General features: G+C 38.8%; 5 protein-coding genes and 1 long non-coding RNA gene across 7 annotated transcripts; all 6 read right to left on the minus strand.

The window, feature by feature from the left end:
- Positions 1-2,001: 2,001 nt before the first annotated feature.
- On the minus strand, positions 2,002-6,219 carry LOC145555006 (uncharacterized). 2 transcript variants are annotated; one of them, XM_081616043.1, is made up of 5 exons: positions 5,880-6,219; positions 4,668-4,796; positions 4,297-4,443; positions 3,951-4,052; positions 2,002-3,183 (listed from the first exon to the last, which is right to left on the minus strand). In XM_081616043.1, the coding sequence occupies exons 2-5, from the start codon at positions 4,776-4,778 to the stop codon at positions 2,878-2,880; spliced, it is 666 nt and encodes a 221-aa protein (XP_081472169.1). In that variant the 5' UTR covers positions 4,779-4,796; positions 5,880-6,219; the 3' UTR covers positions 2,002-2,877. The 2 variants fall into 2 exon arrangements, with proteins under 2 accessions (XP_081472169.1, XP_081472168.1); XM_081616042.1 differs by having other exon boundaries at positions 5,512-6,219.
- Positions 6,220-7,019: 800 nt separating this feature from the next.
- LOC103476636 (homeobox protein Hox-D4b-like) lies at positions 7,020-13,406 on the minus strand. Its single transcript, XM_008429108.3, has 2 exons — positions 9,234-13,406; positions 7,020-8,249 (listed from the first exon to the last, which is right to left on the minus strand). The coding sequence occupies exons 1-2, from the start codon at positions 9,679-9,681 to the stop codon at positions 7,945-7,947; spliced, it is 753 nt and encodes a 250-aa protein (XP_008427330.1). The 5' UTR covers positions 9,682-13,406; the 3' UTR covers positions 7,020-7,944.
- On the minus strand, positions 9,380-27,154 carry LOC103476637 (uncharacterized). The gene is made up of 4 exons (XM_081616040.1): positions 26,359-27,154; positions 26,022-26,069; positions 18,881-24,868; positions 9,380-9,480 (listed from the first exon to the last, which is right to left on the minus strand). Exon 3 carries the CDS (start codon positions 23,047-23,049, stop codon positions 22,201-22,203), a length of 849 nt encoding a protein of 282 aa, XP_081472166.1. The 5' UTR covers positions 23,050-24,868; positions 26,022-26,069; positions 26,359-27,154; the 3' UTR covers positions 9,380-9,480; positions 18,881-22,200.
- A 2,669-nt stretch (positions 27,155-29,823) lies between these two features.
- On the minus strand, positions 29,824-35,420 carry LOC103476635 (homeobox protein Hox-D9b-like). The gene is made up of 2 exons (XM_008429107.2): positions 34,624-35,420; positions 29,824-33,222 (listed from the first exon to the last, which is right to left on the minus strand). The coding sequence occupies exons 1-2, from the start codon at positions 35,315-35,317 to the stop codon at positions 32,978-32,980; spliced, it is 939 nt and encodes a 312-aa protein (XP_008427329.1). The 5' UTR covers positions 35,318-35,420; the 3' UTR covers positions 29,824-32,977.
- A 10,929-nt stretch (positions 35,421-46,349) lies between these two features.
- LOC145555187 (uncharacterized) lies at positions 46,350-50,579 on the minus strand. Its single transcript, XM_081616625.1, has 2 exons — positions 50,416-50,579; positions 46,350-50,346 (listed from the first exon to the last, which is right to left on the minus strand). The coding sequence occupies exon 2, from the start codon at positions 48,030-48,032 to the stop codon at positions 46,350-46,352; it is 1,683 nt and encodes a 560-aa protein (XP_081472751.1). The 5' UTR covers positions 48,033-50,346; positions 50,416-50,579.
- A 1,943-nt stretch (positions 50,580-52,522) lies between these two features.
- Positions 52,523-56,111, minus strand: LOC145555127 (uncharacterized). The gene is made up of 2 exons (XR_014091215.1): positions 53,806-56,111; positions 52,523-52,951 (listed from the first exon to the last, which is right to left on the minus strand). It is a non-coding gene; the product is annotated as an uncharacterized LOC145555127 (long non-coding RNA).
- Between the last annotated feature and the right edge of the window lie 15,978 nt (positions 56,112-72,089).

Below are 72,089 nucleotides of genomic sequence, written 5' to 3' on the forward strand. Positions count from 1 at the left end.
ACTAATGCTTCTTATATGCATCATTTTTTGTATTACTGTTGGTGCAGGTATTGGTGCTGTTGGTGCTTTGCCTGCTAGTAGTTTAAATTAATTTCAGCTGCACATTTTCAAACGTATTCAGATTTTAACATGCATTTTCTAAGTAGTAAATATTTTAGTTCACTCTTACTAAGTAACTTCAGTGATGTTACACCTCTGAAACATTTTTTTGCAGTTTCTTTGTGATACCAGAAAAAAAAAGAAAACGGAAAGTTAAAATAACAAATAATGCCAAATTAATAATTAAGATTTAATGCGTTCTGGGATCTATTATTGACATTTTACTAATTTCACAAATCAATTAGAAGGCTTCACAAATGTTTTACTTATTCTGCTGTTAGTACAGAATAATCTAGTTAGGTTTGAAATGTCTAGGTGTTGGTCTTAAAGTACAACACATTAAAAAAGCTCAAGATAGTGAAAAATCCTTTAGCTATTTTCCGAATTAGATGCTACATTCTGAAGCTAACTTCAGCTTCGACTGATAGCTTGGGCACAATATAGACAGATCTATATGTATCTATGTCTATCTATACAGCATAGTTATGTAGATTGCACAATGCACAGATAATCAAAACACTTAACATTTACATAGCATCTTTGTAAGCTTGTCCCTGTTAGCTACGTCAGACATATGAGGCATTATGGTTAATACAAACGATTTATTAACTTACCTTCAAAGTTATTGTGAAGTTTGACACATCTATCTTAAATCCTTTGTTGTTGTTGGAGCATTTCAGGACGTCTGAATAATTATATAAGCATCATTAATAGTTCTGCAGCAACCTGTTAAAATACTGTTGCCTGTGCACCGGAAGCATTCTATGTGGCAAAAAAAATGCGGAAGTGCTAAAACGGAAGTCCGTGGCATATACCCCGTTCAGACAGTTCATCAAGAGGGTGTATGAGGGCAGCGCCTCCCTCAGGGGAGCAGGCACACTGTAGTGATCCCTTCTCTACTAATCTCTTCTTCTCTATGACAATCGGTTGCACTGGGACAGAGGCTTCACACAAATGCATACCATATTTTCAAACTTTTATTTCGTAAGAAAAATAATACTCCAGCAATTTCACAACGGTGGACTGGTTTTGTTCTGTTGTATCATGTACTCTACTTAAAATAAATTGAATTTCAGGGCTATAGCGCTACAAACATGAACTATACTACAAAAACACAAACTTTAACAAGTATTTTTGTCTAGTTCCTAGTGAAAATATCTCGGTACACTTGAAACAGACCAACAATACTTAGTAATATTTTTGTGTTTCTGCAGTGTACACTCAGAAAAATTTGACCAATGGTTACTTAAAAAAATTGTGGCAACAAAGTGACACGTAATATAATTGAATAGAATTTAAGTTCTACAATTTTGATTAAAAAGTATTGAATATGTTAACTTAACTTAACTTAAAAAAAATGAAGTACATCTTAATAAAAGCAACAGCTGAAATGTGTTTGATTTATTAATATCAATGCAAATGATCATTTATATTGCCCAAAAATATTTAGTAAATCCAAGTCAATTTTACAAGAAAAACTAATTTTTATTTACTAAGTATCTGAGCAAAAATGATGTAGATTTATTAAATATCTGGGAGAAATTTAATCATATTTACTAATAATCTAGGTGAAATTAACTTATATTTATTAATTAAATGGGTGAAATTGATTTACATTTACTAAACATCAACATAAAAATTATTTGGATTAAGTAAATAATACAAATAATATCAATTCATATTGTAGCACATTATTGGTTAATTCAACACATTAAAACTGTTGTTCTTATTAATCTGTAGCTAAAATAATTGATCAATTTTAAGTTTTTATTTGTATGATAGCACTTTAAATCTATTCAATAATATTGAATGTCACTTTGTTGCCCTAATTTTTCTGTGTCTAATTTACACAACATCCTGACCAAACTTGAGTGGCATCAAAAAATAACAAATTACAATGCATAAAACAGCAGCAGCATTTATTTGTGCAATTTTATAAAACGTGTTTATCCAGCACCAACTAGTGCAAAATTCCTAAATACAACAATAAAACAGAGAAGGGGCAATATACATAAACATAGTGCCACTCTGCTCTAAGTATAGTTAACATGATTTTTTAGAACCATCACATCAACAACAATCAACATGGACTCAGTTAAACTTGCTTCAACAATTTATCAATCACAGAAGAGTTCACTTTATGTTTAAAGTGAACTCTTATGTTCACTTTTGTGTTCTGCATGTTTAAGGCATGCAGAGCCCAAAACAAGTATGCACATAAAACCTACCTGGGGAAAACACATGACAAGATGTGACAGTTGGGCGAGACCTTTGAGGCATAAAAACTTCCATTTTCTTTTTTTGTATGTTTATGCTACATCTTGTCACTGTGTTGGGGCCCTTGGCTCCGTGACACTTACTTTCCTTTTCGAAAAATAAGTTGAAAGACAGAACTGGAAAAAAACATATTAAATAAAATGCAAATGAAACACAACAGTTTTCCGGCCTGCAGATCATCACCCTTCAGTGGTGAAGCCTGCATGGACTCTCCAAAAAGGCAATAGTGAATGCTCTATGCTGTATAAAAGGGACAAGGGTTCATGTGACAGACCTGAACAGATCCAAGCCATATAACAGGCACATATGAGAACAAGGGGTCAGTCGTTAGAAAGGGTGGTTAACTGTAAAGTACTGCAAGAAAAAATACACATGCAGAAATCCACTGAACTGAAAATGACCCTAATTTTAACTAACTTCACCGAGCATTTCACAAAGTTTTGCGTGTTGGTTTTGACAGTGACTTGTCTATTCCCTTTTGTTTAGCAACGGTCCGTTTTCTTAAGCCAGTAGTTTATTCCTGAGGCTGTTCACTTTTGGGGAGAGCTTTGAACTATCCAGCCCGAGGAGAAGTTTCTGAAACACTTCAAATGTGTATCTGAGCTCCTTTGGATAGGCGAGATTCACAGCATACGCCAACCCAACAAGCAGGGAGCAAGCCCTTGGAAAGTTACCCAGAGCAGTTAGAATTTTCATGCCGTCCACCACGATACCGATGTCTGGATCCTCTGGCGTGTTAGCTTTGATGTTGTAGATCTTCAGGCTTTGAACAGCAAGGTCCTGTGACACACTGTCTTCATCAGCATCCTGTAATAGCAAGAACATTGTGCATATCAGACAGTGCAGCCAAAGGAGAAGGTTCCATTTCCCAAATTGCTTGCAACTGTTTGGACAAGAAAATCTGGAGTTTGTCAGCCGTTGCTTGTAATGCACTCTATTTATGTCAGTGTTTTAGACAAATTTGAGATAACACAAAAGAAAACCCGCACATAATTTATAAAGGAAATATATATATATAAATCAATCATAATAATATATTATACTATAATCAATTATGCAATGAGGAGCTGAACAGTTACAAATATTTCTAAATGAAGTTTCTGAAATTAAATCAATCCATTACACTATTATTTCTTCCTGGCACTGTCTTGATTAATATCTTATTCTGCGTTGCCTCAGTCTTTCTGTCAAAATGTCTTTGTATTCACAAAGCAGCGTCTTGGCCATCATTTCTTAGCTCACATTTAGGGACAAATTGCCAAGACTTAAAAATAAAAAAGTTATGGTTAGGTAAAGCATTCTTAGGAAAGAAATTACATAAATTACTGACAAGTTTTAAATTATGCCAGTTGGTGAAATCAAATTGAGATAGCATTCTGCACTAGCATTTAAAAATTACTTAATGGAAAATAAGAATTTAAACACACTTAACAGAGGACAATGATATACCTTGCCAAGAACTACTCGGAGAAATACAGTTATGACTATTTTGTGATTTGACTTTCCAACAAATAACAAGTACAAGAGATGAGAGAAATCACCTACTTTATATTTTAACATCTAATTCAACTTACATCGTACTCTTTTAAGAGTTCATCTGTAGATTCCCCAAGGTACATCATCAAACATCGAATGATAACATCTCTGGTCATGTTGATGTCAGGATTGCTTGGAGTCTGAAACGAAAAAAAGAAACACCAGGTGGTTTATATTACTGTTAATATTGAGTTCCTGTGCCGTCTTGGGGACCAGTGTAATAAAACACTACTCATACAAATTCTCATGCGATTATTTCATATTCCATTTATAAAGACAATCACAGGCTAACCTCCAGTAAATTTAAGTAATGATATTCCAGAAGTTTAAACACAAAACTTTGAGAATAAAATATTAGCAACGATAATGCTCAATGAAAGATACCTTGAGTAGGATAGCCTGCAATCTCAACCCCATGCTTCCGCCCTTCGAGTGGAAGAGGTTCAGAAGTCGAGGAGTAAATTCATCCAGTTTGGACATGAACTTTGATTCAAGATGCACCATTGTGATTCTGTGAAACTCATCCTGGATCTGAAAGACAAATCATGAAACCAGTTTTAAAGCATCAAATATTACAAACATACATACTGTTCTTACGACAATTTTCAAAAGCAAAAAGATGGATCAAATTTGATCTATAAAAAAGATGACAGTAACGTAACACATTTTGTATCAAATTGCTAAATGCAGAATCACAAATGCAATCCTTCACATTGACTAGGAATATTTCTGATTGGCATGCACTTAGAACTCACGTGAGATGTCTCAAATAGAGCGGGCCATCTGGCTTTGATGTCCTCTGTGTGATTGGTTGATGATTTCGTTTCTTCTGTGTGCAAATGTTTTGGCCATTTTGGCCAAATCATTTCGCAACTGTAATGTCACTGAAAAGATCATCACAATTAAGTTTTTTTTTAAATCATCCAGCTCTATAATATACCAACTATGGATGAATACCTCATCCAATCCCACTTCAAAAAATGAACTATCGTTTTAAGATGTTAAGACAAAAATATGAAACAGATTTTAAGGTAATATGCACATCAACAAATGCCAAAAAATAAATATTAAAATCAAAGATGCCCAAAACGGACTAAGGAAACATTTCTCTCACTCTCTCTGTGGCAGCTCAGTCATTGAAGCTACATACTGATTTCAACCCAACATTCACAGACGCATCTCACTGTAACTGTTTATCTGTCGGTGTGAGCTGCAGCCACAGTTTGAAAGCATAACGTTTTTCCGAGAAAACGGGAAAAATGAGGAAGCCGTTTGTGCCAACTGAATGTAACTAACGTAATGTTAATGGAGAGCCTCAGTTTTAGCCGGTGAACTGGGGTTTAGCAAAACACCAGCCATTGCGCTCAAAACACGCCAAATTAAAAGAAGAAAGAAGAAACAGCGCACTTTGTCTGAAAATGTAACTATGCAAGGCTGATTTTTCTTTCGAAATGTGTAACGTTATAAAAACTGATTAGAAATCTGCTTTTAACATGCTACTTCAATAAAAATGTTACTTGAGTACATTTTAATTGTAAAAACTACATGCAGTAACGTTAAACGAAACTCCTGAGTTGATTAGCTCATTGATTATCTCACCGTTGAAAACAACGTCTGTTCCTCCATTATGGTGCCCAAACATGCTAGCTAGCTTGTTAAGGTGGGGGAGGGGAAGCTTGGGCTGAGGCCAAGAAACTAAATTAAATAAAAGAGTAGCTTGTATTCTACGGCCACTATATAACGGTATTACGTTAGTCACATTAAATTGTGACATTGAGACTACTTTTTTAATCATTGCAATGCATTTAGTCAAATCAAAGACGACGTCGAATCCTTCACAATATAACTTAATTGACTTGCTGTACAGTAAAGTTGCCATGTTTGCTAATTTGCAGTAACTTAAGACAATGTTTAACTGCTACAGACACTTGAATTGTTTAACTAAAAACACTTAAAACATGTCTTACCTTTAAGCAAATGGTAGTCCACGAAATGCTGAGCAGACGCGATGTTCCTGTGATGAAAATGCCTTGGGCGGGAAAAAGTCAAGGCCTCCCAAATGAGTAAAATTTATCAATTTTCTGCATTTTTCACTTTACCAATGAAAATAAATAAATAATACTTATTGTTTTTTTGCTGATTATATTTAAATAAAAACAGAGTAAAATGCAATTAAAAAAATATTCAAATTTGGTTAATTCAGCTCAGTGAGATTCAAAACTGCACACAGTCTTTTTTATTATGTATAGTTTGCTCTTATTTATTTAGTAAATATTACTTAACCCTGATCACACTTTTTTCAGTGTAGTTCAAGGCTTGACGTACTATCTGCGTAGGGGACCCAAAGTAACCACACGGGGGCGATGCTGTCCGGGGCGGCCGCTGGAGATGGTTACCAGTTTCTCTTAACCCTGCGTGGATGCGTTTATTTTCTCTCTCTCTTACGTCGGAAAAACTAATTTATGCTAAATATTTTTAAAAGTGATGTGGTCTAGGGCGCAGTGATAATAATACGTTTGAAGTTTCCCCTCACTCGGAGTTATTGTTGAAATGCTTTAGTTTGAAGGAAGCATCGCGCATTGCAGGCTGTAATCGGGCATTGAAAGGTGCGGTTGTGGACGGCGTTAGGTTTCTGTCAGCCTCCTCCTGCCTGTCCTACACTCTTAACCGCTTCTGCACCGGAAAGTGACAATTATTGTCTCTGGGCTCTCAGTCCTCGTATTCCATTCATCAACACTCCATCAGAGGACCATATGGATTTGGGTGGACCTTTCTTTTCAGACAGACCATCGGGTTTCCACCTGGGTGAATCACACAAGCAGCCTGAACTAAAATAATCGAGGCCCTTTAAGAGGTGGAACATTAACGAATGGAGTCGAAATAAAAATGTTTATAGCTCAATATTGGCTCACCTCTGCTGGATCATATTTCTGTTGTAACAAAGATCGTTTATCCGACAGAGCATATCTTCTTTGTTAAATAATGTATTTACCTTATATAGATATAAATTTTACAACTTGAATGCTGTAATTCAAATCATTTAGACTAATTGGATGAGGCATTGCCGGATTCTAATTTTGACACATAAAATAATAATAAAAACATGATACACAGAAGATGCATACTTTTATTTTTATCATCTGTTATTATCAAAACATTTTCACGTATAAAATTTTCACAAGAGGACTTTTTGTTTTTTGTTTTTTTGTTTTTTTAAAGGACGTACATAAAAAGAATTTTAAAAAATGCTTAAAAAATAAAATGCGTTTCTAAATAATAATTAAAATACGTACTGGCTTATATAGGCTTGAATAGCCTATTAAAGTGGAATGAAAAGTAAGTATTTTTTTCTGTAATGGAAAATGAATTTAATTTAAATGAATTAAACATTTCAGGAAGTTTGTGAAACCGTGTAACCCTGAGAGAATCAGCTGAATTTACACAATTCAGCTGCTCGAACAAATAAAGTCGTACCTATAAATGCCTGATCCATCTTATGTTTTTTTACTCTCTTTTTTTCAATTCAAACCGAAAACAAAATAATACTAATATGGCTACTTTCCTACAAAAATGCTAAAACATTATTTATTCAACTATTCTGCTGGTCAGCCATTGAACAATTTGGTCTTGTTTTTAAGCGGCGGCTCTCGGACCATTTTGGTAGCGTGCACGCTCATAAATTATTTTAACTTTCTAGGTAGCTATTAAAAACCCTGTATTATATGCTTATTTACCCTGTAAAAGATAAAAACCCTGTTTCTCCAAAATAACCAACATTAACATTTGTGGCACTGTGCTTATAGTGCCGATCGGGTATTAAAGTGGGGGATAATTCGTGTTTGTATCAAAGGAGCGACAGACCGTTAAGGTCACCATAATACATTCATCGATTACTCGTATATGAGGCCGGACCTTGATACAACATCCTTCAGAATACAAACAATAATAATAAAATAAACATCACAACGCTTTAAAGCAGTTCAAATATTTCAGGACTGCTGAATCAGTCAGCTTGAATCACTTCGGCTCATGTCAGACGGTTATCGCTGCCTTCACGCTGCAGTCGCTGCTGTTATTGTTGTTGTCCGTCGCTTTCTTGGTTTTGCTCCTTCCTTTGGTGTTGGGAAGCTTGTTGTCTTTCTTCCAGCGCATGCGCCGGTTCTGAAACCACACCTTCACCTGACGCTCGGACAGACAGAGAGCATGGGCCACCTCAACCCGGCGGCGGCGCGTGAGATACCGACTGAAGTGGAACTCCTTCTCGAGCTCGAGGACTTGCTGGCGCGTGTACGCTGTGCGCAGCCGCTTCGGTTCCGGCCCAACGTGATTGGGATTGACTGTATAAATAAATAAATAAATAAATAAATAAATAAATAAATAAATAATGGATGAATTACATTTAACCGATATTTAAAATATTAAATATTTAAATATTTGTAATACTTATTTTTGAATATTGCATTTATATTTATTAATTTAAGTTTAACATTTAACACACACACACGCACACGCACGCACACACACACACACACACACACACACACACACACACAGAGAGAGAGAGACAATAATTTCGATTATTCGATTGGGATTGTCTGTGAAAAATCAACAGTAGTATATATAGTATATATGATACTAACAATAATAACTATGAAAAATACTGTTTTATCATATTTTGTATAAACATTATTTCTTGGCAGAAGGAAAATAAGTGAAATGTAAATAAAATACTAGTACAAGTGTACTACGAATAATAAAGTAGAAAAAGAAAAAAATATAATATGAAATCAAGTCAAATATAAATAAAACGACAAAGTCTCCTTCACTAAAGGACTCCTTATCAAACTGAATCAATTTTTATCTAAAAAAAACAACAGTTATTAGGCCATAAAAGAAAGCAGTTATCATTTTACTTTGTATAACGATCATTTGTGGTCGATCGGGAAGAGATCCAAAAAGGGAATGTTTCTGTTTCTTTTTTTTTCTTTTCTTTTTTTTTACTTTTAACTTGCAGCTTTTTGTTTGTTCACATCGTTGCACGTCCCCACGCACACTGTTCAGCACACACACACACGCGCACACACACGCATACACACGTCGCCTATATGCGCTGCAGCAGGGCCATAAAACTTTATAGGGGTTGTAATTCTCGCCTGCTTTCACTGAGGTTGTAAATTATTTGACAGAGAAAAAGAAAGAAGATGCTAACAAATAGAAAGAAAGAAAGAAAGAAAGAAAGAAAGAAAGAAAGAAAGAAAGAAAGAAAGAAAGAAAGAAACAAAAAAACAAACAAAGCTTTTTGATTTGGTCATGGTTCTCACCATGCGCGACGTGCACTTTTTTCATCCAGGGGTAGACGATAATGGGCGGTTTGTCCTTCCCCAGGCCAGCCGCTTTCCTCTGCACCTGAGCCGGCTTGGCGCAGGTCATCCAGGCCTGGTGGCACTGCATGTCTCCCACGGGGAACCTCTCCTTCTCGGACGTGTCTGGCTCTCTATACAGCGGGTAGGTCGCAGTGTGCTGCTGCTGATGCTGTGGCCGCTCCTCTGCATCGTCCCGGTGATGGCCCTGTACAGATTGTTGGTAGCCGGTTTGTTGTGATGCGTACGCAGGCGGATGAGGCTGCATAGGCTGATAACCCCCTGCGTAACTGCCATTGTCCTGAGGGCTGTTGTAATACCCCCCTTGGTCACTAAAATTACTGTAATCTTCTTCACAAGGCGGGAACTGCGGCTCGGCGTATTTACAGCTCACCACGAAGGACTCCATGATTGATTTATAGCGAGGATAACAGGAGAATACTAATTTTTCTTTCTATCTCCTCTCTCTGTCTCTTTTCCCCCTCTGGCATCGAGCCATCCTGCGGCTGTCAAATAGACAGACGGCCGCGCGGGTCACGTGGCCCGTCAGCCAACCAATCAGAGGCCGCACTCTGGGACGTTTATGTCAAACGTAATGGGATAATTTAGGAGGGAAAAAATTTTCATCACGGACTTAATGAAGATTTGCAGCTTGGAAAAATTACCGCTATTAGATGTTTGTGAACACAGGAAATGTAAATAAACAACAACAAAATCTGTCTGTCTGTCTGTCTGTCTGTCTGTCTGTCTGTCTGTCTGTCTGTCTGTCTGTCTGTCTGTCTGTCTGTCTGTCTGTCTGTCTGTCTATCTATCTATCTATCTATCTATCTATCTATCTATCTATCTATCTATCTATCTATCTATCTATCTATCTATCTATCTATCTATCTATCTATCTATCTATCTATCTATCTATCTATCTATCTATCTATCTACTGACCCTCCCACCTTTCAGACTGTAGATTTATGACTTTTTCTCTCCACAGATGGCCTGGGCTGAAAAATTTATCTCCCATATTGAGGGCCGTGGGGGTCATATTTGGCCTTGTGGTGAGTAAAAAGGACGGACAACAAAACGTGGCCGGTCAGAAAGGTCCCCCAAAATAAAAGAAGCAAAAGGGATAAAAGGCTCCCAGACAGTGACTAGTAGTTTGGGCTTGTTGTTCGGGCCGGGGTCAGGCCGGGGTGGTTCGGGGGGCAGGGGATGCGGAACTTTGCCTAAAAAATGATGCTGAAGCAGAGAAAAATGCAACTTTAAGAAAAAAAGAGAGGAACATAAAGAGAAACGCAACTTAATTATGCTGGATACTAATGGAAAGTTTAAAGCTGAGCCCTCACACGAAGAGACGGTCACATGTTAGGGAGAGAAGTAACTTCCATCTTTGTGTTCAGATGGATGTTACTTTTCTTTTGTAAATGCCATAAAAACTCACTTTTGCATTTGAAATCCACTAAAAGTTCAGGTTTTATTCCTCTTAAAAACTCAAGAGCGCCACTTAGCAGCAGGTCAGATGATGCAGCTAGTAACTATAGAACTACAGCTTAATGAAGGAAAACCTGGCTGGAGGATGAATGCAGCCCAGCATGTAATGCATATGAAAGTTGAACTGATATCTCTGTGAAGGTTATCAATCTAATGAGTCATCAGCCCAAATAGGCTTATAACGATCAGATTTGCCTTGCTTCATTTTCATCAGTTTGAACAAATCTGTTTCATATTTATAGCCTCATATACAATCAAGAATGTAATTTGAATTTTATATTGCCTTGCAAAAGTATTCACACACACTTTTTCTCATTTTGCCACAGTGTCAAAGTCTTCCAGAGTTCATCTTGAAATTTTTTTTTTTCTTGACAGGAACCATGTGGAATAAAATGGTCAGATGGGATCAAAATGAAACTTTTCAGTCTAAATGACATCACATAGTGGTTGTATCATGCTGTGGGGTGGTCTTTCTTCATCAGGGACAGGACAGCTGGAGAGAGTAAACAACAAACCTGAAAGAAAAATCTGTTAGAAAAATAATGGAAACTAGACTGGAGCTTCACCTTCCAACAGGACAATGAGCATAATCACACAGTCAGTTCAACACCAGCTGTTTCCGTCCAACTGTCATGTCACTTTTGAGTGAACTTTTAAAATGATGCAAAAAAGAAACAAAAGAAATTGCGACATAGTCTCCATCTACTTGCTTGGAGCGACCAGCTACACAAAATGTTGTTTCATCAACTACTGATGTAACACATGGTTATAATAAGCAGAGATTGCAAGTTAGCATGGAGCACACATGAGGTTTTCAGAAATGTGTTGCTGACAGGGAAGCTGTAATTGTTCTGTCATGTCAAACAGTTTTGGTGAACTGATCATCTTAGTTCCGGGAAGATCTAAGATGATCAGTCACGTGAGGTAAATGTTCGCTGCATCATAACTTTTTATGATGCAGCAGATGTTTTTCCGTCTCCCTTTTGGCTCATTTTCCTTTTTCAGAAAAGAGTAAAATCATTTCTGCAAAATCGAGAAAAAAAGTTCTGATGTAATAATTCAAAATTTGTATAAAAAACTTTCATGGAAACACTGTTAATGTAATAGTCCAGCACAAGTTGTGTCAAAGTGTCCTAAAGTCCACACCAAAATTTAGACTGAAGAATTGGGAAGAATTAAAAACATTTTTGTTGTTATCCATCCAGTCTTACAAATTTGGAGAATAAAAAAAAAAGTATGAGTATGAATAGTTTTGAACCTTTTGAACCTTTTACAAAATCTCCGTACGTGAGTCAATAAATGGAAATGATTTAGTTTGCGGAAATTCGACTGATGTTTTTTTTTGAAGTCGACCAAAATGCCACAAGAAATTTGATCTGGTAGCAAAATCCCATTTTTTTATGGTGAAAAAAACATGCAGCTCAATTTGTGTAAAGCAACATGACTGCTTTATATTCCTGCCACCTAACCAAAGCTTCCCCGTGCCTTGCCCAACACCCAAGCAGATTTATGCCATGCAGAGGATTTCTGAGTCCTAGCAGATGAACGAGAGATCTGGCGAAGGATAAGTGCCTTTGGCCAGGCAGCAGCGTTGCAAACACTCGTCCCTTTTCCTTCCTGTCACGGATTCTGATAGATGACTAGTCATCGCCCATAGACTCCCCTAGAACCCAATCTGTGACCAGGGCAGCTCCACACACATTCGGTTCTACAGGGTATATATAGGCGAAGAATCTGTTCACAGCTGTCTACTGATGGCTCCTTGTGTTCTTCTTGTAGAGATTTGTTGTAATTTTTAGTAATTTGTCTTGACTCAGCGGTCTTATAAACCCAGAAGATGTTCTTCCTCTGGAAACATTAAAACTACAAACCTTCCATTTTATATACATTCCTGCTGTTCAACGTCTTCAGGTGCTTTATAACAACCACTGGTGACATCTTTTGACACCAATACCTTATTAATAGGACATACGGCATTAAGTATGATACATGTGTGTAATAACTGTAAACCAGTTAGACTGTTAAATCTGTCTGCAAGAAAGTTAAAGAAGGATTTACAGAAGACAGTGGAAAAAAGGAAGCAGGAGCTCATCTCCTATCAGCACAGACAGAAGGAGTTGGCTCTGCTCCGTCATGCCAGGACAGCAGCGATTGCTAGAAGGACTACAGCCGACCAGAACATCAATAATCCTGTATTTGTAGGGAACTCTCTCAGTCTCATTGGTACTCATTTCCTCCAACACTACCTGAGCTTCCATTACAAACATGCACAAAACTTTGTTGACATTCCGATAAAGTTAAAAAAAAAATAACCCACCACTTTGCAATTGTGATGTTTCCATTAAATCGTGTGAATAAGTTTGTTCATATGAGAAGTCCTTTAAAGAACCACCATCCTCCTAGCCCTTCCTGTCGTCTTCTTCATCTTTTCTGTTTGCAGTAACATCTACTGTTGATCACGTGGCATGATGTGAGGAAAGTGTTTGCATTGCAGTTTTACAAAATACACCAATTTTGATACAGCCAAATAAAACCCCACCTCATCCCAGTTCCAAAACATTTTATTGAGAAAAGAGAGTTTCTTTCCAAAATTACATGCTTCTATTGAGCAAATTTATTTTCAGAATGTCAAATTGGGCAATTTTATGGTTAATACCACATTTAACTTATCTAGGAGGGTATCTATATTTTGACAGGAAAATTATATTTCTTTCTTTCTTAATAAATAAATATTTTTTTCAAAACATACATATATATATATATATATATATATATATATATATATATATATATATATATATATATATATATATATATATTTGAATTGTATATAAAATATACGAATCAAGTAGCACAGTTCAGTCGTTTTCTAAACCAATATTCATCTCAAAATATAACTTGATTGACAGAAATAAACCTTCTGTGTTAAGGCGATTTCCATCTAAAAGTCCCATTTACATTATTGCACACTGATGAGCATGCATATGCTGAATCAGTTCACTCCATAATAAGTCAAAGTAATATCAGTTAGATGGGAGGCTATATATATATATATATATAATTGTATTTGATAACCTGAGACAATGCGATGTGCCAGAGAAGCAAAGACTGAGAAAAATCCAGAAGGGTGCCAATTGTTTTTCAAACTTATTTTCTTGAGGGAGGCAGGGAGGACTGGTTCTTGGTCAGAGCTGCTGGTAAACAAGCAGAAAGCTGCTGGTGGTCTCTTCCAAGCCTGGCCTGTGTGGGCCTCAGTCTGGACACGAAGGGGGATCTCAGCACCCATCAGGATTTCAGCCCCCAGGGTGAAACTTGACTTCCCATTCAGATCCTGCCGCTCGTGATGGTTCCCAGCTTCCATAAATGTTTATGGCTCAACATCTGACATGAGCTGAAAGCTCTGAACAAGTTTTAATCAAGGCTGTTTGAATCAATGTTTGTAAAAGCACGCTGACTATTGGCATTGTCATGCTGACTGTTTCTGCTTAAAAGCCTATACATAAAACAATCAATTACAGAGACCTTGTAATACATACGTAAATAATCACCAAAGTGTTGCTTTTGAGTCAATATGTGGCTCCATCCAGCCTCTCTGCTATCATTATTCACAGACAGAGCAGGGCTATTATGAATCTTATGGACAGTTATATAATTCTCAATGTTTGTGACACGTTCTGGTCAAGATGCCATTCGAAATTTATGTTCCCATTTCTTGCCCTGGGCAATTTTCTCTTCTTTCACAGACATTAATTCTGTAACTGTTTACATGTCACACTAAGTTCCCATGTCTGCTTGAATAAGCAGTTGGTGAAAACTGTATCAGAACCATTTGTTGGTCCAAAGTGAAAAAAAAGGTAGACAGTGTGTTGCGCAGAGCTAAACTTTGAGTGAAGCTTGATTACTTGAACATTATGCAGAAGGAAACCAAACACTGGTTCTAAAATTGTGACCTGATTTGTTGCCTTAGAGAAGAAGACTTGATCCTTTTTCACAGGATACCATTTTGGACTATGTGACATCCTCTCAGACTTTCATGAATCTCTTCCATAAGTAGATGTGAGAAATGGTAACAGTAAAACAATCATACATGAGAACAGCAATGATAGTGGGATGAGTTAATGAGTATAGTTCACGGTAGAGAATGAGTTTGTCCACTGAATTTAAATTAATTAAATTAAGTAAATAGTACAAGCCAATGCTATGCTATTTTCAACATTCACAAACCAGTTGGTTGTAAATTAGCATCGGTCATAAGTAAACAAAATTATTTGCTATTTGATTTCAGTTTTTTTTTTTTATTTAATCTAATTTCTTTCTTGTTTAGTAATCCATAAATTGCTCTATTGAAACCATTCATTGGTAACCTTAACATTAGACATAGCCACTTTAAACAAACTCCACAACGTTAAATTAACACAAAGGTTTGTATATAAGGGAGTGGCAGTTTTATAATATGGCTCTAAGGTCAGAGAGACTAGGCATCGAACTATAGCATTAACTACGTAAAAGAAAATGGTCAGTCAGTCACTAGCAGAAGAAGAGAAACATTAACCCTATTGATTCTGTAGAAAGCAAACAGGAGTGGAGCCCCACCTAATCCCAGCTCAGTATTTACAAATTTACCTATTTGTGTATTTTTACCACCCAAAACATACTGCAATATGTTTTCATATTTAAGATATGACAAAGAAATTGCAGCTTCTGAAGCTGGACACTACCTGACATGTTCTTAGTCTGCAAAGCAGCCAATCAGAGAGCACCATTTACTTTCCTTGTCATTGATTGGCTGTACCCCCAAAGAGCAGAAATAAGGAAGATGCTAGCTTTTGGTAAGACGATTTTCCGTGATTGTTTTATTGCACATTATGATATATTCGGTGTTTGAACTCTTGTGTTAGCGCTGAGAGGGTTTCATGGGATTCACGGATTCTAACTGTTTGTAGCCCCTAACCGCTGCCTCTACCAGGTTCCATTTATACATTATACTAATTAATGTCAGAAATATTATCCAAACTAAATAGTGCGTAATGCTGAGGATCTTGAGGTCATGACTGTACATGGTGATATCGGCCTCTGACTCTGATTGGCCAGTTCTGTAAAAGACAGTTTCCGTTTTTTTTTTCCAAGAATGAACCAAATTTCATAATTTCAAAGTTTTGAGCTCCAAAAACTGTTGATCTATCCCTTACAATCCTTCTTGGAGGGTTGGGGTTAGTTGATAGTTGAGATGAGAAATGAAGCTTCACTTTTTTCTTTTTTGCAGATACACACACACACACACAAACACACACACACAAACACACACACACACACACACACACACAAATCTTCTTTCAGTTTTAACTATTAGAGTACACAAAAAGGTTCATTTTTCAAGATTCTTCTTGCCTCAGATTCTCGGTTAAATGGAGAGTCATTAGCTGATCGCACCTCCTGAATGGAGTTTGAACCTTTTTGGAGGCAAACAACAACACGAGCGGAGGGGAGCGACGCTTCGCTGTTTAAAAGAGCATTCTTCTGTAAGAATGTAGCCTAGCTGCCCGCAGGTCAGCCGCAGGGTCAGGCAGAATCGTTGACCGCTGCTTCACCGTTTCATTAGTCCTCAGACCGCCGGACAGGCCACCGCGGGAGGAGGACGGTGTGGGTGGGGTTGAGGGGTGGGGAGAGCCACGCAGAGTTCACGCGGCCTGCGGGAGTCGCGAGCCCATTGTTCCGCGCGGGTTTGGACGATTGTTGTGCAAAAAGCGACATTAAAGACCCAACCTGCACCAATTCGCTTTTAGATTTGATATAAAATTCTGATGATTTTAATCCACACGATTCGCTCGTTTCTGCAGAGATCTAGTGCCGTGATTTGATTTACTCCAGAGGTATTAATTAACGTCACGCCATTGTTGCCAATCTCCTCTCATGATTTAGCCTCTGTGATTATGTTTCTCTCTTTGATGCGTCTGCAAACCTCCGTTAGAAATGAATCTGAATATAATAACATTAAAACAACCACAAAAACAGGAGCTGGCATGACCGCAAACGTACGTGTTCTCCGCAAAAGGTTGGAAATAAATTCACCTCTGATCCCAGTCAGAGAGAGAGAGAGAAAGAGAGAGAGAGCGCGCAGCGCATTCAGTTGTGGCTTTTCTTTCTGGGGGTCGTTTCACTTTTTCATCTTAGACAGGCTGACCGCCGGCTCACCCCTCCACCCACGGCCCGCTCCCGGGTCAAAGCCGAGCTGGATTCTCCTTTAACCCGGTTTAGACATTAACTGCGAACTCCAGGCTCTTCGGATCCGCAACGCGCCGTCTCAGACGGAGCGGAGTGGGCGCACAGTCAGATTCAGGCACCGAAAATGACATGGATTAAATTTCATAAAAAAAATAAATCTTTGAACTCTTATGGATCAAATTTCTACTCATCTAAGCAGCATAAATATTACCGAGTGTCCAGTTTGGGTGAAAATAAAACGAGTCATCAGAAGAGAACAGAAAACTATTTCAGCTTTCTGGTTATCTTTTTTCCTCCGGAATATGAATAATTAATTAGAAAATCAAATAAAGCAGCGTGTTGCAGGAGATTTGCCTCAGGCGCCTAAAGCAGCGGATCTGAGTGTTAATAAAAATCCGCTGAGTGATGAAGAGGTTTTTTGGCCTCATCTTGGGGGGGAAAAAATAAAATAAAATATAAATGTAAAAAAATAAAAATAAACACGAAAAATTAATTCGTGTTTATTCAGTTGAATTTCTATAAGAGTAAATGTTTTCCATCTTCCCATCTTCTGCAGCGAACAAATTAAATCCTTAGTGTAAAAATGAAAACTATTAATTTGTTTTTGTGACATTTTCTATACATACAGAACAATTCTTACTATTATTTCCTGCAGGTTTGATGATACTTTTTTCACCCCTGACTGAAACTGCTGACTGAAACTGCGTGTAACACAAATGTAAAAGGTCAGCAGATTTTCCCTCAAAAAAACATTCTAAATAACTGAACTTGGTCTTAATGCTTCTAAGCTGAAAATCTGATTTAAAATCCAAAACAGGATTTTAAACCCAAACAGGAAAAAGGTTTTACAGCACTAATAGATAACACTGATTATTGCCTGAGTCGACTAAACGAATCTGAGATTTCAGAAAGAGACCGGAGCTGCATTCACGAGAATATTCTAGATCTGCTAACAGCATTTTTAAAATAAAGCTACAATAGTTTTCACCCTTTAAATTTATGTATATCCTGAAATGTTTTTTTTTCTTTTCGTTGTGAATTAATTAAGAAACATTGGCTTTTTTGGACGAAACTCTAAAAATAATTTATTTAAAATTGTTTTTTTCTTCATTTTTACAATTTTTATACCTTATAGAGTTTTATAGCCTACATTTTATTTCTCGGTCCATTTATTAAAAGCCCTTGTTTTACTAGTTGTTCTTCGGTTGAACGCGCATGCTCTGTTGGCACGGCGATTTGATCTGCATCATTTGTATGAAAGATGCGACATGAAAAAAATATTCATTGACTTAAATATAAATGTGTTATTATCCATTACCTATTTTAGTAATGCAGAGCCTTTTAAAGAGAGTTGGTGTATTCTATTTTCTGTTCGAAAATTGATCAATAACAGATTTATTTTATAAAAATAGTTTTTAATAATTTAAGAAATTTTTAAAGTTTTTCTTAGAATTTTAAAATAGGATTTTTTCCAAACTATCAGCAAACAGCGCTGTGGTTACCGGAAGCAGTAAACACACATAACGTCTATCTCTTTCACGTTCTTCTTTTTTTTCGACCTCACCTCAACTTTTGGTTTGATTTATTTACACGAGGACATTCTGGACTACAAGTGAATTTCTGAACCTTCTCACATCTACGGTGAGGGGATTCCCTCGGCATTTACTTTAGTGAGGGAGGAATACCCCCACTCAACACACACACACAAACTCCAATGGCGTACGTGCGCGCGCGCGTACACACACACACACACACACACACACACACACACACACACACACACACACACACACACACACACACACACACACACACACTTCACACATCCACCCTTCCTCCTTTTTTGACGCGGTCATAACTGGATATCTGCGTCAAATATGAAAACTAGACGCAGGTTACTTACTCGCTCTATCCAGATCTCGCGTTAAAACACGTTGGCTTCTGTTAAACGGGGGATGAAAGTAATGGAAGAAAGAAAGAAAATCCCGCTTTGGAAGCAGATCGAAACCGATCAGTAGATAGTCTCCGCAGAGATCCAGAGCGCCGCATTCTGTTGATTTGGGACAAATATCTGCCATGGTCCCATCTGGCCGCCGCTCTGCTTTTCTCTCTCTGTTATATTTTGGGGCTTGTCAAACGGCAGCAATAAAACACACTTTATTACCATCACGTGTTCCGCCTTTTTCCCCCCATCTCCCACATGGGTTCATAAATTATTAGGGTCCTGCACCGAGAGTCACTTTATTTGATAATGGCGCCAAAGGAAAAAAAAAAAAAAAAAAAAGTGGGAACAGACCTTTAATCACTACTGGGGGGCTGTGCTCTGGATAATTACCAATCTGGGCTCAATTTTAGTAAAAACCATTCTCCCCTCTTTATGCCTCATTCCTCAATTCTTTTATCTCCAATATTTGACACAGCTTCTTTTACTGAATGAAATTAAGTTTTTTTTTTCTGTCAATCGGATAAATATCGCACAGGTTTTGCTCCTAACACAAGCAGAAACTGGACGCATTTTTCCGGATGTGTCTGGAATGCAGTAAGGAGCATTTGTTTCCTGCTTTAAGTTCCGTAAATGGGGAGCAATAAAACCATAAACAAGCTCTGTGAAAACACACAGCGGGTCTCTCTCTCTCTCTCTCTCTCTCTCTCTCTCTCTCTCTCTCTCTCTCTCTCGCTGTCTGTGTGTGTGCGTTTGTGTGTGTGTGTGTGCGTTTGTGTGTGTCACTGTGTTAAAGTGGACACCGCTTTGCTTGCTTTAGCAGGGACTCCCAAAATGCTGGAGGTGGTCTGCTAAATCAAGAGACAGGCAAACGTCTCAAACATCAAACACCTGATGATTCACCTGCTTCGGTTATAAATGCACACTTCATGTTTCACAAATCTTCAGCAATCGATCAAAACTAAGTGATAAATTAAATGAAATTAAATTATTTGCATGAATGAAAAATGTGATTTCTGCAGAGAGGCACGCTCAGAGAAACTTGTAAGGTGTCGACGACATTTGCGTAGTGACGCATCTTTCAGTTCCCCTTGTGAGAAATTCTGTTTCCCTGTGAAAATCTGTTCCCCCTTTGTCGGGAGCGCGCACCGCAGCCAGAGAAGTGGAAACAGCGTAAAAAGACCTCCACACAAGACCTCGTTTATTTATGTATGTATTTTTATTTTGATAGCTGGCGATTAAACTGAAAGTTACAACATTAATATGATTATATGAGTAGTTTTTTTTTTTTTACCGAGAAATCGATCAGAAGCACCGTGAATATGGTCAGATCCGCCGGATCCACTTCTCTGGCTGCAATGCGCACTCCCGACACAGGGGGAACAGATTTTCACAGGGGAACAGAATTTCTCACAAGACCGCCTCCATGACGGGAGTTCTGGGCGGCTGGAGGCAGCAGACTCTGTTCGGTACATGGGAGAAGCCTCCCCTGACCGCTGAGCAGGCCCAGCTGGAGGTAAATATGGAGCCTCGATCGGAGTGTGCGCCACAAGCTGGACAGAGGCAAACCATTGTTGAGTCTAGCGCGCCATCTAGTGTTCATAAAACACAAAGTTTTTTATTTTTGTCGTTTTACTTGAAGTTGTTCTTACATAAAGTTCGTCCTATTTACACGCACATTTCTATAAATTACAGCATAATTGAATAGTCCTTTATCTTAAGAAATTCCTTTCAAAAGTGAAATCAATATATATGACACAGTCATACCTTTTTGTTTATTTTGATGAATATCTCAACAAACTAATGATCCAGATTCTATTTCTGGCTAAATTAGAAAATGTGACCTGTGTCTAAAACCAATGAAGAATGTATTTCTGATACATAAATGCCATGTTTTGTCCGGAGCAGACATTAGACTCACTGCTAACTTAACAGTTTGCCATGGAGATCATCCACAACCAGGATATAGGCCACAAAAGGTGATCAGAAAAGACTCTGGATGTTCAGAGAATGCGGCATTTTTACACTCCACTAATCTGGAACAAACTTCCAGAAAACTGTAAACAGAAGAAACACTGAGTTCCTTTAACTGAAGGCTGAAAACCGGCATTGTCAGAGTTCCCCTTGATTCATAATAACTGAACTTTGATCATCCATCCATCCATTTTCTTCCGCTTATCCAGGGTCGGGTCACGGGGGCAGCAGCTTCAGAAGGGAGGCCCAGACTTCCCTCTCCCCAGCCACTTCTTCCAGCTCCTCCGGGGGAATCCTAAGGCGTTCCCAGGCCTGGAGGGATTACGAGAGACGTAATCCCTCCAGCGTGTCCTGGGTCTTCCCCGAGGCCTCCTCCCGGTGGGACGTGCCCGGAACACCTCACCAGGGAGGCGTCCAGGAGGCATCCTTACCAGATGCCCGAGCCACCTCAACTGGCTCCTCTCGACGTGGAGGAGCAGCGGCTCTACTCTGAGTCCCTCCCGGATGACCGAGCTTCTCACCCTATCTCTAAGGGAGAGCCCAGCCACCCTGCGGAGGAAACCCATTTCGGCCGCTTGTACCCGTGATCTCGTTCTTTCGGTCATGACCCAAAGCTCATGACCATAGATGAGGGTGGGAACGTAGATCGACCGGTAAATCGAGAGCTTCGCTTTTTGGCTCAACAGAATCGGTGACAAAGGGCAGCCTTGGCGGAGTCCAACTCTCACCGGAAACGAGCCCGACTTACTGCCGGCAATGCGGACCAGACTCTGACACCGGTCATACAGGGACCTGACAGCCCGTATCAAAGGGCCCGGTACCCCATACTCCCGGAGTACCCCCCACAGGGCCCCCCGAGGGACACGGTCGAACGCCTTCTCCAAGTCCACAAAACACATGTAGACTGGTTGGGCGAACTCCCATGCACCCTCCAGGACCCCGCTGAGGGTGTAGAGCTGGTCCAGTGTTCCACGACCAGGACGAAAACCACACTGCTCTTCCTGAATCCGAGGTTCGACTATCCGACGGACCCTCCTCTCCAGGACCCCTGAATAGACCTTACCAGGGAGGCTTAAGAGTGTGATCCCCCTGTAATTGGAGCACACCCTCCGGTCCCCCTTTTTAAACAGGGGGACCACCACCCCAGTCTGCCAGTCCAGGGGAACTGCCCCCGATGTCCATGCGATATTGTAGAGTCGCGTTAGCCAACACAACCCCGCAACATCCAGAGCCTTAAGGAACTCCGGGCGGATCTCATCCACCCCTGGGGCCCTGCCATCGAGGAGCTTTTTGACCACCTCGGCGACCTAATCCCCAGAGATTGGAGAGCCCAGCCCAGAGTCCCCATGCTCAGCTTCCTCAACAGAAGGCATGTTGGTGGGATTGAGGAGGTCTTCGAAGTATTCTGCCCACCGGCCCACAACGTCCCGAGTTGAGGTCAGCAGCGCACCATCCCCACTATAAACAGTGTTGGTGTTGCACTGCTTCCCCCTCCTGAGATGCCGGACGGTGGACCAGAATCGCCTCGAAGCCATACGGAAGTCTGTCTCCATGGCCTCTCCAAACTCCTCCCACGCCCGAGTTTTTGCCTCAGCGACAACCCGAGCCGCATGCCGTTTCGCCCGCCGGTACCCATCAGCTGCTTCTGGAGTCCCACAGGCCAAAAAGGCCCGGTAGGACTCCTTCTTCAGCTTGACAGCATCCCTCACCAAAGGTGTCCACCAACGGGTTCGAGGGTTGCCGCCGCGACAGGCACCAACAACCTTGCGGCCGCAGCTCCGATAGGCCGCCTCGGCAATGGAGGTACGGAACATGGTCCACTCAGACTCAATGTCCCCCACCTCCCCCGGAACGTGTTCGAAGTTCTGCCGGAGATGAGAGTTGAAGCTCCGTCTCACAGGGGACTCCGCCAGACATTCCCAGCAGACCCTCACTACACATTTGGGCCTGCCAGGTCTGACCGGCTTCCTCCCCCACCACCGGAGCCAACTCGTCACCAGGTAGTGGTCAGTGGACAGCTCCACACCTCTCTTCACCTGAGTGTCCAAGACATACGGCCGCAAATCCGATGAGACGATAACAAAGTCAATCATCGAACTGCGGCCTAGGGCGTCCTGGTGCCAAGTGCACATATGGACGCCCTTATGCCTGAACATGGTGTTTGTGATGGACAATCCGTGACAAGCACAGAAGTCCAACAACAGAACACCGCTTGGGTTCAGATCGGGGGGGCCGTTCCTCCCAACCACGCCTCTCCAGGTCTCACTGTCATTGCCCACGTGAGCGTTGAAGTCTCCCAGTAGAACAAGGGAGTCCCCAGGAGGGGCACTCTCCAGTACCCTCTCTAAGGACTCCAAGAAGGGTGGGTAATCTGAACTGCCGTTCAGCCCGTAAGCACAAACAACAGTCAGAACCCGTCCCCCCACCCGTAGGCGGAGGGAGGCTACCCTCTCGTTCACCGGGGTGAACCCCAACGTACAGGCGCCCAAATGGGGGGCAACAAGTATGCCCACTCCAGCCCGGCGCCTCTCACCGTGGGCAACTCCAACTATAGGAGTTGGAGTTGGGCTTTGATCAACTATATTGATCAAAGCCCAGAACTTTGATCAATATAGTTGATTTGTTTGGTGATTTTAATGAAGGCCATTTGAAAAAATTTCATGTTTATTTCTGCTTCATAGTTGGTGACTGCATTATCTTTTTATGGTGTAAAGAACTTTGAACTTGACTTGTATTTTATAAAAAAAATCATGAAAAGTTTAGTGCAAAAAAAATTGGAGAATGAAGAGAGGCAGAAGCTATGTTGATAGGCACCACTTTGAGAGGTTTGAAAAGCAAAGAATTCAAGAATTCAAGTGAAATGAATAAGATGTAGACAGCTGCTGGGGTCAGAGCTCTGACACACAGACGCTTTCAGGACACTGTGACTAAAATGGAAATTTCATTTGTCAAGAGGAATTCCAGCGAAAGCAAACTTGACCGTAATTCACTGTGGAAAAAAAATCAATGTGCAATCAAACTACCATTTTTATTTGTTTTATGAAATCTTATTTCCTGCTAAACTTCATTTAGGGTTTTCTTACCAGCCAAAATTAGCAGGACTGCTAATGCTAACTTTCAAGTATTTAGCCATCATGCTAAATGCTTGAAATATGCCTTGGTAAGGAGATTTTAACAATGTTTTTTGAAATATCTAAGCATTTCAATTCATTTCAATTCATTTCAATTTCAGCTTGAGTTGGTTAGGGCCAACAGGGGGCCCTAAAACAGGGCCCCCTGGTTAGGGCCAACCTGTTGGTTAGGTTAGTTGGCCCTAACCAACAGGGCCTATTTGTTCATTCATCTCTTGTTTCCCAATTTAATAATCAACCCTCCGGAGGTCCTAAGAGACACTCAAGGGGTGGGGAAAAAACTGCTTTCTCTTGAGAACCTGACACTTTCTGGTGTGCACATATTATGCACAGGAGAAACTTAATTTTATTTTTTTTTTTTCATTTTTACAGGCTTCTATCTCGGTTAAACTTTAATCTTTAAAAAGAAGGTGACAGATTGCTGGATGTCTGGGTTTTACATTTATTTTACAGTTTTACCTGGTCAGCTGATTTTTGCCATATAGATCCTAAAAAAAAAATAATCAAACATTTTAGAATGGTACCTAAATTAAGAACTTGCCTGAAAACAGAAAAGCAACAGTAACAGCTGCATTCAGGAATATCTAAACAGCATATTTCAGTTTTTTTTGTAACATCATTTAATCAGAACAAATCAATTGGATGAGATCCAGCTAAATCTGAGGTCTTTCCTCTGACTTTCAGGTTCACCCAAATGTGATTTACGCAAAAACACAAAAAACCTTTCAGCACACATTGCTGGGATTCTTTTTCCTTCTGATTTATCACTCGCCTCTTCGGTTGCACCACTGTATAGCTTTCTTTTGTTTCTTTGTTTCTCTCATGCACATCTGCTTCCCTCTACCTATGGAGATGATCCACAGAAACACATTGCTCATGCCTTTACCAACAGCCATCACCCAAACAACCACAGTGAAGATTAAAACCAAGTTTAGCCTTCAGAAATACCTACAGAACAACAGTTTGGTCTACATTTGTTTGTGAGGCCACCATTGGTTGATATCCCACCTTTCTTTAGATCTCCATCAGGATACAGAAGCTATCTCTCTGTCTCTCTCTGTCTCTCTCTCACACACACACACACACACACGCACGCACACACACACACACACACACACACACAAGCACGCATACACAATGCGGCACACTCAGATTCTGTGCCGCATTGCAGTGGGTTGTAAATACTGAGTGACAGTTGAGCTCGACTGGCAGCACCAGTGAAATACTGTCTTTGTTTCTCTGCATTCTCCCTCCCTCTGCTGCCCTTGTCAGAGAGGAAAAAAGAAAGTAATGCAAAACTCAAAAAAAAAAAAGAAAAAGAAAAGACAGGAAAAAAATACTGCGTCTTTGTCTCTCCAACTGTCGGGCTTCCCTCGTAAAACAGAACGTCACTGAAAACTGAAACAGGGGAGGGAAAGCACTCTCAATCTGTCTGCTTTCTGTCCTTCTGTCCAAGTGCATCTAATGGAGGAAGACTGTTAAATTAATCTGCTTTGTGCCTTCAAGTCAGGATTGACAGAGGAGAAGCAGGTAACATGCAAAAGATCATAATATGTATGTGAATCTTTAGGAGTCATTTTCCTTTCTGAACATAAAAGAGAAGTTAAAATGTGGCACAGCATCACAATAAAGACAAGTGAAGACCTCATCAGCATCTCTTGCTAGATTTCACAATCACACATTCACAAACATTATTTATCCATTCGGGATGAAGCATCATTTTATCTTAACTCATTGAATATCACATATTTCAAACAATTAATTGTACAAACAGAATTATTATAACTACAGCAGAGGTTTGCACATTTTATTCTTTTGAAGGTTTTCCTCTGCAAATGCAGGGAGTGCAGTTCCACGGACCATGGAGGCCAATTTGCACACAAAATCTGACGAATAATCAAACCTACAAGCTGAGAAATGCAATGCATAATGCGGAAATGTATGTGCAAACAGCTAGACCTAATATAAATGTTTTTTAAATGGCAAAATATCAGTACCTTATTTGATCGCCACCAAGAATGGACTCCATCTTCCACAGCTGCAATCTGAGATCCAGATAACAGGGGGTGAGTCAGAGCGTATGACATATCAGATAAAATAAGTTAGTTTTTTTAAAAGAAAACAATTATCACTGTGGGCACAGAGGAATGTAGACATGATAAAATTAAATTTTTAACGGCTGCTTGAAAGGCTTTAAACTTCGTTTACGACAAATTTTAACAAACAAAACTCGAAACTGTTTTATGTTTCGAACTAAAAGCAGTTAACGAATAAAGTATCCGCTGACGAATAACGCTACCAAAATGTTGATGAAAAACAACAAAAAGGACATACATTTCTTACCAAGCGAGGAGACGCCTAGGCATTAGGAGGCGCATTTCGCTGCGGTGAGCGCGCGAGAAAAAAACCTGACCGCGAGGGAATGCGGGGCACGCGCACACATGACCGCCGGCGACCAATTGCTGTCTGCACGCTCTCGTAAAAATGTTTTTTATTAGCTGCGACTGCCAGGGAGGATGTGTGTGGAATGAGAAAGGTTTGGTGGTGGTCGGCGGACATTTTTGGTTTCAGAGAACGTTACACACAAACACACACATCCGGGCTTCAGTCATTTACTTTTAAATAACTGCTTTTTATAGATTTTATTAGCCTTACGCTGCTATCCAGTACTGCCACATAACAATACTAATTTTGGACAAAATACAAAATATTCTTTACCTGACAAAAATATGCGCTATACGATTTCTTAACCCAAAATAATATACTTATTATATACTACCAAATATTAAAACCATGAGGATCATTGTGTTATTGCCTTTATTTAGCTAAAAAATATTATAGTCTAATTTTCAGCCTAAACGTTGAAGACTTTGAAAGTGAGGCCTACTAATATTAATCCCAGCAACCTTTTGAACACATTTTCATCTTGTTTAGAAGGAAAAGCTATTGTGAGCTATACAACTAACCTTATGCTAGATTTATAGTATATCATATGTATATAAATGCCTATAAAAAGTAGCTTATTCGGGAGATACGCATTTGTAAAGTCAGCTGATATTGTAAGTTATAAAGAGCAGTTTCAGTCAAATCGAATTATATCATAACAGTGAAACCTTCTATTTTTGGTCAGCTTGCAAAATCATCAACGTCTTTTTCTTTTCCAGATAAAAAAAATATCTTCAAAGGTAATAAAACATTAAGTGAGTTCTTATTTCCAGTGTCGATTTTGGTATCCTCATATTATGTTGCATATACTGACGAACAGCTGATTTAAAAAAGCTGACATTTTTATGTATTCGTTCAATCATCTCTGGACAAAAACGACGCAATGTAAGAATTTATAATAAATATTAGGTTTTATAAATTTTTTTGAGCTTAATGTCAAAAGAATAATAAACCACCCTCGAATAATAAAGTTTGCTTATGATTTTGATGTTTTCTCTGCATGTAGTCTCTAAGATCGCTAAGCATATATGGGGTTCATCATTTCATTTTATTTTGAAGATCAGAAAAACGGATATGCTCTCTTAGATTAATACAAGACAGTACCATTTATTCTGATATGAAAAACTATTATACAGCAACAATAGTAACACGTTCAAACTAAGCATTGTGTTTTTGCTTTTGGCCGACTTGGAGCTATTTCAGACGAAGGAACTGTTGTTTGGCAACGTAGAGTATTAGTTGTCTTAAAAATAAACAAATTAGGTTATTAATTTATTCTTTATTTTACTAATATTTTTTTAAGTAAATAAATGCATGAATCAGGTGTAACTAAACCAATCCTCTCTCAAGAATGAGAACAGCTCCAAGATAAAAGGAAGTGCTACATTCCCACCCTGTGGTCAGAATGTGTCACTACATGGAATTAATTTAATCTGTTGCTGTTCACGAGCCTTTGAATAGAAATATTGCCTCGTATTTTTTCAGCAATATGGTTCAAATTTAAGATTTTTTTTAACATATGTATTTCTTTTTTAATATATTAAAACAAATACCTATATAACAAACTAATACACACACACACACACATATATATATATATATATATATATATATATATATATATATATGAAATAAAAAATAAATAATAAAAAATACACTCAAATCTGTGAGTGGACTTTTGTACATTTACCGATGCAGAAAAAGCTAAGCGGATGGATTTAGTCAAATTATTGTATAAGTCACTAAATGAATGAATAGATGAATAAATTCGGGAAAATATAAAAACTTGAAAATGTATGTAAGTCCAATTTAAATTTCTTGGTGGGCTCATAGTGCACTTTCGCCAAAGCCTGTACAAACAGCGCGACGGAAATTAAGTAATCTGTAATCTGGACTCACCTGGTTCCTGGATTTTGTGTCTGTTTAAAGACGATCGGGGCTTGTCCATGCGGTCCGCGGTCAAACAATGACTTTAACATTTCTGTGGACATTTATGCTGCGGGGAAAATGTGTCCAATAAAGCCATTTTGTTGCGCTGCCTGTCTGGCCTAAATGATTTTATGGTGCCTTGATGTGTGTATCTGTGTGTTGGTTTGACAGCAGTAGAGTTGGGGGTGGTGGGAAAGTCACGTTTATTCTCCAAATGCAGCCTCGCTGTTGTTTTATGATCCTGCAGCAGCATAGGACGGGATTATATGGCCGCAATAAACGGGGGAAACTGAGGTGCTGCGTTGACTTTGACAAAACAACGAGACAGAAATGTGTCTCTGAGGGATAAAACCCAGAACACACATACCCGAGAGCATGGAAATACCTCGGAATTTCTTCATAACTAGAAACATGTTCTTGAGGAGTGTTGCTCTAGAAAGCATGGAACGTGACACAGCTTTTATTTATCGTACAATAAAAGTGATGGAAATTAGAGGAAAATTCAATATTCAATCCAGTTCTATTGTTTACGTCACCAAAACGGTATAAATCAACAGCGATACATTTCTTTAGTTCATTCTTTATACAACGTAGTTCGAAATTTTAGTTTTACTGTTGACTTCAGTTGATACAACATTGATTAATGTCAATTTATATTTCAATATTCAGATAACTTATACAAAATTGCATTCAAAACGTCGGAATCCATGCAGTTGCAACTTCCCTAACACTTAAAACATATCAACTCAGATCAATCAATACCAAATACATATAATTATTAAGGATACAAATCCCATACTGCTTCAGTCTGAAGTGCATACAACAATGTTTCATGGAAGCAGAGCATCCTACAGAAATCTCTCTGGGTTCTCCCTGATTCATGAAGTCACCTGGTGTATGCTTAATGATAACTTATATGCAGTCATTGTATAACATACAAATTATATGTTGATAAGCCTTTAAAAACTATTTTAATAACTTGGCATTTAAAACAGTTCTGTAAAAATCACAGCACCGACGGGTTTGTTGGCAAGAACTAGCATCAGTAGCTTAGACTTCACAAGCAAGTTTAACCCATTCCTAAACTAGTTAAACCATAAACTTTTGAGACATTTTTAAATTCTTTTCAAATATAGTGACTTTCCACTTATTTTCCTCACAACCGCCACTCAGATGTGTCAAGTCTCTTAATTAAAATGCTTAACTTGCTAGCAAGTTATACATTGACATTTGTGTTAAGTTTATTAAATGAACATTGGTAAAATGTTAGTGAAATACTAGCTACATTTCAACACCTATTTAAAAAAATCTTTGCTAAAGATGAAGCAACAAATCAAGCTTAAGCACAGCTTGCTAGTAACAAAAACATTGATTGGTGCTGTTAGCTCTAGTGCTGTCAAGAAACTACACAAAACTGGACACAAGTCAACATGTTTTTGGTTTGTTTATTTGGGTGCAGTTTTTCTGTCATGCATTACTGTCCTTATCAACATTGGAGCTGCTGGATGCTGCACATGACAAATGAGAAAAACGGTTCCCATCATCTTCACTTAGATGAGTTCTATTAGGTGTTTTTTTAACCACAAAAGAAGTTGATGCAGTTAGTTTTTTAGCATTGCATTTACAAACAAATATGTATAAAACAAAACATAAACATAAATAAATTAAATATGTACTATTCAAAACTGCTAGAAATAAATGAGATTAAGCAAAACAGAGACAGATTTAATAAGATCATTGTTTTATTTAAAAATAAGCACAATGAGCAGCATATTTAAAGAAGAAGGCCTTACTGATGGAACCTTCCAGTTAAATGAAAACGATTGTGTTGTTTTGAGTCCACCTCTTCATCATGAAAAAATATCCTTCAAATAAATCTAGAATATATGGAAGAATTAGTCTGTCAAACACCAAGAGTATCCACTTCATCGTCTTGCCTTTACTCTTACACATTGTGTTGTTCTCGCTTCAACGTGAAGCTCTCAGATCTAATCTACTCAAGCAAATAATCCTAGCTAGGGCTAAATGAAAATATTTGCTCTTGTATTTGACAGGATAATCCTTTCACTTCCAAAGCAATCCTAATAATGTGGTTATATCATACTTTAATGTCTAAATCTGAGAGATTGTGCTTGGTTTTCCCATGTATGATAGTCTCTGTAAACCATCGAACCCAAGCTGTAGGATTTTGTCTCGCCATGTAGCTTAGCAATGACTGGTGTGTGTTTGAGTGTGGAATAAAGGTATGACATCATATATCAACAACAGCATCAATGACAACAATAGCAACGACAGTAACAACAAGGAAATATGCCCATATAAGGCAACATGCACACTTTGGAGAAAACGAGACAGGGAAGGGATTAAAGTTCTACTTCTGATTTTAAGGGACACCAGAATTAGCTGTAACACAGAGGGAAAACCCATTTCCATTTTCTGAGTGTGACACACACACTGATGCACAAAATATACTCTTTCATCCGTTTTTAATAAAGATTTTTCACTGCATTTTTATACAAAAATGTAGAAGTTTGATAATTTTTTTGACAAATGAATCTTAAAACTCAAGATATGCGGATATTGTTTAACTCTGTCTTCAAAAAGACACTTTGCTAAACATAGACAGATGTTTGTGTTTTTATGTCACTTGAGAAAAATTTAAACCATAAAACAGTCTAACACAAAAAGTCCTTTTGAAAACCTGGTTGCAGCTATTGTAATTCAGATAAAAGTGTTTCTTTTTGTAAGCAGATGCTTTCCAGGCGTCCTTGTTTTAAAGTTTCAGCTATTAAACTCGTTTTTATTGGGCGACAGGTCAAAGTTTCTGCAGACACAGTTGATTATTTTTCAAAACAAAAACAACAAAAATAATCTCATAGATGTTATATTTTTGCTAACTGCATTTGAAACCAACACCGAAGCTTAATGGATTTACAAACCACAGCTTCTCAAATGAAACTAATCCTTTAGTTGTGCAAGATCAACAAAACAGACTTGTACGTGTTATTGGCTAAGTGATCATGTGAGTCCCATGAATGTGAAAACATGGCAGGATTGGAAGGAAGCATAATATGATAACTCAAACACAGGGGATATTAAAATATTTCACAATTATCCAATAAACTGTCATCTCTTTTCCCTTGTATCACCTTATTATTTGTTTTTAAGCCCATTTTCCATCATCAGGCGGTGCTGATGCTCTGCTGGGACTAATTTTGGAGAGATGCCTTCAAGTAAGTGGTGTTTATATTCCTGCCGCACTAAAAGCCATTTTACAAAGAGCGTGATAAATTCAGTATTAAATCATGGTTTTATTTTTCCTGAAAGAACAGTTTACATCAAGTCAAAAAATGCTTCAAGCGCTTCCAGTTTTAGACATGAGAGATAGCGCCTTAAAAAGCTTAAACTTTATTGGTATTTCATCACAATCATATACTGCAGAGTTTTGGATTGGGATTGTATGAGCTAGTCTGACACAAAGTGGCGCATAAATATGAAGGGGAATGGAAAATGATGGTGTTTAATATTTTTCACAAATGGAAATCTGAAAATGTGGCAGGAATTTGTACTCTGGACATCTGGAGAAAAGAAGACCCAAAGCATGATACAACCATCATGTTTTCAACATGGTGATGTTTTTTTTTTTTACCTGCTTCTTTTATAGAGGTACAAAACTTCGGTATGCGACAAATACGACGCATGTAGGCTGGAGTGCTCCAAAACAAAGGCAGAAAATTACTTCTTGTCAGCATTTTCTGTATTTACCAGCTGTTGCATGTACAAATATGATAAATAATATTTGTCTGCCCAGACATCATATAATAGTAAAGACAAAAAATGTATCCAATCAATAAAATTAATTCTTGTGTTTGAAAATTTCAATTTAAAGAAAATCTGGATTATTTTCTATCAATCCTCTTCCTTGGGTCTCCATAATTCAGAGTGAGCTATTTGTAATTGTTTTAAGAAAAACAGAGGAAAAAGGTTGAAATCAGAAATCAAATTTTGTATGAAAAAAACTGAAATTTTACTTTTAAGATCTAAAAGGATTTAAAACAAAAATCTGCCTCTGTTTTCATACTTGGATTAACAAAACAAAACCAAAAAACATGTGAAATTTGTCTTCAACTTCATAATTCTGCAATAATTTGTGTCAGTTTACCACAAATCGAATCTCATTGGATTAGGCAAAAATCTGTCTGTGGTAATGGTGGAAAATTTCTGTAGTTAAACATATTTCAACTTTAAGGTCAGACAGTTTTTGATTGTTTTTTTTTAGTGTTAATTGTTACATGTGTTTTTAATTTACATCAGACCCAGATTGTTTTCACAGTAAAACACATGGATGGGAGATTTCTGATGATTTAAAAAATTAAGGCCTGATGGCACTGAGGTGTTACAACGCATCCTGGTCTCCCTTGTAGCAGTTTAAAGGGCAGGTGACGCTGAGCATCATGGGGCTCTGCATTTTGTTTAATGAGCTTCACCACCTCTTCCCCTCTACACCCCCTTACCATGGGGGAGATAAAAACAAAGACAAAATATATTTATTTATATATATACTCATCCTCCAGAGCCATCAATCATTCATACTCCTCCTCTCCCGGATCATCAGCTTCTTCATTTTCATCCGCCTGTTCTGGAACCAGATTTTTACCTGTCTCTCTGTCAGATTTAAGAGTCCTGCCACTTCCAGGCGCCGGTCCCTTGTCAGGTACATGTTGTAGAGGAACTCCTTCTCCAGCTCCAGGGTTTGGTGCTTGGTGTAGGGGCACCTCTTTTTACGAGTGGATTTGGCATGGATCCAGCTGGCTGATGGATTTTCTGTGAAGAGACAGTGCACATTCTTTAATTAGGCCACTCACACTGTGGTGTTATTTCGTCTAGCTAGAGTGTGTTTGTCAGTCCACTGTGAGAAACTTTAAGAGCCTGCAACTTTTGTTTCAATTAAAGAGTGAAAAAGAAAGACAGAACAGAGCCTAAATAAATCACTTTTTACACCAAAGTTGCTGACGTTCAACTAGTGTTAAATGGAGTCAGATGTGTGTTAAACAGTCCTTTAGTCCTGGAATAAGAGCCTTTTTAGACCATCTTGAATCAGCAGCAAGTTTCACGTTTCAATTAAAATGGACTTCATTAAAAAAATAAAAAAAATCATGTAACTGATTAAAATAAAATAAAAATGTATTCCCAAAACCTAGCCTGTTCTTATTTAACTAAATTTTAGTTAGTTATAAGTGTTTAATTTCTAAAATATTAAACATTGTCAAAATGTCAAGCTTGTCCTCCAATATATTGTTTCTTTTTGTCATGGTAGTGGTTATTTTTTATAATTTTACATATATTCTTTCTTGGTTTTTAAATGTTATAACTACGGGTAATACAATAATATAGAGTGCTAATTTTCCAGTTAAAAAAGGAACAAGGTCCTTGATTTAAGAATTAAAAATTCCTAAATAAAATTGAAAAATAAATACAAAGAGGTAGATGGAACACCTAAACATAAAATTAAAAACTTATTCTACATAGATACTCGCTGAACTGACTGAAATAAACACAATTAAAACTGAATTAAATTGCGTCTAAAAAACATCTTCCGTTTTTAGGATTTTTCGATCTCATTTATTTATTTCTTTTACACGTCTACTAAATATTAGTGCCTTCAATAATCATTTATTCATAGATCATATCTTTACTGTTATATTTTTAACTTACATAAGGACAGCACAGCAGCTAGATGTTGGGTCGTTGGCAGCAGGGCTTGTACACAATGACAATAAAATCTTAAATAAATAAAAAATAAAGTCAACGTTTAATTATATGTAACCTCTATGTCATAATCATATATAAAAACACATTTACTTAATATTTCAGAAACAGATAATACACGTTTTAACCAAAAGCTTTGCATTTGCGGGAGAGAAACGCATTCAGTCAGGAAAAAAAACCTCTCCAAGTCAATCTACTAATCCTTTAGTGACAAGCTGCTAAATAACAATAGCCCCTTAATTATTTTAATGGACTATAAACTTTTATATTTTAGCGTTTACAAGATGTTTATAGGCCTATAAAAGTTGGTCGCACTCACCTACAGACAGCCTCTCCTCCCCCGCCCCACACACACACACCCCTTAGAAACACTCTCACACTCTGAGCCACACCTGTGTATTGGCTCTTCTTACAGCTAATAAACATTCCTTCATTTCGGTTTAACGACGTCTGTACCCGGGTCGAGCTGCTGCTGCCGTGTATTTCTCTCCTCGTCCTCCTTCTTCGGCTCAGTCTTCCTCCCAGGTTCTTTCGCCGTCCCCAGCCGCTCCAGGACCACCTCTGCCGGGTTAGCGAAGCTGGACTCCTCGGCGCTGTCGCGGGACAGCGGCGAGCTCTCTGGTTTAACCGCGTCATAGGTGGGGCTGGGATTAGACAGTTCCCCTTGAGTGGGGAGACACGCGGGGAAACTGGGTGTAACCTGCGACAGAGCGGTCTCCGAGGCCGGGCTCACCCCCTCCCAGCAGCGGACGAACCTGCTGTCGGACGCTGCCGCGGACGCGAGGTGCTCAGCGTGGGTCTGAGCTTGTGGGCCGTAGTAAGAGTGGTGGTGATGACTCAGGAGGGGGTGTGGGTGAAAGAGTCCAGGGAGGGAAGCACCGGATGCGCTTTGTATCTGGGAAGACGTCGGGGTGGAGATAGACGTGTTTGTCCAAGGAGAAAAGCCATTCAGACTCGCTTTGTTGGAAAAATGGGAAAAATCCGGGATGTGTGAGACCAGGGTCCCCTCCTCTTCCTGCTCATGCTCCGCTGCCCGGGTAGGCTTCGTGCACCCGGCCGTCGAACCCTGCAAACTGCCTGGGATAAAATGCGCACCGTAAGCCTCCTCGGTTTGGACACCCATTATGGAATAATAATTCGTTAGCGACATGTTTATTTTATTATTTCAATAAAAAGACACTTAAGTGCGCCTGTAAAACGCACTGGGCTGGTATAGTGGCTTGCATCCTCCCCTAAAATGGTAGTATTTTTTTCTCCTGCCCTTACCGTCCTCTCGGCTGCCAATTGGTTACACTGTGGATCACATGATTAGACCGTATTCAGTCTGGATGGGGAATAAATCAAAGCATTCTTTTGTGTTCAGAAATGTAATATAAAGCAGGCTGCTGCAGATCTGACAGAATGTAGCATTCACATTTATGCAAATACAGCTACTGTTTCAAAGCCAAATAAAAAATATGATTAAATAAATAAACTCCATAAAAAATAAAGTTTTAAGGCATATAAGTCCTAAAATGAGCGCGTTGACGCATCTGACAGGAGATTTTCTTGAAGCAAGATTAATGGAAATGTTATTCTTTGGAAGTAAATTCATTGTTGCGTCAAGTTTACAGTCAATATTCTCGGGTTAAAATACTTATGAGCTGGACCAATATATGTTTTTGTTTATTGCTCAGTGAAATAACGTGTGCTATGAAATGGCGGTTTATAACATAAGCGAGTCTAAACTTTGATTGAACCCATGCCGAAATTAACGTTGGACATCTTGTTTTTAGCTAAAAACAGAACAATAAAATAAAATAGCATTTAGAAACGTCAGTACTGCAACTCTCTACACCGCTATGTGTTCTGCTATTTTTATATCATTTACTGTATAAACCCACAACCATGCACTCTACTGTGTTGCATTGAGTGGAGAAGCACCACTGGATCCTTTTGTAAAGTGTTGCGATGTTTTACTCTTTACACCAAACTGCAGCGTTAATAACACGCTATATATAAAATTGTACTGATTATGATTTGGTGTTATTTTGACATTCTACTGAGCAGAAACTGCAACATGTTGGTATTTTTAAAATATTTTTAAAATGTATTTCCCTAATGTTTTACAAACATTTGTAATGTGCGCGATTAAATTAACACAAAAGAAACACAAGTTAATTCTGTGTTTGTAACTAAATTTGATTTGAGTCTTTATTAACAAGCAGACTATGATTTAACTCTGTTAATAAGACAGTCATTTTTGAAGGAAAACTAATTCAGCGGCTAATGACGCGTCAAACGATTTGCGGCATCGCAGGGATCTGTTTTTATTTTTTAACGATCTCGGGGAACATCACGCACCATAGACTTGTTAGTTAAAAAATTAATCTGGTAATTTTGTCTAAGAGTCCTTCAGTTCAATTCCAGTTTACCTACAATTCTACTTTGGTAAAAGAAAATGGTATAATTAAATAAGAACAATTTGTGTAGATAATAATTAATTCTGAGAAGAATGTTTAAACCCCAATTTTTTCATACAAAATAAGTGCATGCATTTCAATCCTTGATCCTCCCTAACATATTTATGAATTATTACATTTTATGTTGGTTATGTTAGTGAAAATGTAGGTTTTATAGTCGGCAACAATTGTTGCTGGTGGGACACTGCATAGTCTAAATTATACAAATCTGGCCTATTTACACATAAATATACTAAACTTATATAGCGCTTTAGTCATTTTGACCACTCAAAGCACTTTACACTGGAGTCACATTCACCCATTTGAACTCACAAACATTTATACACCGATACGCAGGTAGGCAATTTGGGGTTAAGTCACAGCAAATCCAGCAGGCAAAAATGAACTCTGTCAGATTTGATTTCAACACTTTTAAAGTGTCTATATGGGTGTTAATTTAACACAGAAAGAGTTAATTTAACTCTTTTTGGAGAGTTAGTACCTTAACTCTTATAAAGTGTCAAATACCAAATCTGCTGGAGTTAATCATTTAACACTTACTAACACTAATTCAGTGTTAGATCTTAATATTAACTCAGAGTATTTTTTTTAACTTCATAAGAGTTATTTGTAATTAATATTAAATAGGTATTTTATTGTTTCGAACTTTTAAAAATTCTTTGGAAAGTAAATATTTAATAAAGTGGCAATGATTTTCTCAAATGCATTCATTTCAAAATGTGCACCATAATTATAAAACATATTACAACATGGAATAATGTGCATGTTTCACATGTTGCTTTTATTCACATATTGCTTATCAAATGGTCTGACATATCAGCTGTGCAATACAAAATGCATTACGCTTAATACATTTTTCTTCAATACAATATGCATGAAATTGTTACTGCTACTAGTGGAAAATGTAAAGCAAGCAGTTCATGTAATATGATAAAGTACCTTTTTTAACAGGTAGATTACTGGATATTACAGTACATAACAGACCAACCTGATAATCAGATCAACAGTTTCTGTTTCTGTTGATAAGAGGCAGGGCCTCTCTGCACTCCACCAAAGAGATGTCCACTCACTAGCACACAGCAAATTTGTAAGTGTTCCATCAACTCCTACAGAGTTAAATTTTACACTTTTAAGGTGTCTATATAGGTCCACATTGGATGGTGTAGGAGTTACACTTTTGAAAGTGTTATTTGTGATAGAGTTGAATCAACACTCTATCACAAAAAATCAAATACAATTCAGTGTTAATTTACCCAAAAACTAGTGTATATTATATTGTCAAAAGTTAACACTATAAATGTGTTAATCTAACACAGAACAGTGTAAAGAATAGAACATAGAAATCTGAGTTTTTAAATTCTACTGGCAGGGTGTGTTGTGGTGGCGCAGGGGGTTAAGCACACCCCATATATGAAGGCTCTAGTTTTCAATGCAGCTGTGGTGGGTTCACTTCCCCTTCTCTCATTACCCACTTTTCTGTCAATTCACTCCAAAATAAAAGCCAGTAGAGCAAATAAAACCTTTGTTCCCCCAGAAACTACTGGCCATCAATAATCTCCAAATTCATTTTAAGACATTAGATGCTACAAAAACGCCAGCACCATTCGCAGAATATAATCTACTTTTATTTCAAAACATCAAACAGCACTGACAGCAATATACAACAAAGGTCATACATTCATGGTACTTTGCACTGAAGGTGAAGCTTTGAAAGTTCATTGGAAGCGGCCATGGGTGGTCTTGTGGTCACCGATAGTGAAGTGTCTTTGGTGCTGCTCTTCTTTTCACCAATATAAAGGAGGAAGACTTCCAGTCTGGAAGGAAAAACAAGAAATATAGCAGAAACATTAAGATAATAAATAAATATTTTAAAAAGTAGTGTGAGCAAAACTAATCAGACAATGTTAGGTTAAGATAATAAACAGTCCAAACAAATAAATGTATGTTAAGCGAACTGTGTATATGAATCAATACTCGATGAATCAATACTCGTGTAAACGTAAAAATAATACCTCCATAAGAAATAGTCAAAAACATGATCATTTTAACATGGAACTTACCTTATAACAATAAGCTCCAGACAAGACACAGCAGTATGGCTGCAGACGGCACCGGCTTGTGACCGTCTTGTGACGCAGTAGCGGAACAAGACGGCCCGGTCATTAGCCCCAGGGGGCAGGGCTAATGACCGGGCTCAAATGATAAAGCTCATGATAATTTAACTTTACAACATAGACATGTCCGCAACAGCGGAGCTAACAAGTTTCACCACCACAGAGAGCGACTATGCCATTTTGAAGTCCATCTGACATGAAGTACAATAAACCAAGAGAAGAACAGAAACAAGAAGCTACTGGTCACTAATGATGAAACAACACAAATTCAAAACATGTTAACGTTCCGTAGCTCTAGCTAGTTTGCTATTTGTTGCCAAGTGACTGATGATGACGTTGGTGACAAGCTTTACCCAGAATGAACTTGGAAAAAATAAGGACGATTAATTTGTAGTTTTGTGTGTCATAAAGTCAAATATAAGAGTGAAAATAACGCCAGTTATGTAACACAACATTTTATTCAATATTTTACACCCACTATGCCACTAAAATCAGTCAGCCTGGTAAAGTTTTTAGCAACCATGAGTCAACAATGGGGCACCCTACTATATAAGCTATCTAAATCAACACCAGACTGAGTGTTGGGTTAGAAACCAACACTCGGTCTGGTCTAACTCTGTGGAACACTTTAGGGCAGTGGTCCACAACCCCTGGTCCGTGGACCAATTGGTACCGGGACACACAAGAAATAATGAAATATTTCCGTTTTTTGTATTATTTGAGTCTGGAAGATCTTTTATTTTGAAAATCCTTTAACCGGATTCTCTCAGTTACTTGCGTGCCAACATTGAGCCCACAAGCAGCAAAATGAGTAAGAAACAGATCAGATGTCTTAGGAAAGTTTCTTTGCAAAGGGGACTATCCCCAGAGAAGAGACAGGACAATGGATTTATCCCGGACTGGTAGGTGACTCCCACATTACAACCCCGCTCTGCGTAACACGCGGCGACCGGCTGCTAATGAGGCAATGAAGCTTCAAGTTACTTTGCCATGTAGAGACCAAGCAGGCTGTGCATAAGCAACACTTCAGGTGTTATTGTCTCCCATCACTCCCAGATCGGACACTCGTTGCAGAGAAACAAGGTCAGGGCTCCCGTTATCATTATTGTGAATTAAAATTTTTACGAAAGTAAAATGTTCATTTTTGTGGCGCATCTGTATCTTATTTTGAAGGGATATGTAAACGTTACCACTATGGTAAACGCTCTCTGACTCTGGTCACTATGACCAGAGTCAGAGAGCGTTTGGGCAGTGGTCAAGAGGAGAGGAGTAGAGCTTGTGAGTCTTAAGTCTGGTTTAGACAGCAAGATTTAAGAATTGTCGGCCGATTCTTCAAACCTCTGTGAAAATACAACAGGTTCGATCGGTTCGTTTCTCCAGCCACACGGCAGGAGCAACACATTACACGAACCGATTCCAGTCACAAACATCCCGAATCCAGAATAAAATCCACAAATCCCCCAACATAGCATATGGGAATTTAGAATAACCAAACACGGATGACAATGCAGAAGCAATAGTGATAGTTTTTGGACTCATTTTAAGAGATAAAAGACGTAACAAAAAGAAAAAGCGGTGGATAAAAGACGACGGGAGCAGCCGCTCTATTTGCTGCACTATGATTTGGAAGTGAATATCTTTTTTCATAGTTAACATTTTTAACTGAATAAACATAAACATATATAATAAGGACCTTTACATATAATAATAAACATTTCCACATATCATCTCCGATATCCACCGGACTCTCAGTTACACTATATGTCCGCTGTTTGGGATTCCCCTCTGTTCTTATGTCACCGCGCTTTCTGATTGGCTACCTGTCACATTCAGCAGGTTGTATTCTCCTTCCCAGACAGGGTACACCCCACAGGCTGCGATAAAAAGTCCAAGACAACCCCAAATTGGGTATGTTCAGGCTTTAGCGGGAACACCAACACCGCCTTAACTGACAGTTCTCCCCCCCACCCCCATGGGCCGCAGCAAAATTTTCAGTCTTGACTGGTCCGCGATAATAAAAAGGTTAGGGACCACTGCTTTAGGGAATTTAACTAACACTCACCAACACTCATGTTGTTGAATTAACACCGTATTCTTAACATTCCACACTTGCACTGGAAATCTGACACTTCTGAATTTGCTGCGCAGATTGTCTTCAGGTAGTTGGGCTGTTCGTGAAGTTTGGCCGGGGACACCAACATGCTCCTCTACTGCATCGGATAGTCTTCAGTCTCCGATATCCAGTGTCGGTCCCTGGATCATAGCAAACAAAAAACATAACAATGAGAAATGGAATGAAGGAATACATTTTTACTACAACTCTAACAACAAGCCTCAATTACAGAAATGTAGGGTTTCAGAGATATTAACACTTCCATAATCATTTTTGGAGCTTGAATATTCAAAGAATCCATGAAGGGATAGGTAGGGAGGTTGATTCTGATGACTGGCGATTCATCCGCAACCAAACTGGTTCTAATATACACAAAAAGACAATAAAAGGATTAAAACATGCTGCAAAACGTATATAAGAAGACGCAACAGTGGGAATAATGCTCTCAACATAAAAAAGATCTGTTCTACTTAGCCAAGAATTTGACTGAATGTTCACCGGCTCGATTTTTTTCAACACTTACAAACACTCCGCTAACATTCGGCATCCTAAGCTAAATATGCCATGTGACAAACGTCTATCATACAGGTTGAGCTCAACTCAAAATAATAGTTATAAACCATCTCAGAAAAAAATAACTTACCAAGCACAGTAAATAACTCAGACATGTGGAAAGTAAATAGTCCTGAAATGACTTGGCTTCTGTCGCTTCGCTTTGGTGGGGATCTGTGATTCTGGGGGCGGAGTCAGTGAATTAACTTCTTCAGTGTTATAAGCTGCTGTAGGAGTTCAGAGTTAAGAAGTAAAGAGTTATTTATTCTATTTTAACACCTTTAGATTTGATACGGAAACACTTTGTTTTAACACTAGATTTTAACTACTAATAATATACACCCCAGAGTTACATAAACAGAATGTGACTCTATTAGAGTAAAATTAACTCTGCTTTTACACAAAGTCTACTAACACCAAAACATTAAACCCTTTTGAATTTGCTGTGGGCCCAGAGGAAGCTGGAATTGAACCTACAACCTTGTGAAGGTAAGACGACTACTCTACCCACACAGCCACCATCTTTTTAACATATAAAAAAAGAAATTAATTATGACATGCACTACCTATTATAACTGATTAGAAGAGAGTTCAGAAATATTTTGGATAAAGATTCAATGTCTGCAGATGTCATAGTCTCAATGTGCCAAGTGACCTTTAACCTGATTTGGTCATTTCATCAATGAGGCAAAGTCAGGTAAAAATGTTAGTATGAACAAATATGGATCCAGGAGGAAATTCTCCCTGTTCTACCAGACCAAGAACTACACCTTGGCTCTGTCCAAAATTAGTTTCAGACAGAGACAAGTGGCATCATCTTGTGGCAGTCATTCAGTGCATAGTGTAAAGGATCGCCTTTTGGGAGGGATGGGGCTAGGAGGTGTTCAAATGCCAGTGATGTAGAATACATAATTTTGAGGTTCCTTCAGGTCTAGAAGATCTAAAATATCTGATAGTTTTAAGCTGTGTGGAAACAGCAGGGTATATAGAATGAACAGGCAAACCACTGACACATAGCATAGTGCTGTCTATTATGCTAGCTGCAACAATTGTTGCTATGCTTACATTCACTCTTATCAATGTAAGTGTGGCAACACTAGGGTAGGAGTCTGGTACTCTGCTCCTCACAGCAGGGTAACCAGAAGTTGTCAACAACGCCACCTTGGGAATTGCACCCAAGGAAATATACTGCCAGTAGGCTCGAGGTTCGTGACCACAGAGAACAAGACTTTTCCAAAAAAAATGGGATTACATTTATTATTTCATGTTAAAAAGTAGACAATCACAACATAAGGAACACAATAGGAAGGGGGTGTACAGTACTGAGGCCTACCAGCAGGGGGAGGACGGTCCAAATGGGAACTGGTTCCTAAAATAAATGTATAAATCCAAAATAAATCACCCCAAACACTTGTGAACAGGCATTCAATCGTGAAGAAACCCCAACACCGGCCACTCGCACAACACAGTTCCAGTCTCCCAGGAGGCCCCTCCCACTACCGTCAGCTCTCAGCCTGGAGACAAGGGGGTGGGGTCAAACAAGCAAATACAAAAAAAACACAATTACTACAATTTACACTTGGCCAAAGACTAAAATGAGGTTACCTCCAACCTAACCAATTAAAATAATCAATGTTTTAATAGAATAGTTTAAAACAATCCATGGCTGCTTCCTGCAGTGAAGCTGGAGGGTACACAAAATAGAATGTTCCAAAGTAACAAATTCAAACCAAAGAAAACCCAAAACTAAAGAAACCAAACAAATTAACAAAGCAGTTGCGACAATAAAACAGCCAACCAATGAAGCAAGATAAAGTAACCAAAAAAAAATGAAAGAAAATACTGAAACAAAACAGCAGGGTCTCCAGTGAGCTGCAGCAGTGACAGAGCTGGAATTAAATCAAAAGGTTAGTAGGTGATTTTCAGACAATGGAAGGCAGAGGAAACCATTGTCACCTACCAGAGCTGGATGACTTTACCCCAAACCAGAGGATCCTTTCCAGCCCACAGCAGGAGGATCAGCTTTCCAATATGTGCTATATATAAATAATTGTTATTTTTGGTGTTATGGAGCTGTATGGGTGCAATAAAACAATACATACCCGTTTTATGTGAAAACTGCACTGGGGAGGGTGAATCACAGCCACACCCCAGTACCAAGCAGGAGCTTCCAGTGGTTTTCTAGATGTAAACAATTTAAGTCAAATATTGAATTTGTAGGTCTTATGCTGAAGGAGAAACATTACTTACTGATGTAGAGCTTTAAAACATGCACGCTACCCAAGTGACCTTCCCAATGACGTGACCAAATGCCAGCATAAGCAACAAGGTGAGAGAGTCTGCCTTTATACTCTCCACCCCTCATGAGGTGATTAGGGGCCAGGTGTTTTGAATATTGGGGCAGGCTTCTTCCTGCTACATTCCACCCCCCCCAAAAGAATCGTCGCCCCGACGATTAAGCCAAAAGCCAGCTAACACCAAGGTCTAAAAACAGCCGTTACCACATTTAACACTGGATCAGGTGGGTTCCCAACTTGCTGTTCAGGACCCCTTACTGGTCTAGGGAGATGATGCACATTTGAGTGCTGACCTGCAGTTGACCTCTGGGTTCGCCGCACACTTCCCCCATCAGTAGCTGGCTGGGAGGACGATGGCAGCGCCATCTCCAAGGGGCCCTGCATCCTAGAAGGACCAGGCAGTTCTTGATCTTGTTGAACTGTAGCCAATAGATGAGGAGTTTGTTGGGTCACTGCAGCATCCTGTACTGGGGGAGATAACTCTGCAAGCACAACCAAGAAATCATCTTCCCCTGACAGATCTTCCTCTGATGGCAAATGATCAGGTAAGGGCGAGCTAAGGACGGACCCAACTGGAGACCCAGTCCAAACCACTGGTTTCAACATGGTACGGTGAACATTTTTAACCTTTGACTCATCATCCACTGGTGCAATAGTGTACACAGAGCCCCTTTCCTTAGGTGCCTTGAGAACCTTATGCACTACAGAACCCCATATGTCGTGGATCTTGTGGCGCCCCCTTACGCCGAGCTGTCGCAGTAATACAAACTGCCCCTCTTTCAATGGAGCATCTTTCACACACCGATCATTCTTCTCTCTTCTACGCTTGGCAGCCTCCTTCAAACGTTCCCTAGCACCCTCAAAAGCAACCTGTAACCGGCTTTGGTGCTCCTGGATCCATTCATGGACACTGCCACCTACAGGATCCTGAACCCTCCCCAACAGAAAGTCAACTGGTAATCTCGGCTCCTGGCCGAACATCAAGAAAAATGGGGACTCTCCTGTGGCCTGATGAGGTGTGGTATTGTAAGAATATAGAAGTTGTGGTAAACAAGAACACCAGTCCCGTTTACGGGACACCGGTAGGGTGCGCAACAAATTGTGTAGCGTCCGATTAAATCGTTCACACTGCCCATTACCGGCAGGATGGTATGGTGTGGTGCGGGACTTCTCAATACCATAGAGGCCACACAACTGTCGGATCAAGGTGCTCTCAAAGTTTCGTCCCTGATCTGAGTGAATACGAGCTGGGACGCCAAACTTTGAGAACCACTCCGTCACCAAAACCTGTGCCACCGTGGATGCATGTTGGTCACGTGTGGGGACTGCTAATGTATACTTGCTGAAAACATCCGTCAAAACAAGAACATTCTCCAAACCATTACGAGAAGGCTCCAACACCGTGTAGTCCATGGCCAGGATCTCATTTGGCCGTGAAGCCAACAAATGCCCCATGAAACTATATACAGCTGGCTGAACATCCTTTGCAACTTGACATCTCTCACAGTTACGGCACCACAGTGCCACCTTACCAGACATGCCTGGCCAATAACAGCGGAGCCGGAGCAACTCCAACGTTCTCTCGACACCCTGATGTCCATGTCTCTGGTGGACCTCTGTTAGAACCTCCTCATGTAAAGCAGCAGGCAGCAATACCTGCAGTGTTCCCTCTGTGGTTCTAGGGAGGAAAACCTGGCGGTACAGAACTCCATCACGTTCCACCAGCCGATCCCATTGCCTCAGTAGAACTAAAGCAGGCTGCGACAAATTCTTGCGTTCCTGATGAGTTGGACGCCTTTTCTGCCTCCAGAAGTTCAAGATTTCCTGCAATACAGGGTCATTCTGCTGGAGAGCACAAAGATCAGGACGCGTGTACTGAGGGAAAGCTGTAATGGTGGCCTGAGTTACCTCAGAGTCCTTTTTCCCCAAAGCTTGCTGCAAAGGCTTAGGAAGTAAAGTACCTGGAAGCATAGCTTCCAGATCTTGTACCCCAGGAGAGTGCAGGCGAGACAATGCATCTGCATTCTTATTACTTTTACCTGAACGGTATTTTATGTCAAAGTCAAAAGACGCTAGCTGCGCTGCCCAGCGCTGCTCTGTAGCACCAAGCTTAGCAGAGGAGAGGTGGCTAAGTGGGTTATTGTCCGTGTAGACAATACACTTATGACCCAACAAATACTCACGAAACTTTTCGGTCATGGCCCATTTGAGTGCCAAAAACTCTAGTTTCATAGAGCTATAATTGGCCATATTCCGTTCCGGAGGTCTCAGTCCTCTGCTAGCATAAGCTATTGGTCTCACTTTACCTTCTTTCTCCTGTGAAAGCACAGCCCCTAGCCCACCATGGCTCGCATCAACTTCCAGTATAAATGGGATAGAGAAGTCAGCATAAGCTAGGACAGGTGCAGTGGTAAGCTTTTCTTCAGCGCCTCAAAACTGTTTTGACAAACCTCAGTCCAATGATCCAGGACCCCTTGGTCCCGTTTCTTCTTGAGCTTGGTACTTCCACTTTCAGCTACTAGTTTATGAAGTGGTGCAGCCAACTTGGCAAATCCCTCCACAAACCGACGATAGTAACTGGCGAAACCCAAAAACGAACGCAGCTCTGAGATGGTACTTGGGGGTTGCCAATTGGCCACCACTTCTACCTTACTTGGATCTGTGGAGACACCCTTATCAGAAATGACATGACCCAGGTAATGGACCTCTTGTTGGAAAAAGGCACACTTGACAACTTTACCTTAAGATTCTCTTTCTGCAGCCTCCCCAGCACCACCTTCAGCCTATCCAAGTGCTCATCTATGGTAGCAGAGAACACCACAATGTCATCCAAGTAAAGCAGCAGAGACTGGCACTGCTGATCGCCAAAGATTCTTTGCATCAGTCGCTGAAAAGTGCTAGGAGCATTACACAGGCCAAATGGCATGCGGTTCCACTCAAACAACCCAAAAGGGGTGCAAAAAGCAGTTTTACCTCGATCTTGTTCAGCCACTGGGACCTGGTTATAGCCGCTGGCTAAATCCAGGGTGGAAAACCAACATGCGCCTGTCAGTGCATCTAAAGATTCTTCAATCCGAGGAAGAGGGAAGGCATCTTTCCTTGTTTTACTATTAAGTTGCCTATAGTCAACACACATTCTAAGGTTCCCATCTTTTTTTCTTACCAAGACTATTGGGGATGCATATGGGCTGCAACTTTCTCTGATTACCTGAGTGTTCAGAAGTTGGTTAATATGTTCCTTCACCACATCATAATCAGATGGAGGAATCCGTCTGAAGCGCTGGCGAACAGGGGCATCATCCATGAGAGGAATCTCATGAGCAATCAGGTTAGTGCAACCTAAATCTCCATCATGGGCTGAGAAAACTGATGTATACTGTTTAAGAAGAGACCTCACCTTCTCCTGGTTATCTGCTGACAAACTTGACACGTCCACATCCTTCAGCAGATCCAGTGCCACCTCGGAAACGGACTGGGAGGCCATGGTTACAGCACAGGGCGACACCTCTGTTACACCAGCTGGCAAGCTTGCCATAGTGACTTCAACCAGGGTACCAACCCTGGTTCGGGGATAAAGAAGCACATCGGCACAACCCACATTGATGACCAGAATGTCAGCAATGCCATTCTCCACCCTAACCAGAGCAGGTGAGGCAAGCAATCCGGCTGGTAAGCCAGACTCCAAAGGCTCAAACAATGCACTCGTGCCTGCATATTTTTGAGAGCAGGTTGCTGCAACCAGTTTCATCATGCCACCAGGGATCCGACAAGCCCTTTTACCACCCACTCTGGCAATTCCAGGAGCTCCACCTGAGGCCTTCACACTAGTCAGGTGGCACTGATGCAAGGCCTGCCGAACAGGCTCAGAGGCCTGAGATAACACTGGCAGGTCAAATAAAGCCAAACCATGTTGTCCAAAAAGTTCTCTGTAGCATTTGCTGATAACATTCATTCCCAAGACACCAGGAAGGTGAGATGAACCACCCACTGGGGTGTTTTTAACCACCAACACACCACAGTGCATCATAGTTTTATCACAAAGTTCAACCTCAAGTTCTAGGTAGCCAATATATGGTATAGCTAATCCATTAGCAGCCCTAAGCTGTAGCCAGTTACATGTTTGAAGCTTATCTATACCCCATGGTTCAAAATGTTGGTGAAAGAAGCTTTCAGTGATCGTAGACACCATGGAACCAGTATCCAACAAACAAGGAACCAATACTCCTCCCATTTTCACTTCCAACTGGGGACAAGATGACATAAGCTTAGAAGCCTCCGAGCCAGAAAGACCACCGCCAGAACTGTGGCTCTGCAATTCGGCGGGCATTAGTTTTCCGACTGTGGGCCACGATGGGATTGCCTGGCAGACAGTTGGGTTTGTGGAGCGGACTGGGGAGGGGCAACACGAACACCATCACATTCTCTAGCAAAGTGACCAGGCTGCTGGCAACGTCTGCAAATGGCAGGGCCCCGGTTAAAAGTGGAACGGGTCTGCTGATGACCTTGCAGTGATGAGATACTTTGGGTGAGTTTGTTTAGCTGCTCTTGCTGTAGCTTCATCATCTCCCTTATTTCAGTCAACTCTGATGTTAAATGCGAGTTAGTCATCTGCTGGGGGCACTGCACCCCATATTGCAATCCAAGAACTGATGGAACAGAGTGACTGCGGCCCCTAACACCTCCAGACATCCCCTCACGCTCCCACCTGATTGCTTCAGCCCGGACATCTAACAATGTGGCTGTCGGTTTTACACGCACAAACTGCTTTAACTCACGACGTAGTGAGCCATCGATGACATGCTCAACAAATTGGTCACGCAGTAACACTTCAGCATTAGGAATGTCACCTGGGGCTTGCTGCTTAACAGCGGCCATTAAACTCATTAATGCAAGAGAAAACTCTTGTAATGTTTCTCCTTCTTGCTGCCGCCGAGAAAAGAAAGCCTCCTGCAGGGCAACATACGAGTCTGAACACCCATACAGCTCCTTAAGCACAGCAATTATTTTGGCTGGATCCTCTCTTTCTGCCCTGGGACGGAACTTAATTTCCTCATGTGGCTCTCCTTCTAGGTGGTCAAATAAGAAAAAGGCCTGATCCAACTCTGATAGGTGACGGGCTCTCATACAAGCCTGCACTTCCTCTAACCACTCCACCAAACCGATACCTTTTCTTCCTCTGAAAAAGGGACATTTTCTATCCCGGGGAACAAGCACCAACCTCTCCATCGGTTGGACACCAGCATTAGAAGACGACGCAGATGGAGTGGCAGGCTCAGCACTTGAACCAGGTGCAACAGAAGCTTGTCCACATCTCAGCCTCTCATTCTCTGCCCTTAGCTGCAAGATTACCTCCTTTAACTCCTGCAACTCTTCTTCCATAGCTACAATTTTACACAAGAGATGAACAGGAGTTCTGGACCCACGTATGGGAAACACTGCTGCTTTGTTTCAAACAATAAATATAAACCGAAGAAGGAGAAGAGAGAAAAAAAAAAAAACACAAGTGGAATGTCTGTTCTCAAAGGAATCCTGCCAACAACGCCAGATTGTGGCAACACTAGGGTAGGAGTCTGGTACTCTGCTCCTCACAGCAGGGTAACCAGAAGTTGTCAACAACGCCACCTTGGGAATTGCACCCAAGGAAATATACTGCCAGTAGGCTCGAGGTTCGTGACCACAGAGAACAAGACTTTTCCAAAAAAAATGGGATTACATTTATTATTTCATGTTAAAAAGTAGACAATCACAACATAAGGAACACAATAGGAAGGGGGTGTACAGTACTGAGGCCTACCAGCAGGGGGAGGACGGTCCAAATGGGAACTGGTTCCTAAAATAAATGTATAAATCCAAAATAAATCACCCCAAACACTTGTGAACAGGCATTCAATCGTGAAGAAACCCCAACACCGGCCACTCGCACAACACAGTTCCAGTCTCCCAGGAGGCCCCTCCCACTACCGTCAGCTCTCAGCCTGGAGACAAGGGGGTGGGGTCAAACAAGCAAATACAAAAAAAACACAATTACTACAATTTACACTTGGCCAAAGACTAAAATGAGGTTACCTCCAACCTAACCAATTAAAATAATCAATGTTTTAATAGAATAGTTTAAAACAATCCATGGCTGCTTCCTGCAGTGAAGCTGGAGGGTACACAAAATAGAATGTTCCAAAGTAACAAATTCAAACCAAAGAAAACCCAAAACTAAAGAAACCAAACAAATTAACAAAGCAGTTGCGACAATAAAACAGCTAACCAATGAAGCAAGATAAAGTAACCAAAAAAAATGAAAGAAAATACTGAAACAAAACAGCAGGGTCTCCAGTGAGCTGCAGCAGTGACAGAGCTGGAATTAAATCAAAAGGTTAGTAGGTGATTTTCAGACAATGGAAGGCAGAGGAAACCATTGTCACCTACCAGAGCTGGATGACTTTACCCCAAACCAGAGGATCCTTTCCAGCCCACAGCAGGAGGATCAGCTTTCCAATATGTGCTATATATAAATAATTGTTATTTTTGGTGTTATGGAGCTGTATGGGTGCAATAAAACAATACATACCCGTTTTATGTGAAAACTGCACTGGGGAGGGTGAATCACAGCCACACCCCAGTACCAAGCAGGAGCTTCCAGTGGTTTTCTAGATGTAAACAATTTAAGTCAAATATTGAATTTGTAGGTCTTATGCTGAAGGAGAAACATTACTTACTGATGTAGAGCTTTAAAACATGCACGCTACCCAAGTGACCTTCCCAATGACGTGACCAAATGCCAGCATAAGCAACAAGGTGAGAGAGTCTGCCTTTATACTCTCCACCCCTCATGAGGTGATTAGGGGCCAGGTGTTTTGAATATTGGGGCAGGCTTCTTCCTGCTACATTCGCAATGAAAAGATGAATGAAGGGATATCATTTTGTTTACATATCAGTAGAAGTCACTTGAAAGAACATATGTTCAAAATATTTTATTTATATTTGTTTATTTAAATATTTTACTGACTTCTTGTACAGGTTTGTGACTGACATTTACCTCCAGCGTTACAGGCAGAGAGTAAAGAGGTCTGGTCATGTGACCTTTCACACTAGATACTAGTATGGGGAAATTTTTATGCCATGGTTTCAGACTGAAAATGTGCTCTTGGATTATGGCAAAAAAATTCCCCCATAGACTATAGCAACTTCATAGGTTTCGCATGCACTCAGATTTTTGTCCATAATGGAAGAAAAAAACCCCAACAATAAACAAAAAAACAAGCAAGAGTTTTTCTTTTAATATTGTCATTATTTAAGGACATAAAATGAGATATAATTCAACTTTGAAATCTTTCACTGACAACTACAGCTAAGATGGCCATTCCTTGAGAACAAACTGAGAACCTGACAATCTGTCTGTTTATCATATATTAAGCTAAACAATGAGTATGCCACAGACTTCCGTTTTAGCACTTCCGCATTTTTATGCCACATAGAGTGGTTCCGGTGCACAGGCAACAGTATGTTAACAGTGGCTCCTCCGTCCTGCAGGTCTATTAATGATGCCTATAGAATTATTCAGACGTCCTGAAACGCTCCAACAACAAAGGATTTAAGCTGGATGTGTCAAAACTTAACAATAACTTCGAAGGTAAGTTAATAAATCGTTTGTATTCATCATAATGCCTCATATGTCAGACGTAGCTAACAGGGACAAGCTTACAAAGGTGCTATGTAAATGTTAAGTGTTTTGATTATCTGTGCATTGTGCAATCTACATATCTATGCTTTATAGATAGATAAAGATATATATCTATATAAACATATATAGATCTGTCTATATTGTGTCCAAGCTATCAGTCGAAGCTGAAGTTAGCTTCCTAATGTAGCATCTAATTTGGAAAATAGCTAAGGGGCGATTACACTTAATTTTTTACTATCTTGAGCTTTTTTAATGTGTTGTATTTTAAAAACTACAACACCTAGACATTTCAAACCTAAGTAGATTATTCTGTACTAACAGCAGAATAAATAAAACATTTGTGAAACCTTCTGATTTGTGAAATTTGTAAAATGTCAATAGATTCCAGAACACATTAGATCTCAATTATTAATTTGACATTATTTATCATTTTAACTTTCCGTTTTCTTTTTTTTAATCTTTATTATAGTTGGAGTTGGACAGTTCTGTTTGATGGCTTCCTGGAGGGAGAGATTGGCTGAGCTATTGTTGCCAACAACTTTTCTCCTGCTGCCAACGTTTTTGCTTTTCTTTATATAAAGTATTTCTATCAGTTACTCTTTTTCCGTTTTGTATACAGTATTTTTTTATTTTTACCTTAATGCTTACCTGGTCAGTTGAGGTGGAAATGTACATCCTCTTGATTACTGACAAATGTCAGAACCACATGGACTGAGTTGGTTACATCAGATCAATCTGAATCTTTATTTCTCATTAAACGACTGTAATTTTAAGACATTGTTATGAAATTTCATGTTTATTCTGCTGTGACGATGACTACATTCTTGCAATTAAAATTTCTTGTATCCTGACCGTAATGCTCCCTTATACAACTCACAGAACAGATGACTGAAATAAAGGCACTTTTTTAAAAAGTATTTTCTGTGATTTTATTATAGAAATTGAGGACGGGAGGAATCGATTAAAATCAAATCTGGTATGAAAGAAAATCTTGTATCATCATGACTAACAACATATCACTTAATATTCACATTTCTTTGTGTTGCATTTTAACATCTCACTTGAATTCCTGATCTACTTGCAAATACTTGATATAACGTAAACACTGAGAATAGGAGAAAAAGTTTGTGAGATGTAGAGAATTACAAATGAAATAAAATTTTATTGTGGGTGCAAACAGGATAGCAAAATGAACAGTGAATATATAATATACTTCCTAGCAGCTAATCAGACATCAGACTTGTTTTGCCTTTACTGGTGATGAAAACTCGTCACTCTGGAGGAGAGGAAGCCCAGCTCAGCCCCGTCCAGGATGACAGCAGTGTCAGGGTAGCCAGCAAAGTCTGCAGGTAGATTTTTGCATATCTGGTGCTCTGGTTTCAAGATCATAGTTTAAACAAGTACTGTAAATAAAAAGTCAAGTACTGTAAATAAAAAGTTAGTCCACGTTGTGATGATCCGGCAGACCGTGGACTGATGGATGCTGTCAGCTGGTCCAGGTGCTTGGATCCAGTGGAAAGGTAATCGGCACAGAGGCTCAATCATGACTCACGAGGTGTTACGATGCAAACCTGAAAAATTAAAAAGAAAAAAAACTAATAAGTGTCCATATTTAGCTGCACAACGTAATCAAAACTAATAAATCCTCAGCTCTTTTTGAGAGTTTTGCTTGAAAATAAATTGACAATATCTCAGGAAATTAAATGTGTAAGTGAAATGGTTCTGGTATCACAAAGAAACTGCAAAAAATGTTTCAGAGGTGTAACAACACTGAAGTTACTGAGTAAGAGTGAACTAAAATACTACTTAGAAAATGCATGTTAAAATCTGAATACTCTTTTGAAAGTGTGCAGCTGAAATTAATTTAAACTACTAGCAGGCAAAGCACAGTGTTCGCCTAACATCTGCACCAACAGTAATACAAAAAAATGATGCATATAAGAGGCATTTGTTTATAAAAGTCGAGGCAAACCTAAATTTACCATTTTAAAAAATAAAAAGCAGCGGGACGATGTAACTTCATAACCTCATTTTCTAAGCAGAATCTCAGAAGGGAGAAAAAGAGAAATTACGTGTAACGCAAGAACAAATTATAGCAGCCAAGTGGAAAAATTCACTTTAACGTGGATTATAATTATGAAACAGATTTGTACCATTTGTTCTGTGGTTTTTTATGTGGGTCGGTGCCACTTAAACTGCTGTAAAGCGAAGGTTTTGGACCTTAATCTGACTGACTAGTTTGGGCTGAAGCGTTGCTGCTCTCGGCTGTTCTTAAATTACCTGCCATCGGAGGGGCTCCTCTCTCCGAATGCATGTTAAATGTATTTTATATAATTGTCACATAAAAAAAGCTAAGGAGTTGCCTAAAAATAATTTCATACTCCGTATAACAGAAACGCAAACATCAACACACGTATTGACTTACCTTGTGCCGAATCGCTGCCTCTGTTCTCAGCCTGTTGCCGTAGCAGTGGATTTCCTCCGGCATTATTTTCCTCCAACAAATTATTCCAGTGAACGAAGCACGTACAGCTCCCTTTTAACCTCCGTCTTCCCATTTCTGACGCTGGATCTTCAATATCTTCAAGCTTTGAAATAGCAGGCAGCTACAAACCGGGTGTTAGCTGTAGTGGCTAAGTTTTGGCGACAGTCTGCTGTCGCCTTGATATAAGCAGGAAAATGAAAAAAACTAAGCACTGGATGGTACCGGCTAATTACTGGACACAACGGCACACCACAAAACTCGGTTGTTGTACCAGTAGCTCAACAGATATTTTAAGTTTTGCGTCTTTTTCATGGTACAGATCTTGCAGCTTTGGGTAAAAACAATAGGAGCAAGCAGGACCCGGAACCAATCTATGTGGCATAAATTCAAACGGAAATACGTCACCACCAGCAACAACTGATTTTAAGGAGTTTAACTAACTGGCTAGGCCAGTGTTTCTCAACCTTTTTTGGGCCAGCGCCCCCCCAGCCTTTATCCAGTGCCCCCCACCAAAGAATTTGCAGGCTACTTTGCACTGACCATTATTTTGTCATTAATATTACTATCACTATTGTAGATGTTTAGATATTTATGCTTGTTTCTGTATTTATCATCAAAAATAATTTCCCAGAGAACAAAAAAGTCATGGGTATAGAAATTATTTTCACAGGTGTCTACAAAAATGCAATGAACATTCAAGTTAAAATTGGTAGGCCTTGCAGCAGCCAATCAGAGTGGAAAAAATATTCTTATTTTGTGCCATTTTCTAGTTGTTAAATGTTGCACAAAATGACCAGATAAAAGATGTTCAACATGCCAGTTAAACTTTGAACTATTTGCAAAACAACTGAGCTCTGCAACATTAAAACATGGATAGAACTGTAACTACATTAATCATAGCTCTTCTTCTCTTCAGTGTTAGTCAGTTTCTGGTGGTGCAGCTCTATGCTGCCTTCAGGAGAATGGGACATCAGAGTATCATCCATAAAACTTCACCCACATGCCATTTATTGTGCAAACCAGAGCTTTCAGTGGAAAAACAAAAGTTCCAGGTCCTTTTAATGCCATACAAATATGAGACAGAAACATGGATTATATCTTTATATAGACCTGTCTATTGATTTATAGATTAATAGTTTTGCTGGACAGAAATTACAAAGAACAAATCTGGTTCTTAATCAAATCCTAATGAGTCAAATTGAAAGTGTCATGGAGTCATCAGCCTCATGACATTAACACTGACATGAAAAATAATATTGAAGAAATAAATATATCAAATCTAATTAAAAACATAAATAAGTGATCAGTTATTTACTGTTATGGTCTTTAAGATATATTTATTCTCAGTACTAGATGTGGTCTCAACAAATCCATGTCATTTTAGCAATATTATTTTACCTTTTGTCTGGAAATAGTGTCTGTTTATTCTTGCCATACAGTCCTCTGTATAAAGTATTGCTCTAAAGGTCTTGCCATACCAGTTTATTCCTCTGTATTTACTTTAGTTTCTTAGTTTATTCTTGCATTTTGTTCTTCATTCATTTCCATTTAGTTTCATTTGATTAGCATTATCCTCTCTTGGTTTATTGCTATGTCCACTTTAGTTTCTTTCCTGTTGCAAGATTTATTTGATCGTTTATTGAAGCTTACCATCGGTAATCTCATCACCTGCTGCGCCTCCTAATCAACAAATGATGCGTTTCACATCATGTGTTGATTTTTTTCACTGTTCAGCGTCGGATTCTCTGTTTTTATGCCATAATTCACATATAGATCGTCGCTCCGTTTTATGTCCCGCTTCTCCTGTTTCAGAGTTTTGAGTAATGTGCGGGTCTTTATTTATTTTTTACCCCCTAACGTGCAGGGCGGTCGGGAAGCGGATGGGGAAAAAGCAGACTGGCATAAACCTCTTAAAACAACGGAAATAATTTCTGCATTCTGATTATTGAAATTTAAAGTGCTGTGTTGTTCTATCACCCCCGTGATTTTAGCTACCAGTAGCAGGAGAACGAAGCTGCGCCAAGAAGCTAACAGAAGCTAACAAACACTGAATAGAAGAAGAGCTGCCATCAATACAGTTGCAGCCAAGCATGGTTTAATGTTACACAAGACAGTTTTACCAAGTTGCTCAAAGTCTAAACTGGCATTGTTGTGCATTTAAGGTGTAAAGTTTACCTTCGACCAAACGCACCCCAAAGGCATCCCAGCGCCCCACATTTTGTAAAAATGTCTGCCTGTGCCCCCTGCCGTCCTCTGAACGCCCCCTAGGGGGCGGTACCGCCCACGTTGAGAACCGCTAGGCTAGGCAAAGGCTCAATATTAGGACATAAAAACTAACTCAATTGACTAGTAATAGTACTGTCCTAAGGGTACACAACATTAATGAAATACTAAAAAGACAGTGGAGTGAATTTTTTCCATTGAAACCAGAATTAAGGTGTGCCTTTCACTGAGAGTAGCCTGGGTTAAAAACTTCCTCTTGCTAGAAATGTAGAAGGGTGAAAAACGAGTTCTTAGTAAATTAAAAATGATAAGTAAGAAAATACGCACCCCAACATAATTTTTATTTCTGCATCTTTAATTTCTCATTGTAATAAGTTCTTTAGTGTTATTTTAGTTAGTCCACACACAACCGCTAGGGGCGCTGCCGCGTTGGTGGCATAAAGAAGATTGAGCACACAAGAAGAATAAATCTTCCGGTTGAATGTGAAGGAAGCGCAACGTGTGTGTCTCGTCTTTCTCATACCACAGGTCAGTAAAAATGTGTTTTATGCATATATATTAGTTTTCTTGGAATAATTAAAAAAGTTCTTGAATCGAATCTCAACTAATGAGTCGCGAAGTTCGCTTTTTAATTGCTATTGTGTACGAAAACGGGACTTGTTCTGAAGGCCAATTGGAGTTAATGCTAGCGGGCCTGTACACGTGTGTGAGAGCTAGCTGAAGGACAGCGGAGTTCATTTGAATTTGTATTTTGCACTTTTTGAGAGAGTTCTCACTCAAAGGACATCGTTCTTTTTTCTTTATTGTATTTTACGTGATTCTTTTTGATTCTTGTTGAAAAACCAGATAAATTATATCTTCGTGTGAAACTGAGTACCGGGGTACAGTATTAAAGGAGCATCAGGGCCGTGCAGAGACCACTAAAGGGGCATGTGCTCAACAACAAAAAAAGGGCACATCTAACCGCATTCTAGGACAGAATATTAACAGCCTCTCAGCTTTCAGAGTTTAATAAACAATGATAAATTACAAAAATGTGAGATATACAATCAAAGCTAACGAACATCTCCATATAGAGCATAACACTATGCCTATGTAAGATATTTTATTAGTAATTTCTTTCTGCAGGTCTATTTTGTTATAGGAAAGTATTGCAATATTCAAACCTGCAATTTAGCAAGATATGCAAATCAGAGCTGGACCAGACATATTTTGTCTTTACAGAATTACACTATTGAAAATATAAACAAGGGCACAATGTAGCCTTTTTGTGACTGTAATCTATAAAACAAAGATCTGCCTGTTTGCTGCAGTGGGAATGAAGATGGTCCATTCAGGAAAGCAGAGCTGCATCAAACTTTATCGTGGAACTGCAGAAAAACGAAAACCAAAAGCAAAAATTGAATTGTTAATGCATGCCACCATGAGAAAGGCCTACTGAGTTTTGTTTAAAAAAACTTTAAAAAATATTTAAATCGCACATTTCTGACTCATGAAGCTAACTTTTTTTGCAAAACAAACTTATTTGCGCTTGTCAGAAATCTTTTCTTGTTATTCTAAGTTTTTGTTTGTGACTCAAAGTTTTGCTTGTGATTCTCACATGATGTCTTGAGCAGGGCCTAAAATCACAACAAAAGATTCCTGATGTGTGCAAATGAATGTTTATGTTTGGTAAAAAATGAGTTATTTAATTAAAAAAGAGTCTTTTAAACAAAACTTCTTTTTTAAAGGAATCATTACAATTCCAAAAGTTTTGATTACAATTTTATTTTACTTTAACTGAGGTTAGTTTTATTTTTTTCCATTGAATAATTAGGAAACAAATTTAACTTCATACTCTGCAAACCAGACCCTAAACTTAAAGTCTGGATTGAGTTTTTTCCCCGTCATTAATGACACACTTTTATTACATTCATTATACCTATCATGGTAATTCAGGGTGAGATATTTTTAAGTCTAAATGAATATCCTTGTTGGACTTTTATTTAAGTGTTATTCTCCTTCAAGATACATTTACCTAATGCCAGAATAAATGAAATGTACATTATGCAGCAAAGGAAATTAGAAGATTGGACATATATCCATTATGGAGATGATCGGTTTTGGACGGGCGATGTGCCCTTATTGCATAAGCAATACTAAAGAATGACTGATATCATTAAAGATACAGGGGAGAAGTTTTTTAGTTATCTAGCTTTGCTAGCAAAGTCGCTAGCTAGCAGCTAGCTAATAGCACATCAACAGCCTAATGTCTGTATAATAGAAATACTGAATCGAAAGATAAGAACAGTTTTTCCTCACCTGGCTGTCTCCTCCCGCTCAGTAGTTCTTCAAAGATAGGCAGACGCAGAGGCCGGTCAGTGTCTGTTGTATTTCATTACCTCTCTGCTTAAACCGCAACTCCGAGCTGAAGCAGAAACGATACTTCAACGTTTTCCGTCATCTGACAAGCAGCAAGTCTACTCCACTTTATTCACCAAAAACGTTTTTTTTATAATTCACCAAAAACTGTTCTGTAACCTGTAATGTTCGCTACGTTGAGCTCCGCAGTTAGCCGCCTTATCTCACAATGCGAGAGGCAATTGCGTCATGCGTCACGGGCAAAAGGTCAAAGATAACAAGGTGACTGGCTTATTATGTTGTACAAAAAATAAACAAAAAAGCAAATAATTTTAGCACATGTTTTTATGTGTCAGAAGAGGGCTTAGGAAATAATAATACCAAAAATAAATAAATAAAAAATTTGACCAAAAGGGCACTTGGGGGCAAGGAGCAAAAAGGGCAGGTGCTCAAGCACCCCCAGCTCCCCCCTCTGCACGTGCCTGAGGAGCATTGCACCTTTTTCAGTTTGATATTGAGAGAATAGTTGTTTATGCAAGGTGTAAAATATATTGTTCTACTAAAATAGATATTGTTAAAAGCTAAAATGCTTAAATGTTCAAATATATTTTATTTATTTTATTTTGATAGTTATTTAACTATCAAAGTGTATTTACAAAAGGTCTCAGAAAAGAAGACAAGGTATTGAATTTAAAGTACTAACTACAAAATTAATACGGTTTAGAGAAGTAAAAGCTATTTGTGAATTAATTTTGTATCCATCCATCCATTTTCTTTACACCCTTGTCCCTTAGTGGGGTCGGGAGGGTTGCTGGTGCCTATCTCTAGCTAACGTTACGGGCGAGAGGCAGGGTACACCCTGGATAGATCGCCAGTCTGTCGCAGAATTAATTTTGTAAATTTATAGAATTCATAATGCTAAATAAAGCATGTTAAAAGAATGATTGTTTGGTTTAAAGATATATTACAGTCATTTCTGATGCAATGGTTCTCTACCTGAAGTATGTGATACCTGAAGTTTGTTGTATATGAAGTATGTTGTATAGAAAGTGTGTTTATAACACTGAAGAAGAATAAATCTTCCGGTTGAATGTGAAGGAAGCTCAATGTGTGTCTCGTCTTTCTCATACCACAGCATCACATGTTGAGGGAAGATTGTCTTTTACATTACCCTCAGCCATCCAAGGTTGCAGGGTAACACAAGTTTAGCTTTAGCATTAACACTATAACTAGTTAATGAAAAAATAGTTAATTATTTCAAATCTGTGCTAAGATGGCAATTGGTTCATGGTTAAGGGGCTCAACAAGCTAGCAAATTTATCTTTAGCATTAGTGCCATTGCTAAACTAGCTAAACTTGTAATCAAATCCACAATTTTTTATGTTTTGATGACAACTTCAAAATTTTACTTTCTCTCTATTAGCCAATATATTAATTCATAAAATATAGGAATGTCTATCCCTGTTGGACACATGACAAGAAAATGTTTAGGCAAAAATTTACTAAATGTAAAGATGTAACGTCACATTTACACACTAATAATCTAGAGTAACACAAATAATTCTAATGTCTAATATTGGTATATTCCAAAATTCGCCTTCATATTGCATATCCCAGGTGAAAAAATTATTTAGTATATTTCGAACATACTTACATTTGCATAAGTACATTTTAAGCATACTAAGTATTAAGTGTACTACATATAAATACAAAGTATACTAACAGCATGCTTGTACCAATTTTCATATCATATCTTTAAACACTTAAATATAACTGTACCAAAATACACTTTTAAGAAATATAATAAAAGTATACTTAAGCAAACAAAATATGTATTTACTCAAGTGTACCAATGAAACAATATGCTTTTAAACATATTTTAAAATATATGCTCAAAATAGAAATTTGTAAAATTCACTTAAAGCTTACTTTAAAAGTTAGGTATATAGTGAAATATACTGAAATTTCAGTATGTTTTAAATTACATCTGAGTGCATACATTAGGCTAATGAAGTATGCCTTTTTAGGTGCCTTCATAATCTTTTACTATTTTATTAAAATGGCAAAAAATAAAATAAAATTAACAATCCTTATAGTGGAACTTGATGTAACATCAGGACCGGCCCAAGGCATAAGCAAACTAAGCAGCTGCTTAAGGCCCCAGGGACACTAAGGTGCCCCCTCAGTGGATTAGAATTTTTATTTTCTTTTGTAATAATTTCTATGTCATTATAATATAAAAAACACACAATTTCACTATGAAGTGATTTTTTTTTACAATAACATATATTTGATAATGTATGAAGAAATTATTTTATTGGTAGGTACTGGACTGTTTTCCGGTAATATGAGCTGCCGTGCAATGAGCAGTACGCATTGCACGGCAGCTTGTTTTGCTTGCTCAAAACAAGTCCTTTTATGGACTTATCATTTTATGGATAAGTCCATAAAAGGACTTATCCTTCGGGGAGGGAGAAAAGAAAGAGGAAGAATAGAAAAAAAACCCAAGATAAAGGTTTGTTTTAATGTGCTTTGGTAATGTAATGTAAAAGATTTGAAAAGCTGCTAATAAAAATGTAGCTTGAATGGCCGAGTTCAACAGCCAAACATTTATGCTAGGGTTTTTGTGTTTGTGTGAAACTGAGTTTAAACTTTTAATGAGTTGATTCTCATGGTTGGCTCTGTATATTTCTGAGGTATTTTTGACTTCAAAACACGGTGTTTGATAACGGTTTGATAACAGTAATTAAAACTTCTCAATGTTTTACATTGTCTAGCAAAATGTTTTTATTTCAGGCTACATAGTTGCTACATCGATGAGCTACAGCTCTTTAGCAGGAAGTGTGTCCTGTAAACTGTGGGTGTTTTGTTTTGCATGGCACATTGCTGCCATCTGTTGGACTTTTAGGGAACTGCTTGACTTTTATGTTATTTAATCAGTACGGTTGTTTGCTAGCGGTAGAGCAGATGAACACACGGGTTTGTTATGAACACCGCATTCCAGGTTGAGTTCTTCAAAGCAATGCCTGTAAGTAGCAGCTAATACTTCAAAGCAAGCCTTTATGTTAACATATGAGGAATTCATATGTTAAAGTTACTTTCCCTCAATGGAATATACTAGTCAGTCCCAGTGACCGTTTCACTGTTTCTCAACCTTTTTTGGGCCAGCGACCCCTAGCCCTTATCCAGGTCCCTCACCGCCCCCCACCAAAGAATTTGCAGGCTACTTTGCACTGACCATTATTTTATCATTAATATTACTATCACTATTGTAGAGGTTTTGATTTTTATGTTTGTTTCTGTATTTATCATCAAAAACAATTTCCCAGAGAACAAAAAAGACATGGGAATAGAAATTATTTTCACAGGTGTCTACGAAAAATGCAATGAACATTCAAGTTAAAATTGGTAGGCCTTGCAGCAGCCAATCAGAGTGGAAAAAAAAATTCTTATTTTGTGCCATTTTCTAGTTGTTAAATCTTGCAAAATGACCAGATAAAAGATGTACAACATGCCAGTTTAAAAATTGAACTATTTGCAAAACAACTGAGCTCTGCAACCTTAAAACATGGATAGAACTGTAACTACATTAATCATAGCTCTTCTTCTCTTCAGTGTTTCTGTTGGTTTCTGGTGGTGCAGCTCTGTGTTGCCTTCAGGAGAATGGGACATCAGAGGATCATCCATAAAACTTCACCCACATGCCATTTAATGTGCAAACCACAGCTTTCAGTGGAAAAACAAAAGTTCCAGATCCCTTTAATGCCATACAAATATGAGACAGAAACATGGATTATATCTTTATATAGACCTGCCTATTGATTTATAGATTAATAGTTTAACTGGACAGAAATTACAAAGAACAAATCTGGTTCTTAATCAAATCCTAATGAGTCAAATTGAAAGTGTCATGGAGTCAACAGCCTCATGACATCAACACTGACATGAAAAATAATATTGAAGAAATAAATATCAAATCTAATTAAAAACATAAATAAGTGATAAGTTATTTACTGTTATGTTCTGTAAGATATAGTTTTTTCTCAGTACTAGATGTGGTCTCAACAAACCCATGACATTTCAACAATATTATTTTACCTTTTATCTGGAAATAGTGTCTGTTTATTCTTGCCATACAGTCCTCTGTATTAATTATTGCTCAAAAGGCCTTGCCATAATAGTTTATTCCTCTGTATTTACTTCAGTTTCTTAGTTTATTCTTGCATTTTGTTCTTCATTCATTTCCATTTAGTTTCATTTGATTAGTATTATCCTCTCTTGATTTATTGCTTTAGTTTCTTTCCTGTTGCTAATTTGTTTTATCGTTTATTGACGCTCACCATCAGTAATATTCACTCATCACCTGCTGCGCCGCCTAATCGTCATGTGTTTCACATCATGTGTTGATTTTTTCACTGTTCAGCATCGGATTCTCTGTTTTTATGCCATAATTCACATCTAGTTCGTCGCTCCGTTTTATGTCCCGCTTCTCCTGTTTCAGAGTTTTGAGCAATATGTGAGTCTTTTTTTTTTAAGCCCCTAAGGTGCAGAGCGGTCGGGAAGCATATATGGGGAAAAGGCAGACTGACATAAACCTTTTAAAACAACGGAAACAATTTCTGCATTCTGATTATTGAAATTTAAAGTGCTGTGTTGTTCTATCACTCCCGTTTCATACCGGACCACTTAACCGTGTTAACGCTATAAAATGAGCGCTCTATTGTGGTATCACCCATGGAGGGATGTAAAGTATACCTTCAACCAAACGCCCCCCAAAGGATTCCCAGCGCCCCTCTTTTGTAAAAATGTCCGCCAGTGCCCCCTGCCGTCCTGCGAACACCCCCTGGGGGGCGGTACCGCCCATGTTGAGAACCGCTACTTTAGAGAAAATGTGAAAAATATTTCACCAAGTATCAAATTGCTTTAATGCAATGTCACAGTATTGCACTATTACTCCAGACAAAGTGACATTTCTCCTTCCTAAGAACGGTGAGGATCAATGGCAGAACATTCCCATTCACTGCACTTTACAGAAAGCTACAAAAAAAAGAATAAAACTATAGAGCAATTAATCAGAGAAAACACTTGTATTTTAAAGAGTACAGAAAAACGGCAAAGAAAAAGTATGACTTACAATTGTGGACTCGCTATGTCTCAATCATCATCAGAACTGATAATAGAGACAGGATGCCTGGGGTGGAAAAAACATTTCAGGATTTCAACATTTCAGCCTGTTTATCTTAGAAATAGAAAAAACTAGTCAGCAATATCATGGAAGCAGTTTATGCTGGCATTTACTATGAAGCTGTTTTAAGTGTGGATTTTAGGGAGACAAACTACCTCTAAAGCTTTCCATCCTTGAGTTGAATACGCTGGTCCTTGCAGTGTGGTGAGGGGGGCTCGTGGTGCAGTCATCAGATGAGACAATCTACATTTTATTAATTGTTAACTTTCAGAGCCCAGTGATGGACTGGTGACCTGTCCAGGGTGAATCCCATCTATCATCTGATGACTGCTGGAGATGGGCACCACTAGCCTACCCTCATCACCCTGCAAGGATCAGCATGTTGGATGGAAAGCTTTTAACGTAGTTTGTCTCCTTTAAGTCCACACTTAGAATAACATCATAGTTGATGCCAGAATCAACTAATTTTATGATATTGTTGACTATTTTTTTCTACTTCCAACATATAAAGGCAAAGAAGATACCCAGAAATGTTTTTTTCACTCCAGGCATCTGGTCCCAATCATCAGTTCTGATGATGTCACATACATAGCAAGTTCACAATGTCTTAAAATTGTAAGTCATTCTTTTTTCTTTGTCATTTTCTGAACTCTTTAAAATACAAGTATTTCTTCTGTTTAATTACTCTGTTGTTCTTTTTTGTAGGTTTCTGTAAAGTGCAGTGGTGCAGTGAAAGGGAATGTTCTGTCGTTGATGCTCACTGTTCTTAGGAAGGAGAAATGTCAGTTTGTCTGGAGTAATACTGGAATACTGTGACACTGAATTAAAACAATATTCTGTCCTTGGTGAAACATTTTTCACATTTCCTCTAAAGTGTACCTATTGTTTTATTGTGCTAATTTTTATAAGCATGTTGTCTGTAAACTATTAATAGATTGACAGTTTGTACAGTTCTCTGATTGACAGTTTGTACTCTTGAAAAATGTTAATATATTGAATACACAATGTAATTTTTTTTCAGCTGTAAAGTGTGTTGTAATTGATCCTTCTGTGTCCTGGTAACCTGATATGTTTGCAATACTGTAGTGTGTAGTGAAGCATGTATGTACAAAGTGGCAAAGGAGAATAAAAAAATACATTTATAAGTCACTAAAAAGTGTACTTATAAATGTCTTATATTATTCTCCTTATACTAAACGTTTGGTTTAGAAGTAAACTTTTAGTGACTTTATTAGCAATTATACTAAACCAAAAGTGTAACTGGAGCATACTGTGATCACACTACTAACATATAAAATATGTAATGTTCATATACTTATGTAATTCGTTTACAAAAATAGTACACATAAGGTATACTAATCAAGCACATTTATATTACATAAAGAGCGGTATACTTAAAGTATACAAAGTATAACGTTAGTTATTCCAAAAATATATGTAGTACACTTTAAATTGTGCTTTTCTACAATATAATTAGTATTAAAATACACCAAGTGCGAAATGTGTTTTTCCAAAAGTATACTAATGATTAGTCTGGCTTTCAAGTATGCTCAAGTAGGCTAAAATTTAACATGCTTAGTATATTTATTGTTCACCTGGGGATGGCAACCAAATATTTTATTTATAGACTTCTAACAAATAATTTTAAGTAAATGAAGAAACGGCTGTTGCATTTATTTTTCTAGGAGGCCGCTAGAAATCTAGGCCTGTCATTTAGCATGTAAACAACGCATTGTTTTCAGTATTCCTACAATATCACAGATTCACTCTGCTGTCATTAACTGAATGAAAAGTGTCCAATCTCCTTGAATGTTGCGTTGAGATAAAGGTCCTGGGAAACAGAGTTGAAGGTCAGTCTTCACCAACACAGTTTGAAGTGTTTTTGAAAGAAAAAGGGAAGAAAATCAATTTCACACATGTGAGGCAGTTATGATGAAGTCATGTTTTAAAATGAATGCATTTCTATAGTCATATCCTCACCCTGCTTGTGATCATATGATGGCTTGTACTTGTATTACGTTTTGTCAAGTACAGAGGACCCAGATTGCTTCACACCACAGTCATTCACCCATTCTTTCTCTCTCGCTCTCTCTCACACACACACACGCACGCACACACACACACACACACACACACACTGTGTTTGCTTTTTGCTCCATATAGAAGTGCTGCAATGATGCCTCACCATTTGCAGAGTCAATTAAAATTAATGTCCATCAATCCATCCATTCATTTTTTTCTGCTTCATCCGGGGTCGGGTCGCAGGGGCAGCAGCTTCATAAGGGAGGCCCAGACTTCCCTCTCCCCAGCCACTTCTTCCAGCTCCTCCGGGGGAACGCCTTGGCCAGCCGAGAGACATAGTCCCTCCAGCATGTCCTGGGTCTTCCCTGAGGCCTCCTCCCGGTGGGACATGCCCGGAACACCTCACCAGGGAGGCGTCCAGGAGGCATCCTTACCAGATGCCTGAGCCACCTCAACTGGTTCCTCTCGATGTGGAGGAGCAGCGGCTCTACTCTGAGTCGATCCCGGATGACCGAGCTTCTCACCCTATCCCTAAGGAGAGCCCAGTCACCCTGCGGAGGAAACCCATTTTGGCCGCTTGTATCCGTGATCTCGTTCTTTCGGTCATGACCCAAAGCTCATGACCATAGATGAGGGTGGGAACGTAGATCGACCGGTAAATCGAGAGCTTCACTTTTTGGCTCAGCTCTCTTTTCACCACGACAGACCGGTACAGCGCCTGCTTCACGGCAGACGCTGCCTGTCGATCTCCCGCTCCCGTCTTCCCTCATTTGTGAACAAGATCCCCAGATACTTAAACTCCTCCACTTGAGGCAGGATGACCCCCCCTGACCCAGAGAAGGCACTCTACCCTTTTCCGGCTTATTAATGTCCTTCAAACTTATTTGTATTTTGTCACATTACTGGCAGAAACATATTTTTACTTCTTTGATATTTTATGTGCCACATGATGATGAAGTGGGACAAAAACAGTGTGATTATGCGCCTTCCATCTAAACTGGCAGTCAGTAGAAAAACTGTCTCTCTGGAGTAGCTGCAGAGATTCACAGATCAATAGAGAACAGAGGCAAGAAGAAGAAGTTTTGTTCAAAGTTCGCCTCAAGTCATGTGGGGGCAAAGCAAACGTGGAATAAAATTTTCTGATCAGATGATACTAGGACTGAAGTTTCTGGCCTGCAGGCAAAATGTTGTGTATGGTAAAAACTAACATAACCCTCAACAAATCATCCTCAACTTTTCATGGTGGTGGATACTAACTCAGCAGGCACACAGATCTGATCCAATCTAGGAGAATCTAGAGGAAGATTTTACCTTCCTGAAGGACCATGACCCTAAACATGCGACCTGAGCTTTAATTGGATGGTTCATCAAACATGTTCATGTGTCAGAATGGCCCAGTCAAAGTCCCGATCTAAATCCAAATGAGAATATGTAGCAAGACTTCATATTTATCAAAGCTACTACAAATCTAACTGCTTTGCCTCTCCACTCTGCTGTAATCACTGTAACCAAAGCTTCACACCATCAACAGTAAGAAAATGAAAACATTCGTGCTTGACAGAAATTAGTCATGAATGTTTTCATCTCAAGCATGAAAACATTCATACATTCGTACTAAAAGTACACTGGAGCGTCAGTGAAGAACAGCTTCACTGACAGTTTACTGTCGGCTATTGAGTTGAATTCCTTTAATTCCAGGCAGACACAGCATTTCTCCTTTCATTTTCCTCTCTGTCCTTTACGTCACACATAAAACACACCCTCAGCCACATTCCTGCTCCTCACACACAGCCACTGAATGAACAAAGAGAGCAACAGCCGACCGCAGAGATTGCCCCCAATAAAAGTCATTTGGGGAAGGAAACGGGGGTTATGATGATGGTGGTGTGCTGGGATTTGTTTGTGGTTCAAGGTTTATTAGCAGCCTTGGACTCATTGTGTGTTTTCTGCTGTCTGGAACCCCTGTTGTTCAAAGTCAGGAGCCAATGGCTGCAAAAAACGAGAACACAGAAGGAAAGTTGCTCTTCACTTTTGTGCAGCAGTTTGATGGTATCAGCTCTTTGTGGTTGAAAGTTACTGCTCAGGTCATAAAAAGCTGCTTGATATCTTACCTTTTACTTTACATCTTATTTAACTGGGCCTCTGGGCATACCTTGTTGCAAAAATGATTGTTCATAACCCCAACTTCACTTTAACGCTGAATAAAAACCCCTCTGCGAATGAACCGCAGCTACTTGCTGCTAAGTTTCATTCAAGATAATGTTGGTCTTGTCTAACTTACCATTATCCTATTTGAGTGAGTGTATAAAATATCTCCACAGTTTGGGATACCACATAGTTTCTTTTGATTTTCATAAAGAATCTTTCAGCTTTTAACATAAAAGGGTGACAATCAATTATTAATTAAATCATGTATCATAATGTAATATGTTATGAAATTATTTTTCCTCATTTCACATAATTTTTTAGGTAGTCATTTGGGAACTACCTGAACTTCTTCGTTTTTCACACAGTGGTGGACACTGGATTTTTCAATCTTTATTTTCCAATAAAGATTAAAAAGGTCAACCTTTATTTTGAGTACATTTAGACAGTTTTGAAAAGTAATTTTCTTTGAAACATTTTCTTTGGTAAATCACTATACTTACTTTGGTAAGTATACTGTCAATACTGTGACCTCTCCATCACACTCTGTTGGTTTTCTACAACATGTAGCTCTGGGATCTGACATGTTGGCTGGATGTTTTTGAAGAGTCAGGGTGAGGCAGATAACAGGACTGACAAATCTTTTCTGTCTTGATCTTGCTTCATGTTTGGGAGGCTTATCCTGATGAAAAATCTAATGATGACCCATTTTCAGTTCACTGACAAAGTCCATCAGATTTGTAATGGGCTTTTCAAGAAGCCGTATTGCCACAACCTCTAATAAGGTTCCCAGATCCTTTGGAAGAGAACCAGGTCCACATATACTCAAAAAAACTTAACAAAGTCTATAAATATAATCTTGGTTTTCATGCCAGAAACAGTGTCTGTTGCTGAAAAACTAAATCTCATCTGACCAAACGCTCACTTCCAGCAAAGGTTCCAGTGAAGTTCAGTACAGCGGGCAGCACAGCGGATCCCCAGTGTTCACAGCAATTAGGGACGGCATCCATCCAGGACGGCATCCATCCATCAACAGCCAAAATCACTTAGACTGCCTGTTTTATATGTCCAAACACCAATTAATAAGCATCAATATGACAGTAGAAATAATATCTTTATAGCAGAAGCTAATATCTACAGTCTTCCTTACCTCTGCTATTGGGGGCGCAGCCAATCAGTGCCAAAGAAAATACCTGGCACCCCTGGATTGCCTGCAAATATCCAACTATACGGTATCAAGTAGTATTGATACCCTACTTGGTATAGTACTGTATCAAGTATGGTACCGTACTGCCAGACTGCTTTTCATTAATTTAGGTATGCTCAATGGGGTGCACTCTACTCATGTGGATTCATCTTTATCTATAGAGATATGCCTCAAATATTCCAGCATTTTTTTAGCTGTCCATGGATCTTGGAGTTCAAATTAACATCTTAGAAATGTTCTAAGTAGTTTAAAAATGTGCTTAAGAAATAAGGAAAGTGGATTTAAAAAGAAAGCAGACTTCCAGCAGATAAGACAGGAGACAAGATCAGAGATTTCTTCTGCATGCTTTGTATTTGGATATAGTTCTTTGGAAATCTTTGAATGATCATGTTTAAAGATTATAAGATAGTTTGGTTACATCCATGTTTTTATTTGATTTCTATGTAATCAAGTTCAGCATCACAGATAATGCCTGTGTGTCTCTACTGGTCACATCCTGGACTATTGACAGTCCACTACACACAATCTGAAAGCAAAATAAAAAACATACATTTGCACAATGCTCTATATGTGTATGATGCAAAACATGTTTAAACTGTCAAAACTGTAAAACTACACATGATTTCACACTTTTTTTAATGACTGCTTTAATCCCTTTTACACATTCACTCTGGATCAAACAGGCATCTTGGTGTAAAGTGCACTGCCTGATAAGCCGTTCTGATAGAAGAAGGTGAGAAGGTGAGGTCCTAACAAAGACACTAAGTGACGTCTTCATTTGAACCAGAGAGTCCAGAGAGTAACGGACAGATGTTAAATAAATGTATTATCAATTATTTATTTGGGAAATTGCATTGTCCTGTAAATATACGTTTGATAAACATCTGGGACATATTCAGTATGGGGACATCTTCTTCTGTCCAGGGTTCTCAATTTAACTTCCTATCTAGATACACAATGTATAATGTGTCTGATTTTACATGCATTTGACAACTGATTACTTGAAAGAAGTACAGAGAAAGGATGCATCTGAGCTAAGATGACCATGAGACTGAAAACAATGTCTCTTTGAGGCTGAAGGAGATCTTATTTTTCATGCATAGTTTCATGCTTGCCTCTTTGGTGGAGCATAATTGCTTTGGTCACAGAACAAAGTATCTTATTTCACTTCCATTGGCGTCTCAGAGAAACCGTTTGGCACTGCTGGATATGATTTTCCCATCAAACACAGAATTACAATTGGTGAATGACAGCAGGTTACCAGATTCCGGGACAGAAACCTTACACCAAACTAAACTGTGGTTTACAATTAAGAGAGTATATCTCATGTGCATCATCCAAGACGAGCCAGAGGACTCGTCTTGGATTGCTGTAAGGTTAGACGGAGGACACAACGAACAAATGGTGAAAAAAGTACATGGAAGGTCAACTGTGAGAAGCAGGGAAGGAGGATGTGTTGCCACTAGGGAAGGTTGCAAATCATTGCCTAGAGGAGAGTTTTTTTTCTTTAAACATATTGCAAGTACTTGTGCTGGCTGTTAATAAGCAGTCATGGTCATTGTAAGTATTTGTTCTTGTTGGCAGAGAATACATTGGATTATCGTGTTATTACGGTGGTTCAGCAGTCAATAACAAACATGTGAGCAGATGATGTGAATATGACCTGTTCCAGTTTGTGACAGAAATCAGATTAAAGGCATACTGACAATTTTCAATTAATTTTGCTTTAAAAAAAAGGTCATGTTGACCAGATCAGACCTTGTCCTTTGTTGATCAATATAAAGATAAAAAAAAAACTTTTCATGTATTTCAAAGTTTTTTATCTTTTTTATGAGTTTTTCAGGCACGATAATCTTCAGAAGGATGGGAGTTTATCCAACAATTTTACTTGAACCTAGAGAGAGATCCTTCATGCATAAAAATGTTCTTGTCCAGCATAGCTTGGCAGCAAACAAATTCTAATTCAGCCCACTTATTTTCTAAGTGTAGTTATGAAATTTTATTCCTTTACAGCTTTGGTCATTTTGTGCTTCACCGTTTTGGGAGGTTAGAAATATGGTTTTATATCTTGAATAAATAAAATATCCAAACCAGAGGATCCTGGGAGTTTGTTCAGTTTTATAAGAAGGCCTAATCTGTCATTCACTCATCATTATGCATAACATTTTATATGAGATTGAAAGGTTTTTAATATTTTTCACCAAAAATTCATGAAAATCCATTTATAGAAAAATTCTCAAAGAGCTACATCATACTGACTCACTCATCCCAATCACTGAATGGCAATAATCCAACCTAACCTTCAAATGTTATGCAGAAAAAATGGTGTTGCTCTCCACACCTCTTCTCCTTTTTTTGCCTCATTAACATTGGTCATTTCATACATGACGTTTTAGATACGAAATTTATTTATTTGCTTACGCCGAATCCGCAAGACAGACAGAAAGAAGTATTCAGAATATTCAAACAACTAAACAAAAAAGACGTTTAAAATAAATAATATTTACTCATCTTTATATTATTGGCTATACCCGCTGGGAGTGCACTGTTCGTACCAACCATGTAATTCCGTAACCGCACCAGAAGGACGTTTTGTTCCCGCGCTTTGATCACCGAAGATTTAATCCTGAATGAATTGCATAAAGGCCATCTGAATGTTTTTCAGATGGTTCTGACTGTAAAAAAGAGTTTAATACCCCATTTTTTGTGTTTCTGACAAGAAAATAATAGATCAAAATGCAAAACAAATCAAATCCAGGCTGCCCTGACGGGGCGGTGAGAGGAGCATTTAAGTTATTTGATGTTATCTATTATTCCATAGAACTATTGTAATATGACTGCAATAAGAAAATGTACCAGCAGAACTTCACTTGATTATGGTTTGATCAAGGTTTAATCTCCAAACGTCCAAAGGCCAACAAACATGGACCAGAACCATAACAGAGAGTAAAACTAAGACCTTTTAAAATTTATTTTTATTTTCTTACACAATTTACAATTTAGTTAAATTAAATGCTGAATTTAAGTATATCTTGTGTCCATAGTATAATTATTAACAGCATAACCAAATAGACAACATTTTATTTGAAATAAACCAACAGC

This window comes from Poecilia reticulata, chromosome 15 (assembly GCF_904066995.2).
Source record: "Poecilia reticulata chromosome 15, P_reticulata-male-v2, whole genome shotgun sequence".
NCBI classification, from domain to species: Eukaryota; Metazoa; Chordata; class Actinopteri; order Cyprinodontiformes; family Poeciliidae; genus Poecilia; species Poecilia reticulata.

Coding starts and splice junctions, on each gene's coding strand:
- LOC145555006 (XM_081616043.1), bottom strand. CDS start 4,778: ATGATTTGGCCAAAATGGCCAAAACATTTGCACACAGAAGAAACGAAA. Junction 4,444..4,667: donor CTCTATTTGAGACATCTCAC/GTGAGTTCTAAG, acceptor TTTGTCTTTCAG/ATCCAGGATGAGTTTCACAG. Junction 4,053..4,296: donor TGCAGGCTATCCTACTCAAG/GTATCTTTCATT, acceptor TTTTCGTTTCAG/ACTCCAAGCAATCCTGACAT.
- LOC103476636 (XM_008429108.3), bottom strand. CDS start 9,681: ATGGAGTCCTTCGTGGTGAGCTGTAAATACGCCGAGCCGCAGTTCCCG. Junction 8,250..9,233: donor AAAAGTGCACGTCGCGCATG/GTGAGAACCATG, acceptor TTATTTATACAG/TCAATCCCAATCACGTTGGG.
- LOC103476637 (XM_081616040.1), bottom strand. CDS start 23,049: ATGTTCAGGCATAAGGGCGTCCATATGTGCACTTGGCACCAGGACGCC.
- LOC103476635 (XM_008429107.2), bottom strand. CDS start 35,317: ATGTCGCTAACGAATTATTATTCCATAATGGGTGTCCAAACCGAGGAG. Junction 33,223..34,623: donor GCAGCAGCAGCTCGACCCGG/GTACAGACGTCG, acceptor GTCTCTTCACAG/AAAATCCATCAGCCAGCTGG.
- LOC145555187 (XM_081616625.1), bottom strand. CDS start 48,032: ATGCCCGCCGAATTGCAGAGCCACAGTTCTGGCGGTGGTCTTTCTGGC.